Source organism: Acinonyx jubatus, chromosome A1 (genome assembly GCF_027475565.1).
Source record: "Acinonyx jubatus isolate Ajub_Pintada_27869175 chromosome A1, VMU_Ajub_asm_v1.0, whole genome shotgun sequence".
In the NCBI taxonomy this organism is placed as follows: Eukaryota; Metazoa; Chordata; class Mammalia; order Carnivora; family Felidae; genus Acinonyx; species Acinonyx jubatus.
Genome location: NC_069380.1, coordinates 38,370,305 through 38,442,393, shown reverse-complemented (window position 1 = coordinate 38,442,393; position 72,089 = coordinate 38,370,305). Strand labels below are relative to the sequence as shown.

The 72,089-nt window shown below is 34.2% G+C and overlaps 1 pseudogene; it reads left to right on the top strand.

Moving 5' to 3' along the window:
* The first annotated feature begins 54,643 nt into the window (after window positions 1–54,643).
* On the top strand, window positions 54,644–66,480 carry LOC106970593 (protein SET-like; annotated as a pseudogene).
* Window positions 66,481–72,089: the final 5,609 nt, after the last annotated feature.

Genomic DNA, 72,089 nt, shown 5'->3' with positions numbered 1-72,089 from the left:
CTGCAGGACTTACTGAAATAATATTTTATTTGAAGACGGTTGTTCTAAATTTTGTGTCTGGTTCTGAAATGTTAAAAATAATGCTTGGTGTATAAATACCATGCCAAAAAAAGATCTGCCTAAGCTTTGCTGCTTTCTATTTTCATCTAGTTAATGAAGCTTATTTAGCTCTTTTTCATTTCTTCAATTTTATTTTTTAATCATTTGCAGGTATCTCCTCATTTTTCTCTTTGACCTTTGAACAATCCACTTTGAAAATGATATCTTGATTTTGTAATTAATCCTGTGGTTTCTAGGTGGAGAGGTAGGTCACAATTGATAATAATGAATTTACCTCTTATTCTACAAAATTCACTAAAAGAGTTGATGTTTCACCTCCAGTGATAAGATGTTATGTGCCGAGGTCACCTTCTAGCTTGCTGAAATTTTCATTAAAAAGGGAGGAAAAGAAAAATCGTTCAGCTGAATTGGAGACACTGTGACTATCAACAACATTTTGCATCAAAAGCCTATTAAATTTTCCAGTATTAGCCCATGGGATTAACTCATTATTATGATTATGATTGATGCATGGTATTTTTACAAACTTTGAGAGTCCTAACATAACATTACTTGTCTCTATTATAGACATATATTTGTAATTACTGATTCAAACCAGAGATATTCAATAATGTTACTCAATATTTTCCTCATATATTATAATTTCTTAAAGGAAAACATGTTTTCCATATTCTCTCACATGTTTAATAAAGCTACAGGTCCCAAATACGAACTTTTTTTTTTCACTTAACCCAGAATTAAACAGTATCTTCATAGACTAAATCTATAGGTAAGAAATGATTCAATCCTTTGGGTAATCATTTTGAGACAAAATCAAAAGGTCACTGTGATACATCTGCATATTTTATTTAAAAATATTTGACTTAAAGCACACATACACGTTTCAATTTGATTTTTTAAATATTCAGAGAGCAACATGGGATAAATTAACTATGGAGCCTATGTATTCTACTCTTGTATTTTTCCTTATTACTTATACTCTTCACCATTGATCAGCCCTTATTATTTACTTCTGTCTTCCACAGCACTCTAATCAGCTACATAATTACCCTCAAGCCCAAACTGTCATCATTCTAAGTTTGTGACTTTTCCAATCCATATTTGTGCTGCTGAGTGTGACTGTAATCTTTGTAAATAACTAGCTAACTATCACTGGACACTTAAAACAATCATACTGTATTTCTCTAGTCATCTCCTTTATTTTGTGCAGTAATCATTCAAGCCTTCAACACTTTCCTCAATCATCTCCTTTCCAAGATCCACTGCCATTCAAAAATTGATTTCACCGTTCACTTCTAAAAAAACAATCATTATAAATTATACGAAAGTTCACTATAGCTTTAGAACATCTGAACGGGCTAACATCCTTCTCATATTCTCTAGACTCTATGAAAGATAAATCAATTCAATTGTGTTTTGACTCAAATGTCCTCCTATCATCTCAGGAACCTCACTTAATGAGTTTTCCCATTAATAGCTAACATATACAAAAACATTCTCTACTCCTTTTTCTCACCATATAGTTTAACCTTGCATACATCTTTCACATCATAAGCAACAACAATACTGTCTTCCATGTAAATTCAAGATTCCTGAGAAAATATCCCATATAATATTCAACAAAAATTAATTCTCTAGACCTATTCTGCTCTTTAAAGCAACTTTTGTCAAAATCATCAACTTCCTTTCAGCTAAATTTAACAGAATGACTTTAGGTCTACTCTTACTTAAATATCTGTGGCATTTGACAAATTTTATCAAATCTTCATTTTTTAGCAGATTCTTCCATTAGATGCATACAGAATAATAGTTTCTTAACACTTTATTTAATGAGAGTATGGCCCTACTGACAAGTTGACTGCAGATTTCTATTTTTCAGAACTGTGAGATAGAAATTTCTGTTGTGTTAAGCCATCTAGCTTGTGGTACCCTGTTATGGAGCCCTAGTAAATGAATACAGATTTTTTTCCCAAATATCCTTGGCTTTCTTCTGTTCCAATCTTCAAGCTCTTAATATGCCATCGTATTAATTACAGTGGCTACAATTACCATCAACAATAGGAAAAATCTTCACACAACATTCAAGGCTTTTGATGTTCTATGCTTGTTTTTTAAGGTTAACTGTTTTACATGTGCCCTGTGTACTCCATACCCTTTGTATAGGGACTAAGGGCTGGTGTCTTAGATCAGAAACTAGCTCTAAACACTAGCTGTCTTTGGAAAAGCCACTAAACTTTTTAAGTCTCAATTTCCGGACTTGCAAATTGAAGTTATAAAAGTACAACAATGTTACTCTATAACTATCCTATCAGTCCTCTTATTCCTTTTTTTAAAATTTTTTAACTGAGCATAAATAAGGTTTTCCAATGCCAAGATCTGGATGTATTGAAAAAAATCAACCCTCTAAATGAAGACAGAAAAAGTTTATTATGTGTATCACCATGTATTTTCTATTTCTTAACAGCTCTCTTTTATTCCTGTCTAAAGATCCAGAAAAAAAAAAAAAAACTAATTTGAGAAACAGTATCAACACAAGCACAAAATACCAATTAGTTGATTATTACTGGTCAATAGCAATAATTTTTATATGGAGCCATTTAAAATAGGCTTAATTTCTGATTTAATGGTTCCCAATAAAAATCAACAATTGAAAAATTAGTATACATCTATTTTGATTCATTTAATAGATTTCTACCAAGACACAATTCAATATTTATCACCAAATATATTAGTACAGTTTCTGATTATGTTTTATCTTTCCTCCGATTGTTTTTAATGTTTATTTATTTTTGAGAGAGAAAGAGACAGAGAGAGAGAGAGAGAGAGAGAGAGAGAGAGAGAGAAAGAGAGAGAGAGAGAGAGAGAGAGAGACAGAGAGAGACAGCACGAGCGGAGGAGGAGCAGCGAAAGAGGGAGACACAGAATCCGAAAGAGGGAGACACAGAATCCGAAACAGGCTCCAGGCTCTGAGCTGTCAGCAAAGAGCCCAACGCAGGGGCTCGAACTCACAAACCATGAGATCATGACCTGAGCGGAAGCCGGACACCCAACTGACTGAGCCACCCAGGTGCCCCTTTCCTCCTGATTGCTTAAAAACTGTATATTCTCTCTTGATATATTTAAACTACTCAGATTTGTTGTTGATGACATTTTGTTTGTTTTTATACTAGTGTTTGCCCATGGTATTGCTGTGTTGTTCTTACACAATTTTTAATGCCCATTCACAGTTAAGGGCACATTCATAGAATTAATAGTTTAGGTGTTGAACTATTCCCAGGATTTTTAGTTGAAGAGTTTATAAGTACTGTATATACATATAGGACAAAAATGCATTAATAGAAATTATAAAGTTTATTGGTTCCACCTAGTGGCAATGCAAAGCAAGTAAAAAATAAAATTAGCACTATGATAGTATTAAAAGGCTAGGACTCCGAAAGTTTACTTATATGACCTTTCCATTTTGGTGGATATTAAATGTTTAAAATAAACCTACTATTTTAAAAACTCATATAAATGACAAATTCATTTTTATTGTCTAACGTCTGCAAAAATTCAAACTGCACATAGTGTGTTTTATCATAGAAAAATCTTTCCAGTTTAGTTATGACAGACTTGTGTTTTATATGCTGTGCAAAAATATCTGATCTGTGTACAAAACACATTGCTAGGAAAATGAACATTTCCATATAACGTTGGATATAGTTAACTAAATTTTTAGATATTTTAAGAGAAGAAAATAAAAGGAAAATTACAACTGAGTATTCTTTGTCAGATAGGAGTAATATGCTACATTAGGCAAAATGAATAAAATCTTCAGCGTGTCAACTTTCAATCTTGCTTATTTAATTAATTTTACATATAAAAGCAAATGACTTAAAAACTATTCCATGATAACAAATTACTTTACCATGTTTACCTTTGCAGCTTGCTAGAGATAAGCTAACCACATCCTTTTATAGCTGTCACAATTGTGGGGGCTTAGTGTTGTTATTATTGAACACTAGAGGAGATATAATGGATGAAAATAGCATTATCCTTATATTCTTATCATGGTTTTTAATATTAAGTTACACTGAATCATGAAGGATGCAAGCACAGACAAAAATATACTGTTTGGATTAATAAAATTACTAATGTAACACATTTAATTAACATATTATGAACTGCTTACATTCCAGTATAAATATATAAATGATGCTCGTTTTTAAATCATATTGTGTAATCCTATTATTTGATGACAAGGTAAATTATAAATCCAAATACCATGACTGTAGTGTAGACACAGAGAGCAAGGTTTATAACACAAAGTACTTTTCACTCCTCTCTCAGAAGAGAGATACAGACCGACAAACAGACAAGGAACATGCTGAGGGAGAAAACCTATGAGAAAAACCTATGAAAACATACCCAGGCATTCAACAATCATTAACTCTTAGAAAAACTGATTATGTGAGAATTAAACATACCTGACTCTATGTAAAAATTTCATATGGTAATCTTCACATTTCTTCAAAAAATTATGTCCACTGAAAAAGGTGTATCTGATGATATATGCATCCCAAACTGCAGGAATAGGAAGTATAAGTAGTACTTTAAAGAATAATTAATATTCTTCACATTAATACTAGTTTGTAAAAACAGAATCTGCTTTTAATTCCAAATTCCTATATTAGAGGCATGCTCCTGCCTCAAAGCATTTCTATCCCTGTTCCAATACCTTTCCTTCCAAAACCACCTGTCTCCCCCATCATGACCTCTAGGAATTTATTCAAATGTGTATTTCTAGTGACACCTCCCCTGACATCTGTATTTAAAATTACACTCTTTTTAAAAGTAAATGTGAGGGGCGGTTGGATGGCTCCGTCAGTTGAGCATTGGACATCAGCTCAGGGCAAGATCTCACTGTTTATGAGTTTGAGCCCCGCAGTGGGTGCCCTGCTGTCAGGGCAGAGCCTATTTCAGATCCTCTGACTCCCTGTCTCTCTGTCCCTCCACTGTGCACTCTCTTTCTCTCAAAAATAAAAACATTTAAAAATAATAATAATAATAAAAGTAAATTTGAAAGTGAATGAAAACTCTAGTCTACCTATGATGCTCCTAATATCCTTAACCTAGGGATTCTCAGTGGCAGGTTCCTTGCTTCTTTTCTTTTCCCTAAAAGATATGAACCTTCCCCAAAGTCCATACCTTGAATCTCTAAGCTTTTTCTTTATATTTCACTTTGAATTCTCACTAATTTCCACAACTTCACTACGCATGTAGGTAAACTAATTCCGAATGTAAATCAAGAGATTGCAGGTAATACACACACATGCGCACACCATCAATATGCGCAATATGCGCACATAATTCAATATGTATTTACAAGATTTAAAAATTAAGATAGAATTCACATACTATAAAATTCACCCTTTTAAAAATATACAATTCAGTTGGCTTCAGTAATTTTTGAACATTTAGTATTTTCACAATATTTGTGCAACCATAATCAGAACATTTTCCTCACACCAAAAAATGTTTTACTCAGCATTCACTCCCCATTATCCCTTCTTCTGGCCCTTGGAAACTTCTAATCTATGCACCCTTTGTGTCTGCTTTTCTCACTTAGCATAAAGTTTTGGGATTCATTTGTAGTGTAGCATCTATCAGCATTTCATTCCTTTCTATGACTGAAGAATACGTCATCCTATGGATACAACATATGATTTATATATTCATCTGTTGATGGACATCGGTTTTTTTTCAGTTTTCAGTTATAAGACCAATGCTGCTGTGAGTATTCATATAAAATTACTGGGACAGCATGTTTTCAATTATCTTGAATAAGTATGTAGAAGCAGAATTGTAGGATTATATGGTAACTCTAAGCTTATTATTTTGAGAACTGCCCAACACTTTTTCCAAAGGAGCTGCACCATTTGACATTCCTACCAGCGATGTATGAGAGTATCAGTTTCTCCACATTCTCAAAAATACTTGTTATTGTCTACAGTTTTTTAATATTATAGCCATCTTAGTGTGTCTGAAGTGATATATTATTGCAGTTAGATTTCCCTAATGACAAGTGAGCAATGGTGGGTAGCTTTTGATATATTTATCAATAATCTAGGTATCTTCCTTGGTGAAATGTCTATTTGAAATCTTCTGCCCAATTTTAAAATTATATAATTTGTCTTTTTAATTTTGAGTTACAAAAATTATTTTATACTTCATAGATACTAGACCCTTATCAAATATAATTTGCAAATATCATTTCCCATCATGAATTGCCTTTTTTCTTTCTTGATCATGTCTTCTAAAGCACAGAAAAAGTTTGAATTTGGAAGTCCAGTTTATCATTTCTTGTTGAGGGGCGCCTGGGTGGCTCAGTTGGTTGGGCGTCCGACTTCAGCTCAGATCATGATCTCACAGTTTGCGAATTCGAGCCCCGTGTCAGGCTCTGTGCTGACAGCTCGGAGCCTGAAGCCTGCTTCGGATTCTGTGTCTCTCCCTCTCTCTGCCCCTCCCCTGCTCATGCTCTCTCTCTCTCTCTCTCTTTCAAAAATTAATAAACATTAAAAAAAAATTATCATTTCTTGTTGTTTGTGCTTTGGAATCATATCTAAAGAAATCAATTCTTAATCCAAGGTCACGAAGATTAGAGCTAAGTTTTCTATTAAGAGATTTATAGTTTTAGCTTATATGTTTAAATCCTTAATCTGTTTTGAGTTATTTTTTGTAGCTCATATAGTTGCAAACATATATATATACATATATATATAGTATGTGTGTGTATATATATATAAATTTTATATATTATACATATAAATATATATATTTAATTTTGCCAAACTTGGCTTTTATGATATTATTTAAAAGTTTTCTTTCTTCTTTTATGTTTTTCTAATAACCTGAGAAAAACTGTCACATTTAAATCCAAATCACTCTAAACAGTCTCCAAAATAACTACATCTAACAAGAACAATTAAACTCATGTAAAACCTACTTGTTAATTTATAAAGAGTAGAAAGTAAAGATCACAAACCTCAATGCAAGCAAGAAATTAAAACCAAATCTAGAAGAACTATCTTGAACTCCCACTGAAAATCTGAATCCACAAACACTGAGCAGAAAACTTATGAGAGCTAACCTATAAAACTTTCAAAACAGACTTTAAAACTTTTTTAACTAAAAAACAATGGAATATAGGTGCATAAAACATAGATATTTTGTACAATAAAATTTATAGTCTAGAAACTGTCTCATATATATATAAATATATATATAATTAATATGATAATAGAACCATTTCAGATAAGTATAGCAATGATGGACTCTTTAATAAATAGTAAGATAGTAATTGTATAAACATTTGGGAAATGATAAATTTTAAATATATATCAAACACAAAACAAAATAATAAAATTCAAATAGATCAGAGACATAACTTTGAAAGAAACCACACAAATATTAGAGGAAAAAAATAAATATATATACATAAACCCCAATAAAATAATGTACAAAATACATGAACAAATATTTCAAAAATATATGCAAATGGTCCTTAAACATGAAAATATATTTAATCTCAGATACAATAAGAGAAATGTAAATCACTACTACACTAAGATAATATTTCTTCGTTCAAATTGTCAGAAATTAAAATGTCTGAAAACATTTAACTAATAGGAACTTTAAAGAAACGGTACTCTTATCAATTGCCAGTAGAAATGCAAACTCAGCTCATAAGAAAGGAAATTCAGAAATACCTAACAATCTATGTAAATATTTAACCCTTGTGATTTAACAATCCCAATTTTAGTAATTTAACCTGATGATACACATTGACCAAATGAAAATATATACTCTTAAAGTTACTCATTACAACATTTTTTTTGCAGTGTATTAGTAAAAATCTAAATGTTAATATATTTCTCAGTCACAAAAAAAAGAATGAAATATTGCCATTTGCAAGAATGTGGAGTTAAGAGTATATTATGCAAAAGGAAATAACTTAGAGGAAGACAAATACCATATAATTTCACTCACATGTGGAATTTAAGTAACAAAACAGATGGGGGTGCCTGGGTGGCTTAGTCGTTTGAGCATCTGACTTCAGCTCACATCATGATCTTGAGGTTAATGAGTTCCAGCCCCATGCTGGGCCCTGTGCTGACATCTCAGAGCCTTGAGCCTGTTTTAGATTCTGTTTCTCTCCCTTCCTCTCTGCCCCTCCTCACTCAGGCTCCACCTCTCTCTGTGTCTCTCTCTCCTTCTCTCTCCATCTATTTCAAAAATAAATAAACATTAAAAAAAAAGAAGAAACAAAACAGATGAACACAGAAGGGGGGAAGAGAAAGGCAAACCTTAAAACAGATTATTTTTTTTTAATGTTTTTATTTATTTTTGAGACAAAGAGAGACAGAGCATGAGCAGGGGAGGGGCAGAGAGAGAGGGAGACACAGAATCCAAAGCAGGTTCCAGGCTCTGAGCTGTCAGCACAGAGCCCAATGCAGGGCTCGAATTCACGGACTGTGAGATCATGACCTGAGCTGAAGTCGGACGCTTAACCGACTGAACCACCCAGGCGCCCCAAATAGATTCTTAATTATAAAGAACAGGGGTGCCTGGGTGGCTCAGTCGGTTAAGCGTCTGACTTCAGCTCAGGTCATGATCTCCCAGTTCATGGGTTCTAGCCCCACATCAGGCTCTGTGCTGACAGCTCAAAGCCTGGAGCCTACTTCGGATTCTGTATCTCCCTCTCTCTCTGCCCCTCTCCCATTCACACACACTCTCTCTCACTGAAAAATAAATAAACATAAAGAAATCAAAATGTATTTATAAAAAAATTATAAAGAAAAACAGGTTTGCTGGAGGTGAGGCAGGCAGAGGGATGGGTTAAACAGGTGATGGGTATTAAGGAGGGCACTTTGTGTGATGAGCACTGGGTGTTATATGTAAGTGATGAATCACTAAATCCTACACCTGAAACTAATATTACACTATGTTAACTAACTGGAATTTAAATAAAACCTTGGAAGAAAAATAAATAAATGTCCATCTATAGAAGATTGGTTAACTATACATTATTATATCCACATAATGGATATAGGCAGCTATATATGCCACTTTATAAAAGAATAAGAAAGATCTTTGTGAGCTGATATAATTGGTTATATGACAAAGTAAACCTATAATACACTGACTTTATGTATAATAGGGAAAATAAAAAAATACAGAGATTTGCAATTTTTCCAAAAAATGTAAAAAGAACAGAAACTTCTGAGATTGGTTATAGAGAATGTGTTGGCATTAGGATAAAATGAATGAGGAACTGGTGATATTTCTCTGAGTATGACTTGTATAATTTTGATTTTTGGAACTATGTTACATTTTTACAAAATTAAAGCAATGAATGAAATGGGTTAAATAAACAAAACAGGAAAGGGGAAGTAAATTATAGCATATTATACTAATAAAACTAAACATAATTGCATTTCAGATAAATAGCAATAACCATGCAAAACAGGGAAAATAAAATCCCATGTAACTGTAAAATACAGTACTCTGACCCTGTAGCTTCAAGCTAAGGAGAAAAAGAAAGCAATTATTAAACTCGAGTTATTAGGTTTGGTTTCCACAGTAGTATGGATCAACAATTCTGAACCTACTTTCTGTATACCATAGAATTGAGCAAATAGTAAACATATGGTAGAAAATGGAAGTCAGGTCTCTCATTGTTGAAAAAAGAAGTTACAAAGAAGGAAAAGGAGGCTAAAATGAACCCTGAAGAGTTGAACCATAATTTGATATAAACAAAATGGCCTAAAAGTTTTTATAAACAGATTACAAAGATACCTATATAGATAAAAAAGGGAGAAAGGATAGGCGTGCGCGCGCGCACACACACACACACACACACACACATACGAACACACATACATACAAAGAGAAGCATATAACAGATAAAAAACTTTCAGGCATTGTCCATAGAGCATGTCTAGAAGCACTAAGAATACTTGTCTAGATAAGACTTAATTTCAGGGCTGGGTAATAAGAGAGCAAGGCAAATGTAGGACAGAATAAGTGACAAAAATAAAATGTTATGGACAGGTCAAAATACACAGAATCCAGCTCTTATTAAGACATCTTGAACGTTAATAATAAGGTAGATTATAATTCATTACAAATGGAAATATATGTTTCCATAGTCATGCAAATTAATGAATAATAAATTTTTAAAATGTGGGCAGGGTTTTTTTATACTAAAATGCTAACAAAAATTATAGAATGAACCGCAATAAGAAAACCTCAATGTTTGTGTTTTCTGGCCATTAATTGTTGTGTGTGGGTTCTCTAGAATGCAGACCTTGAGATGAAGGTTAGAATGTAAGATGTTTATCAGAAAGGATATTTGGGATCTTCCTCCAAGGACAAAAAAGGAAAAGAACCAGAATTGGGCAGATCATGTACTGTGATAACATCTCAAAACGGACTTTAGATTCTGAGGGTGGTGTGGCCTCTTAGTATTGTCTTGAGTTGGGGCAAGCTGTTACATTCTTGTATCAAAGAGTCACTGGATACAGGCCTTTCCAATAAGGAGGTGTTAGCTGCACTGTAAAAATGGCTTTCAATTCTGTGAACATAGTTGAGTGATCTCAAAGATCTTAGATAAATGAGAAATGACAAATTGAGAAAGGAGGCAGCATCATGAGAATTTTCTAAAACTGCATACAATTCACTACATTGTCCTTTAAAACATTAATAGCAAATTAAGGCATATGGCATAATCTATCAGCGTACAGGTGTAACAATTCCAGCTTCACTTTACCTAAGGTCAAAGCATTGAGAAAAATAGGTACTGAGTGTCTCCTCTTTCCAAAGGAAAGTGCTATAATCATCAGGGCACAGTCAGAGATTGACATATTTTCTTTCCACCTGTATTAATTATCATTCCTTCCTCTTTTTTTAAAAGCATTCTTTTTCAACGTTTATTTATTTTTGCGACAGAGAGAGACAGAGCATGAATGGGGGAGGGGCAGAGAGAGAGGGAGACACAGAATCGGAAACAGGCTCCAGGCTCTGAGCCATCAGCCCAGAGCCTGACGCGGGGCTCGAACTCCCGGACCGCGAGATTGTGACCTGGCTGAAGTCGGACGCTTAACCGACTGCGCCACCCAGGTGCCCCAATCATTCCTTCCTCTTGACTATCTGACAATAGAAAGATGATGGTTGAAGATGTAAGGAAAGTGCAATTATTTTCAAGAGCCACCAGTGTAGTTGTTTACCACCCTTCAATGCAAGTGAAAGATGATGCCCCTGTTTCATTTCAAGCCTAGTGAGAACAACCACATGGAGACTGCAGTTATGAGAATATAAGAATTTATAAACATAAGGATAACTCCTCTGTTAGGAGGACTAAAAGGAAAAGTTTATGTTAGGAGGTTTTGGTCCTTTGCCAGAACAGAGAGGTAGTTGCACAGAGAAGGAACAATACCTAATCAAAGAGAGGACAAAATTCTGTGTTTTACAGACATCAGGTATGAAGTCTAATACAAGTCTATATATATATATACACACACACACACACATATATATATCCACATATATATACACACACACATATATATGTATATATATATATATATATGGTGTGTGTGTATATATGTGTATGTATACATATGTATATGTATATATATATATATATATATATATATATATATATGGTACCACTGAACATGATCATCTGTAGGACAAGGGAACACAAAACCATTTTTTGTGGAGTGGATCATCAAAACCAGCATCTATGGGAGAGTTGATCATGTCATTTTCACTTTGAACTTCATTAATTTGCTCACTTTCAAATAAGATGAAAACTTCAAAAAAAATGTTTTGTGCCTGTGCGTCATTAACATGGCTGGCTAGCATGAAAGCAAACGAATGTTCCTAGGAATGATTTAAGTACATTGTTATTTTTTCTGTGTGTAGTCAGTTTATTTTTAATTCTTACTAATATTCAGCTTTTAAGAGCATTCTTGTCAAAGCTGATATAACCAAAGCCTAGGCTGGCAAAGAGAACTAAATAATCAGAGCTCAAAACAAAATTTGTGAGAGCTTTAAAATTTTTTTGAATTATCTTGCTTCTAGCCAAAGATCTGTAAACATGAAAGGAACAAAATCCAGGCTCCAAGAAAACACTGTGTTACAAATATTAGATTGAGCCTGTTGGATATCTTGTTTTCTCCTCTTGTAGAGGAGGCAGAATTTAAATGGCACCTAAGACACCAGAGCTTCTATTCTGCCAAATGAACCAAGATCCTGACCAGACATCAAGACATTCAACAAACCTTCCAAACCAAAAATTAATGTGCATGCGTGCACGCGTGCGCGCGCGCACACACACACACACTTTCCAACTCAATTTCTTAGAAAAATTTCAATGTTCTATTTTTTCACTGTTCATAAATGCTTTAAATAATAATGAAAAAAGTCTAAAAAGATACTTTACTAATGAATCAGTAAAAACAGTGGCTGAAAACCGTCAAGAAGCAGGTGAGAATTTTAAGGGTTCCTATCGTATCATCTTATGCTGTCAAATTGATTGTGATAGTATTTCTTTTTCACTAAACATTCTCATTTAAGTATATCTCCTTTCTTCCTGGAGAATAGAGTGAACAGTATGTATTACGTGCTCAATTACATTCTTCACTCATTTGTCCATCTCAACTCAGAACCTGAAAGTGTCTCTCTGCTCGACCATGACTAAAAGGAGCTGAGCAAATAAATATCCAATCCCAAGTTGCTGACTACTGATAACTCACTCCGATCCTCTTGGCTCTGAAATTACTTTCTGACAAGCCACATTTACACTGCTTAACTTCCAGCAGCAAAATAAGTTCTTAAAAATAATCTAGAATAACTCAATTTGAAATGGTTTTATCTCTAAATAGGCTCCTCCCTGCCACCCTCCCTGGATCTCTTTCTCTCCTCTCTCTATGTTTAGTAATTTATTAACATTCTTTGCAACATAATTATTTTTGAATGCTCTAGTTCTCAGTAGTCTCTTCATTTCATGGGAATTATAATTAGAGTATTTTAGGGATATCACATGCACTATATGGTATTCACCAATGCCAAGATTGCTATGATGAATTTTACTAGTTTGTCATGTTTATGGATGAAAAACTAAAGCCCAGGGAATTAACTAGCAAGAATGTAAACAAGATTATCAGACTACTTTATTCCTTATCTTCCTTCCACTATATCGGATGATAGTATATAAGATAGAAGCAATTCAAAATTTGGGCAAAATGCACAATAGGATTGACTGGGGTAAATATAAAGTGTCCTGAAAAATAATTATAAAATGTAGGTCACCAAAATAAGTTGTGAATATATTAAATTTCAAAAAATGTTGCAATTTTTAACACAAATCATAAACACCACTGAATATAAGTGCATATTTATTTCAGATGGATTTTAGGACAACTCGTGTTATTTTGGAAAGAACACACAACTTAGATACCTATATACAGAATTTGAATGTTGGTTCTTTCATTCAATACACCCAGGGCTTTGAAAAGATTGCTTTCACTTATTAGCCTCAATTAGCTATACATTGCAGGCATATACATTGCAGTATTAATTCATATATTACAAGGTCATGAGGAGCTAATAAAATATGTACACAATATTTTATTGTATATGTATATAATATGTAAAATAAATGCATATATGTATATATAATATGTATATAATATATTTACATGTACATAATATACAATATTTATAATTGTAAAATAATATGCAAATAAGTCATATGACTATGTTCTTAGATCATAGCAGCTACCTAGTGTTAGGACTACTTCTGACTAATATTAGTATTAATATTACATCAATAATATATAATAGGTAAAAATTAATGGTTATTAAACTTTACTCTGCCATGTAGGATCTACAGATCCTATTTAATAAAAGAAATAAAACATTAAAAGACTACAAATGATTTTAATTAATTTTTGTTTAATAGAAATATTCTTAAAACAAAAATAACCCCTTCAAATAGAAAATATTTAGATATATATACATTCTGTTTAACTATTCACAGATGAAAATAGTTTTATTGCCTTAAATCCACAATCCATTTTGATAATACCTATATTCCAGTTACTGACTAACTTGTTTAGACACTGTCAGGAAATAAGATTGTTTTTTGTTAATAACCAGAGACCATACTCAATGAACAAATTCTACAATATTGAGCTGCAGATTTCTCTATAAAAAAAAAAGCTGTGTCATTCATACATATGAGACAATGATACGAAGTTCTTAACTTCAACTACTAGAAAATTCAGAAAACAGGTAAGTATCCTAAAGTCATAGCCCAAATACAATCTACTAACCAATCAAAGCATATTAGCAATAAAATATAAATGTAAAAGAAAAAAACATGCATAAATATACATTGTGGACTCTCAGTTATTTGTCTTTGTGGGAGAATATAAAACCAGATGTCAAGCACTATTTATTAATTGTTTTGAAAGAATTACTTAAAAATATTCTCCACATAATTTGAGTATAAATAGGGATATATATTTTTATATTTAATGATTTTTCCTATGATGTTCGTAAAGAAAAAAACGAGTTGGTGTCAATACTTAGATTTAAAGTGAAAGCTTAATTGTCAAAACTGAAATGATATGCCCCTGAAAGGATAGTATCAAACAACACAGATAGTTATATATATCAAGGTTATTTTCATAAAACTGTCTTACAAAAACAAAACACAACCATTAAAGTTTTCTCCTCTATTATTTTTTGAATTATATAAAACAATCAAGAAATCTAAATTAAGCAGGGTTATTTTAATACCCTAATCATGTAAGTGTCTTAGATATTTTCTTACAAGGAAATCATAGCTGAAAGTGGTATTCAGGAGATTATATTGGTAAAAAATAGGTAAAAATTGATGAAGTCATTAAATTTTCAAAAGTTATAAATTATCCTGCAAAGCTTCACTGGCTGCAAATTAGCCTGTGCTGTAGCCCTCTGCTAACAATCTATAGATCATTTTATTATTCATGAATTTTAGTAATTTCAGGACACCACAGGTCATCTTATGCTCATTTATTTGCTAAACACCTTGTGCTAGTATGCCTATGCTGAAAAATTGCTACTATTTACTCCCTGTGAAACACGCAAGCAACAAAGTGCCGATTTTGGCCCCAGACATCCAGTATGCCAGGCTGCACATACATCTTGCTGTCAGTGAAATAAATGAGCCCTTAAATTGGCTGCAAAGCTTTAAGAACTGAAATTTATATGTCTAGTTATCAAACAGAAAGTTCAGAACACCTGTCAATATGAAACATAATTGTGACAAACTGTTACATTTTACCTTTAACTTCTCAGTTTTAATATGGCAGGTTCATTATAAAAAATTCTACAAAACCTAAGTCAGCAATGACAAAACAATCGTGACTCGTGTGTGTGTGTGTGTGTGTGTGTGTGTGTGTGTGTGTGTGTGTGTGTAATGGCATTGCCATTTAGATACTGGGTCATACATCTGCAGATGAATAACATGTCACAAATAGCCAGATTATCAGACTTTACTTTGAGCAGAAAGTCAAGTCCCAATGGATTTGCTAACTTCAGTAAGCATTTAGATAACTTCCTAGATTTACACCTTCTTCACAAGTTACTCTCAAAATAACACAAATTCTGAGGCTAGAGTTTTATTTTAGCTTGTAATCATTAGAGACTTTGACACTTTGAAGGATACTAAATATTGTCAATCCCTTTATATATGCTTTACAGATGAAGAAAACACTCTTTTAAGGGTTATGTGACTGGCCATAGAAAACAAAGCCAGCAGTTAACAGAGGAAGGGACAGTGTATAAAAGGGAGGGGACTTTATTACTCTGATTACTAAGTAGGGCAGTATAACTTTTTTCTTTTAAGTTTATTTTATTTATTTATTTATTTTTTTTTTTTTTTTGAGAGAGAGAGAGAATCCCAAGCAGGCTCCGCGCCATCAGCACAGAGTCCAAAGCGGGGCTGAAATCATGAGATCATGACCTGAGCTGAAACCAAGAGTCAGACGCTTAACCAACTGAGCCACCCAGGTGCCCTAGTAGGATAATGTAACTTTAACAGAAACCATGGGAGACACATATTAAATATTTTTAAATGCCCTTATATGTGTTTTATATTAAATCCTGGCCACAACTCCAATTTTAGTGATGAAGAAACTACGGTACAGCAGGATGAGTGTCCTGCTCAAGTTGGTCATGCACAGGCTGCATTTTGTGATGCCGTTATTCAAACTCCACCATCTAAACTTTAGTATTCACATTTTTAAACCACTATGTTAAAGCCCAGAATCCCAACAATGACTAAAACCCTTGACTACATCCAAGGTACCTCCTTGTTTCACTATTCCACATTGCATAATACTAATTTACCATCTAATCTATTTCTCCTTAAAGGCATCATGACATTTGCAGAATAAACACATCCAGCCTTCCAAACAAAAGTCTTTCCGGGATGTATTCTTTTGTAAATCCTGTGTCATAGACATGCACGAGAGCCAGTTTTTGTGCACAAACTGCAGGAGCTAAGTGAAGCGTGACTCTAAAAGAACTTCACTTCTCCACCTGGTTACACTTTTTTTTTTCTGTTTGCTCAAGGACAGTCCTTCTTGTACAAAACTGTACAGATCTTTCATAACTATAAAGATGGCACACATTACTCAAACTCATTTCAAGTAACAATATATTAAATTTAAACTTTCCATTCAATTTGAAGTGTTCAAATGAGACATTTGTAAAATAATGCAATGTCCATATGACTGTATCCTCCTCATCAATATAGCTCACAAAAGAAACTAAGGATTATATCCTACTCTTCTTATGAATTCATTTTGTGTGGAATTCTCAAGGCAACAGAGCAGCTTTAATAATTCTGAAGAAAGAACTGTACTTTAAAAATGTATGACACTTATGCTTTGATTAATTTTTTTCTGATGCTTTCTTTCAGATGTTGGCTCTCAGATTGGTGATAGCCAATGATTTGTCCTCTTGTTAAAGAGGAATGTGATTTGACTGCCGTATATTTTGCTAACTGAATTTTCCAAGTCACTCTCTCCTTCATCGCATTCATCACATATGCTGCTTCCGCAGCTATCCCAGAAAAATACAAAATTGATTATTTTACATTTGTTTAACTGTTTTTGTTCAAAATTCAATCCCGCATTATACCATCTTGAATTTTAACTTTAAAGTATATCCAGCGCCATGGACTATTTGCAACGCCTAGAAAAGTTCCTGACATGTATACCTACTCAATATTGAACAAACTAATTTATTTCTAATTCTTTACCTCTGCTTTTGCAATCTGATATCCTGTTATGTCAATTTTATTATTCTTTTCTGAATAATTCCCCACAAGGAATGAGCACGTGATGATACTTCTAATAACTGCAATCAGTACTTCCTAAGCACCAAACACTGTTTTAATGCTTTGCAGGTATTTAAAACTTACAATAAACTTACTATAAAGAACTAAGACCTCAGAAAGGTTAACTAAATTTCCCAGGTCACATACTATTAAGTGTTGAAGCTGGTGAGCATCTGCAGGCAGCAGATAGGATGCTAAAAAGGAACTGAGGCTATATATTTTACTGGTTCCCCATCTACTGACAGATGCCAAACTTTCATTCCTGAATTTCTTTTGGGTGGACCTCTCCACCCACACACCTGCCCATGTCCAGATATGCTGAGTTATCTGGTCTCTATAAGCCTAAAGATTTAAGAACAAAGATTCCCCTACTTACTCATTCCTCTACCCCCCAATTAACTTGTCATGAGATACTTTTGGCTTCCATCTACTCCACAACTATTCAACTTATTAAAATCTCTTTAAATTATCCTATTTGAGTGTGTTTTGCATCTCCTGCTATAGTCTTGTTGGATTCCAGGATAATTTACTATGATACTCCCATGTTCACCAATCTGATAGCAGGGACTTGAAAATATTAAGCGATTTGTTCAAGTTCTGTAATTTTGAGGATATATTCCAGAATGCTGTTTCTTCTGCCTGAATGTATAACTGGCTTCTGGAAAAGTTTTAGGAAACACATTCCTTTTTTTTTTTTTCTGCCTTCATGGAATGTGAAAAGGAAGAGACAAAGAATATGTAAAATTAGAGTCAGAATGACAATAGCATGCAAATATGCAGAATGCTAAAAATGGAAATGTAATTGAAGAAATGTGATAATTATGAAATAAGAAAAAAGTAATCTTAAATAAGAGTCTACTGGGTCACCTCTCTTCCTTACATCAGCAGTTATTCCTCAACATCACGAAAAGGTAATTACATACATGGGTTCATACATATTCAATCTTCAGAGCATATACCGTGACAGAATTTGAAGGGTTATCAGTCTACCATAATACTTAGAGGAAAAGGGCTTCCCATCTGTGTTTTACGCTCCTCAGAGATTCACATCCTCTATTCTTCTTCCATTTATAGTATGCTTTCAGTATTCCTACTGCTTTGAAATTTCAGTTAGTTCCTTTTTATTATGTCTGTGATGATCACTTTATTTTTTAAATTATTTTTTCTTTTCTATCGAAAAGTCGTGGTAGTAACTTATGGTAAGAATAATGCCCCCCACGTGTCTGTATCCTAATTCATAAAATCTAAAATATTTTAGGCTACATTACAAAGGGAAGTTAAGGGTGCAGACAGAAGTAACATAGCTAATCAGCTGATCTTAAAATAGGAAGAGTATCATGGATTATCAGGTGGGCCCAGCTTAATCGTGAGGATCATTAAAAGTGGAAGAGGAGGGACGTCCAGGTGGCTCAGTCAGTTGAGCATCTGACTTTGGCACAGGTCATGATCTCGCAGTCTGAGTTTGAGCCCCACGTCGGGCTCTGTGCTGACAGCTCAGAGCCCGGCGCCTGCTTTGGATTCTGTGTCTCCCTCTCTCTCTGCCCCTTCCCTGCTCATGCTCTGTCTCTCTCTGTCAAACATAAACACAACATTAAAAATAAAAAGTGGAAGAGGAAATAGGAAGACAGGAACTTGCAGTATGAGGACTCTGTCCATTGGTGCTGACCCTGAAGATGTAGGAAAACAGCCATGAGCCTAGAAAAAGCAAGTTGCCTCTGGAAGCTGGAAAAGAAAAGGAAACAAACTATGCCCTAGAATCTCCAAAAAGTAACTCAGTTCTTCTGACACCTTGATTTTAGCCCAGGAAAACCCATAGCAGACTTCTGACTTACAAAACTGTAAGATAATACACTTGGGTTCTCTTAAGTCACTGAGTTTGTAGTTATTTGTTGTAGCAGCAATAGAAATCAAATGCAAAATAAAAGGAAATTTTAAGTGACCTATTATATTTCAAATTTAACATACTATTTTCACTGTATTTTGTTAAAAATTTGTACATTAACTTCCTAAAGCTTTTTCAAATTTTATTTTTTATTATAATAGTCCTAGAATAAAGTCATATATACCTAACACCAACCTAGTTGAAACAGGATATTTTTGTCCATTAATACTTTCCAAGATGACAAAGATTTTGAAAAATATTATAATATCATATATTTAAAATCATAAATAATTTACTATTTTCAAATCTTAAAATATTAAAGATAAAAGATATGTAATAGGATTATAATACTATCTATCTTACATTATTTGTGAAATTTGTTAGAAACTGATGACATTCCAACACAGATGAAAAATGTGAAAATATATGAAAAAAATACATATGAAAAAATTACAGTAAACCTTACAATATCTATCTCTCCCTCTCCCTGTATATACACAACATATATGTATTATATTTAACTATATATATACACATTTTAATAGCCTCATCTACATTATTTAAGTTAAACATGAAGATAAAAATCCTCCCACAAATAAAATTCCATGATTAAGTAACTTCATTATGAATTATAGCAAAAGTAATAAATGTTGTCAATTTTGTATAATCTTCCTAAAAAATGACAGTCAAGAACCCTTCCTAAGTTAACTTACGAGACTAGAAATATGCATATACTAAAATCATAAAGACACCATAAAAAACATGTATTTATTAAGAATATAGAAACAATTGTTTAAAGTATTAGCAAATCAAATATAAAATTTAACTGCAAACTTTCACCAAAAACAAGGAATAAAAGGGGACTTCCTCAATCTAACAAAGTCCATCTATAAGAAACCTACACTTAACATCTTACTTAACAGTAAAAGACTAATTTCCTACTATGATTGGGATCAAGGAAAGGATATCCAATTATCACTCCTATTCAGTACTTTTTAGAGGTGTTACCCAGTAAAATAAAACAAGAAAAAAGCACAGAGGTTGAAAAGAAACATAACTATGTATATGTAAACATGATGATGACTCTATAAAATTCCAAAGAATGCACAAAGAGTCACTAACAGTGATAAGTGAGGTTAAGTTTTGAAAACTAGCCCAATAAAGACACTGTGAAATTAGTGTAAGGATAAACTAACAGATAAAATACATAGTCTAGAAATATGCCCACACATATATTGTCAATTGCTGAATGACAAAGGTTTCAAGTTAATTCAATGCGAACAGATTACTTTTCTTTTTTTCTAACAATTTATACTGTACCATCTGGTTAAGAATGGGCAAAAGGTAAGAGTCAACCCCCACTCTACTCCACATACAAAAATTAATTGATGACTCATAGTGCTAAATTCAACATCTGAAAAAGTAAGATTTTAAAAAACAGTAGGAGAAAAACTTTTTTGCTTGGATTAAAGGTTTTGTAGGTAGGACAAAGAGTGTAAACTGTAAAAGAAAATAATAATAAATTTGACTTCACACACACACACACAAAAACAAAAAAACTTCTGTTCCTCATAGGCATTGTTAAGGAAATGAATAAGCAGGACATACACTGGAGAAAAATTCAAAACCCTTATCTGAGAAGGGACAGATGTCCATAATATAAAAAGGAAGCATACAACAAGCTAAAAAGAAAAATTAAATAATAATTTATTATTTTTTGATGTTTATTTATTTATTTTGAGAGAGAGAGAGAGAGAGAGAGAGAGAGAGAGAGAACGAGCAGGGGAGGAACAGAGAGAGACAGAGGGAGAGAAAGAATCCCTAGCAGGCTCTGTGCTATCAGCACACCAACTTGGGGCTCGATCTCAGGAACCAAGAGATCATGATGTGAGCCCAAATCAAAAGTCAAACACTTAAGCAACTGAGTCACCCAGGTGCCATTGACATAATTTTTTAAATGAACAAAAAATATAAAAAATTTTAAATGGCCAAAAGATTTGAAAAAAACAATGACAATGAAGCACATGAATGGATACTTTATCAATAATTTTTAACACTTCACTGGGTTAAAAGGCAATCTAATAGAAAATGATAACATTTTTAGAAATATAAAAATATAACAAATGAATTAATTTGCTATGCACCTACCACTACGTTTAACAATTTATACATATTAAAGTTTCAAATATCCAGAGCCAACCTATGAGTCAGGTGCTAGTGATATCCTCATTTTCACGTAAGAAGGAAAACAATTTGCCCAAGGAAAGAGTATAGAATTTGAGGCTGGAGCCTCAGGACTGTCAAACTGTGGGAAATTCCCTGAGCTTGCACTGATGGGTTAATAAGGCATAAAGTATTAGAGAGAGCCATAGGATGAACACACCCAAGTTTGGATAAACAAGATTAGGCAAGTAAGATTAGGTAAATGGGGCAAAGGCCCCCAGTATAGGACAAGGTATAAGACAATAGCAGAGAGCTGCTTCCACAGGAAGGAAGGACTAATTAGGTAAACAGGTAAATAGGGCTATAGACTGCCGAGGGGCAAAGTTGCCCAGAGCTGAGCTAATTAGAAAAAGAAAGATGCCTTTTTGACCCTGAGGTAACATGCTCTGTCTTTCTTATCCCCTAGGCCAGTTCAGGTAAACAGAGGTGGAGCCTCATGATTGCTGTAAACAACCTTCCACCCACCCAGCAGGAGAATCTTGTTTTGTATTGACCCAAACTCCTAACACCGCATATCTCCAAAACCCCCTTTTCCCCATGCCCATGAGTTACTGTTCATGGTTTCACTGTCTCTTTGTGCATGCCCATCATGCTCATTCAAGCCTTCTGATTGTAATAAAAATGGAGCAAGGACCTCCTTACTTGGGGCTCAAGTCTCCTCCCGGACATTAGCCTCTCTCGCATTTTCAATCCTGTGCCCCGCTCTCTTGCTGGACTAGAGAGAACTCCAGACCCAGAGTCTATGGCATCAAACTCCATTTTTGACCTTTATGATATGCTGCCTCTCCAATGATATACTGCCTAATCACTGTTATAAGTGCAAAGAAAGAGGACTTGGTAGGGGTGTCCTGGGTGGCTCAGTCAGTTAAGCATCTGACTTCAGCTCAGGTCATGATCTCATGGTTCATTCCTGGGTTTGAGCCCCACGTTGGGATCTGTACTAACAGCTCAGAGCCTGGAGCTTACTTCTGATTCTGTGTCTCCCTCTCTCTCTGCCTCTCCCCGGCTTGTGATCTCCTCTCTCTCTCTTTCTCTCTCTCTCTCTCAAAAATAAATAAACATTAAAAAAAAGTTTAAAAAAAAGAAAGAGGACTTGGCAAATTGGGTATTACTGAACTAAGAAACTCTCATAAAAGCTCTTGAACAAATAGGCTCAAATTTAGAACACACTGTATTGAATTTTATGGGTATAGAACATTCAAACAAATCACCACATTTAGTTCTCAATGGAATGTGAGAATATTTTACAGGTGTAAGAGCTGAGTAATTTGACTGCACTACAGTAATTGGGAGTGGGTGAATAGAGTTTTCAGAAAGGAGTATAATGCTAATGGAATTAAGATAATCTGTTCCTTGTGCAAGTATATGTGAGATAGCATATTATTCATAGTAAACTACTACAAAAATTACTATCTTCTTTGTTCTTTGAGAAATTTTCTAGATGCAACATTTTATTCAGTAGGTTAAAGGCTAAGCTGAAGTACAGAGAGGTCTCCCAAAAAACCATTGTGAAATAAGGAATATAGGAATTTATCTCCCTTGTAACAGTCCTGAGATAAAAGGTCCAGGTTGGTAAGACAACTCTGCCTCATGATTCACTCAGCAACCAAGATCTTCACCATGTGCCTCTGCTATCCCACAGGGCATTGGTTTTGTTTTTGGTATCAAACTGGATTTCCTATGAACCACTTTCAGTGTTGTGAAAAAGTTTAGACAATATGGGAGAGTGGATAACTAATGTTTTCAAGACTGGACCCAAAATTTTCATATATAATTTAGCTCACTTTTCATTGTCAAGATATTAGTCATAGGTCACATCTCACAGCAGACAGGCTTGGAAATACAGTCAATGTTAGATGGCCGTATCTTCGGTTATAATAGAACAAGGGAGGAATAAATTTTGGTCCATACCCAACAGCCTTCACCTCTTGCTGGTATATCCATGTGTGCTTCTTTATGTGTCACTGCACAACTCCATAAACCACCAGTGCACCAAAATTAATGCACTCTTTATCACAGTGCGTTAGTTCAGGAAATGTAAGGATGAAATGACATTGCTCTGATTTCCACTGTTTAAAAATAATACTTAGATGGTTTTGTTTTCTCTTTCTGTCCATATAAAAAACCAACCTCTGATCCCTTACATTTTCAGATGACTACTAATATTCTATTTTATCATCTGATCAAAAGCTCCTTCAGAAGTATAATACATGCACTCCATACACTTTAAAGCTAGTTTTATGGTGTAATGCAGGGTTTTACAAATTAAGAAACATTAAAAACATTACTCTTGAAATTAAGATATAATTTAAAGCTATGCATTCTGTTTTGGGTAACATACCATTTTCAATACATCTATTTTTATACACTTGTTCTGTTTCAATTCATAAAACTGAGCTCACAAAATAAGCAGTTTCTAATTTGAGACCTCCTTAAAATGTGCCCCCAATTGACCCTACATTGTCACCAAAATTACCATGAAATAATGTAGTCTTTGTGAAAGTGCATTCAGAAATTCCTTCATAAAACATAAATGTGTTTCCTAAGAAGCATGAGCACTTTAGCACTCATTCATATCTAACCTCCCCTCCCAACCTTTAAAGATTAGCTTCATCCAGATCACCACTCTTTGAATAAAAGTTTAATGTGGACCAGAACTGTGAAAAAAACATGCAATTTAAGATTTTCTAGAGGCCACATTTTATTTAAGAAGTTGAAAACATTGAAATTTTCTATTTTATTTAACCCTATATATCTAAAATATTATTTCAAAATGGAATCAATATATAAATATTACTAATGTAGTTTACAGTATTTTTTATAGTAAGTTTTCGGAACCTTGTGTGCACTTCACACAGCACATGTTAAATCTGAGTATCAAAAGGTTTACCTACATGTGGCTAGTGGTTACTGTATTGGATGGAGCAGTTATAAAATGGAAAACTGAAATGATGTTTAAATGCATTGTAGCAGGGAAAGATATGAAATAGTAAAAACAATTTATTAAAGTTTACAGAATTTTGGGAGAAAAACTCCAGTTAAAACAGTACAGAAAGAAGCAATGAAAACTGCAAAAACAAAGAATGGAAGAGTTAAGACATAAACTTTTGAGCAAAAAAATATGCCAACCACAAAAAATCCACAATGCTAATGCCTAAAAATGAAATTCTAGCTATATTTTAGGAACAAGAAAAAGGCCAGTTCTTAAAGCAGAGTGAGCAAGGCAGAAAGTCTAGAAATTAAGACAGAAGACCCAATTTGGACTTGATCAAATATAGCCCAACAGAAATTAAAATGTAATGGCTTTTACTGTAAGAGAACAGTGGAGATACGAGAGCATTCTGAGCACAGAAGGGACAAGATTTGGTATGTAATGCTACATATCACCGAGTTCTTAAGAATATGTTATGGGGACAAAGGATCTTCCTGCTCTTCTGTTGAGACTGAACTGAAAGTAGGTGTAGTAGTTTATGAGGGCTGCCAAAACAAATACCACACCTTGGGGGTTGAAAACTGCAGATATTTTCTCTCTTAGTTCTGAATGACAGAAGTCTGAAATCAAGGTGTTGGGCACACTTTCTCTGAAATTCTTACAGGAAGATCCTTCCTTGCTTTTTCGTAGCTTCTGGTGGTTGCTGGACATTCTTAAAGTTCCTTGCTCTGTTGGTGCTTTGCTGCAGTCTCTGCTGCTTCCCATGTAGTGGTCTCCCTATTGAAGTTCTCTTCTCCATATAAAGATACCAATCATTACATTAGGGACTACCTGAAGCCAGGATGAGTTTATCGTAACTTGATTATCTTCTACAAAGACACTGCTTCCAAACGTGGTCACATTTACATGTACCCACACCTGCGGTTAAGACTTGAACCTATCTTTTAGGGGGATACATTCAGCCTCCAATAGGGAGCGAGGATGGCAAGAGGAGGACCAGTTAGAGAGTATGTTAGCAAAATAGAGGGGAGACTGCCATGAGTGGAGACATGAAGTAAAAACTGTTGGACTGTGGATAGAGGCTCTGGGCCTTCTTTGTAGAGAAAATAAATGTTTGGGGGGGGTGTGTTTCTCCCTTCTAGTCATGAATATAATTTCTGTACCATTCTAGATGGTAAACAGAAACACTGGTGAATATCTGGAACATTGTATTCCCTAAAAGAATAATAAAGAGGGGAGTCATGGAGTTATATGAGGGATGTAAAGGTATAAAGGCAGACTGGCATGTGTGAGTGTGTGTTTGTGTCTGTGTGTGTGTGTGCGTGCGCACACATGGCTGAGTGGGAAAGGATAGGAGAAGAGGAAGAAAGTGCCAAATTAATTTGAAAAATGTGGTCAAAGCAAATATTTTCAAAGACCAATATTTCAGACAGGAATCTTTCAGTTAATGAGTTTCCCCTTCAAATGTAAAATAAGGTTATTAATTAGCTGTTCATTTCAATAAAGGAAATAAGGATAACATAAGAAATAGAAGTCCAGTAGTAATAGCCTCTTAAACAATATCAAGATGCCATCGGACAGAAAATTTAACTGTACTTCTAATACTAACTAAATATATTAATAACTTAATAGGAGGCAGAGAAGAATATAATTTTAAAGTAGTGTGTACAAAAGAGACTGATATACATATTTTTTATCTTTGAGCTCAGATAAAAATTACCTATATTTAAAAACTATAATCTCAAAGGGTTTCAGCCCTAATAACCAGAGTAATGAGCTGTTTCTTAGAATTTAAAGCCAGTTTATTTTAATCTCCTACCATCATCCTTAAAGATCATGCATGTTTTACAAAGAATTTCAGGTTTAATATGAATTGATTATTACAAGTGCGCAACATTCATTAACTATCTTTGCTAGTTACACTGTATTTTTAAGTGTACTTTAAATTTTATATTCGTGACTGACATTTCTGAATAGGACAATTTACTCTCAATAAGGAAATGATTTTAGCAGAACTCATTACTAAGATGGATAACAACTGAACTGGCACAAACTTCAGAGTAACCGCTCAGCATGAAATAGTGCAATAAATGAGTCAGCAATTGAGGTGTAATGTCAATAATGAGGACTTCTGAATTTTAGGGATTCTTGAATTTGGAAATTTATTTGGTTATTTCTCACAGAAAAGCTGCAGTATCTGTAGGTATGCTGAGGTAAATCAAGTTGTCTGTGTTAGGAAAAATGATTTGTAGCTTTTTAAAGTAAGGTTAACAACTTGAAAAACGAAATGATATACAAATAATACGAATGTAAATTTTAGTAGCTTTTAAGTGGAATTTTACTTTTCTTATGCTTTTAAAATGTTCCTGAGGTACTAAAATGTAACTCTCGTATTATCTTCCTATTACTGTTCAATATAAATATTTTCTTCATTTTATTGAATAGCTGCTAGAGTTTTTATTAATTAACCAGAGTAAGCTTTCACATCATAGTGCCCTTAAACAGCAACTTAGCACTTAAGAATCTGACTGTGATATACATTCATTATGGATCCTTTTTTCTTTAATAGCAAAACTGCAGAAATTTTAGTCAACTGTGTTGGAACCAACCATATTATCCTTAATATTAATTATTAACTTAAAATGATATTCAATCAAAATAAATATCAAGTATTAAAGTATCCCTAATACATATTTACAAATTAACTTTTAATATATTTTTACATAAACTATAATATAGCAATATAGTTTGGAAATATGTTTATCATAGCATATATATTATGAAATAGCATAAGAATGAAACACAGATATTATTAATTACAATTACACAAATTTTGTAAACATATTTTAATATAACTTTATATAAAAATTAGCTTCTGAATCTTCTCCACTAAGGAATTGGTTATACTCCTAATTGGCAAAGGGTGATATTCTTGGACAGACATCAATTTGTATCAGGATACCTCTTGCTTAAGGTCCTTTACACCTAAGATTTTAGTGTTTTTGTTCTATTTAGCTTCCTTTAACTATGTATTTGCTCAAAATTTACTATTTATTAGAAATATTCCCTATCCCCTTCTACTCGCCCATGTCCACACTACTAACACATCTTTTCTTCTCCATTGACATGGGTAATAGTAACAATGGGTGAGTATACTTCCATTGTTAAATTTATAGAGTCAAAATCAAGTAGAGAAATGAAATCATCAAAATGGTGGTACAAGACTTTTCTATCATCTTCCCCTCAAAGAATAGCAATTCTGACAACTACCCAAGAATAAGAGAGCCTTTGTGGAGGTCCATGAGTCCAGTAGAGAAGTTCTATCACACAGCTAGAGCAAAAAAATCTGAGACTGAATTCATTAAAAAGGGTAAAAGAGAGTTTCACATTACTTGCACCATCCCTCCCCAAAGGCGGCACAGCTCAGTGCCAAGACTGACCATCTCAGCTCATAATTTCTCCCACAGGGGAAAGTAAAAGCATGTGAGTGAGCAACCAGCCACAACTACATCAGGAAGCCAGACCATGGACTACTGGGTGTGCCATATCTGCCCACTAACGTGGTCCACAGGAACCCCAGTACTCCATACACTTCACCCACACATATCCCTACCCCATGGCCAGCTCCATGTGCATGTCCCCAACAGTACTGAGAGTGGCCTTTGCAAACAGTTAGTGAGCACGCACATAAAGTCAACTCAACACTACAGGATTGGGAAAAACAAATGAGAGACTGTCAGCAACCAACCTGGCTTTGCAAGCACACACTCTGAAGAATTCCTCCTCAGATACTACGTGGCAATGAGAAAGAATGAAATATGGCCTTTCGTAGCAACGTGGATGGAACTGGAGAGTGTTATGCTAGGTCATACAGAGAAAGACAGATACCATATGTTTTCACTCTTATGTGGATCCTAAGAAATTTAACAAAAGACCATGGGGGAGGGGGGAAAAAAGAGGCTAGAGAGGGAGGGAGCCAAAACATAAGAGACTCTTAAAAACTGAGAACAAACTGAGGGTTGATGGGGGATGGGAGGGTGGGGAGGGTGGGTGATGGGCATTGAGGAGGGCACCTGTTGGAATGAGCACTGGGTGTTGTATGGAAACCAATTTGACAATAAATTTCATATTTAAAAAAAAAAAAAGAATTCCTCCTCAGGAAGAAATAAAAAGTCTGGAGCAGGCACATCCATAGAAAAGGTCTGAGAATGCTTCAGAATCTCTGACAGGGCTGACGGAAGGTATATCTCTCCTGAAGCCAGTCAGTAAAGACTGGAGGAGGCAACTGCTTCTTCAATGTGAAGACAGTAATACAAGTGTCAAAAATCATGGAAAATCGTGGAAACAGGACACCACCAAAAAAAAAAAAATTATGTAATTTTCTAGTAACCAACACCAAAACCTAGAGATATGTGATTTGCCTGATAAAGACACAAAAACAGTTGCTTTCAGGAATCTCAGTAAGCAGCAAGAAAACAAAAATACATTTCATTGAAATCGAGAAAACTAATCACGAACTTGAGAAATTTAGATAAAAATAATAAACATAAACTCAGAAGCTAAAGAAAGCAATGACATAAATGTAAAATACAATAGAGAACATCAAAGATTTAAACAGAAAAAAATAACCCATAAAGATATATTATTTAAAATCAGAAGAAAACAAAGAAAAATAATATAGAAGAATGAAGAAAGCCTATCATTGAAAGAAATGATTTATGCATTAAGTCCCTTAAGAAGAAGAGAAAAAAAAGGGGGCATATTATTTAAGGATATTATAGCTGAGAATTTTCCAAATCTGGGGAGAGTTATGGATATGCACTTTCATTCAGGTCATAGATCCACCCCAAAATTTTAACAGCAACAATTTTTCTTCAAGACACATTATAATAAAATCATCTAAATTCAAAGAGAAAGAGAATTGTAAAACAGCAAGAGAAAAAGAACTCACATACAAGGGAACCCCTGTAAGACTATCGATCACTAGCTTTCTCAGCAGAAACCTTGGAGGCCAGGAGAGATAGGATGATATAAAGTATTGAAATAAAATAACATCCAACCAAGAACACTTTGCCCACCAAATATGTCCTTCAGAAGTGGAGGAGAAATAAAAATTTTTCAAATAAAAGTTGAGGGAGTTAATCACCATGAGACTCACCTTACAAGAAATGCCAAGAGGGGTTGATCAAATTGAAATAAAAGGATGCCTACTGGTAACATGAAAACACAGGAAAACATAAAATACACTGGTATAACTAAGTATACAGTGAAATTGAGAGTATACTAATATGGCAATATGGTAGTATTTTACAACTGTACTACAAAGGTTAAAGGACAAAAATATTGATAATAACTATTAGCTACAATAATTTGTTAATTATACATAATTCAAAAAGGTAAATGATGACATCAAAAACATAAAATGGCTTGGGGGAGATAAAAGATACAGTTTCTGTGTACAATCTAAGTTGTTAACAGCTTAAATTAGGCTGTTACATCTATAAAATATTTTATATAAGCCTCATGGTAACCACAAGCAAAAAACCACTGTAGACACCCAAAAAGTTAAAAAAATCAAAACATACTACTACAGAAAATCAGTCATTCATGAAAGAGAAGGGTCCACGTGTAGTATACTGGAGGTACAGTAAGATCCTAAACTCACCTCCTCCCATAGACATACCAAATCTAGAGCTACATATATACGATTTCCCTCTGAAAAAAAGGTGTGAAAACTAGATAAACAGCTCCTCCAGAACAAATAACAAAAGAACCACACTGAGATGGGTAGGACAGGCAGAGACACTGTCTCACAAAAAACCCACCCCCATCATGCTAAGACAAAATAGGGAGGGATCTCATTAGCGAGGTACTTCATCCAGAAGAAAGAGAGGTTGATGCTCCACATTCGGCACCCAAGCTCCTGGGATCTTCATGAGAGAGACCAGCCCCCAGAATGTCTGGCTTAGAAAACCAATGAGATTGACATCTAGGAGTCCCAAAGTGCTAGAGGAAACTGAGGTTCCCCCTTTGGAGAGTTTGTGTGCAGTCACACTTGCCCTGAGACACAGTGAAATAAAACAGCAGTTTGAAAATCACCAAGATTATCTGTGAGGGAGATTCATTTGCTGATCTGGGTACATCACCTAGAGGGATGGAATCAGCTGAGACGCTCCATGGAGACAGAGATGCTGGTGGACACCATCGTTTCACTCTTTACATAGCCTGCTAACACAGGCAGGCAAGCTTGGATATGGCATCTTCTTCCTGCTTTGCTGGGATGGGCAAGAATGAGCAGTGGTAGCACTTGCCAAGGCAAGAGACTATGGGTATTTGCAGCACTCCCTCACTTTCTGGCTGCAGTGGGTGAGTCCAAATGGTCTCAGAGCTCTCCTGCTCCCTAGCTAAAGTCTGTGAGCAAGTGGGTAGTTATGACACTCCCCCTCGACCCCCTAAAGCTTAAAGCCCATGCACACAACAAAGAATTCTCTAGCTGTACTGCCAAAGCCCACCAATGTGCAAAGTCAGGGCATTTTCCCTAATGTCTTTCTAAAATTGGGGAGTGTGCCCTGCCCACCATGCTCTCCTGCTATTTTACTAAAGCCAGCAAGAATACACAGGGAACAAACTTTGACTGGTCCTGGTGGCCATGAGTGCTGGCGTTCCTGAGCTCCAGAGGCCTGTAACAATTGGGAAGACAGTTCTTGGCCAGCCACCACCCACACGGCACTGCGCGGAGAGTAGAATGAAACATAACCCCAGGCTTCCTGTGAAAAAGGCCTATTTTTACTCACTTTGAAGATTCAGCCTGAGGGACAGGCTTCAGGTTTCCCATACATCTAGAGGCTAAGGAGGCACTCCTGGAGAACACAGGAAGGGAGACGCCATCCTTGTGCATGCCCCCACCGGGCTAGCTACATCTTAATGAGACTTCCCAGAAAGGAGCTTATACATCTGCAGCCTCAATTTTTGAAATTCTCTCCGAGGGAATACCTACAGATCTCCTGGTGTGGTGGCCAGGAAGGATCTACAAGGCGCACACTCTCTCACTGTCTCTCGCTCTCTGTCGCTCTCTCTCTCTCTAGAAGAGGAACTGAGGAAACAAATATGTTCCAAATAAAAGAATATGACAAGACCTCAGTAGAAGGCCTCAATGACATGGAGATAAGTAATATACTTGATAAAGAATTCAAAGTAATGGTCATAAAGATACTCAATGAACTCTGAGTATCTTATGGATACATAGAAGAATGGATCAAAACAATGAGAACTTCACAAAGAAAGAAAAAACATAAGAAGGTACCAAACAGAATTCAAACAGTTTAAGAATACAATAACTGAACTGAAAAATACATTAGTTGTTCAACAGTGGACTGGATAAAGTAGAAGGACAGGAGCAAAAAGTAAGATATAGTATTGGAACTCATACATAGGAACCAAAAAGAAAAAAAGAATTTAAAAAAATGAAGATAACTTAAAGGTCTCTGGGACAGCATCAAGCAGAGTAACATTTGCATCACTGGGGTCCCAAAAGAAGAGAGAGAAATGGAAAGAAACCTTGTTTGAAGAAATAATGACTAAAAACTTCCCTAACCTGGGGAAGGGAACAGAAATCCAGATCTAGGGATCCCAAATAAGATAAACCCAATGAAAGGCACAATAAGACACATTACAATTAAAATGTCAGAAGTTAAAGAAGAATCTTAAAAGCTGTAAGAGAAAAACACATTTTTATGTACATAGGAAATCCCATAAGGCTATCAGTAGAGTTCTCAACACAAATGCTGCAAGCCTAAAGGGGTGACATACCATACTCAAAGTGCTAAAAGAAAAAAAAATCCAATAAAAATACTATATCTAGCAAGGTTATTGTTCAGATTTGAGGGAGAGATTAAAAGTTTTCCAGACAAGCAAAACCTAGACTTCATCATTACTAAGCTGGACTTACAAAAAATATTAAAGAGACCTATTTAAGCTGAAAAGAAATGACACTAATTAATAACAAAAAAAGTATGAAAGTAAAAATCCCATGGAAAAGGTAAATGTATAGTATAGGTGGTAAATTAATCACTTATAGAGCTACTAGAAAGCTACTAAAAAGACAAAAATATCAAAATCAAAACCACAATATTTATTATGGAAAACGTTAAAATAAAAGATGTAAAAAGTGTCATCAAAAGCATAAAATGTGAAGGAAGGAGTAAAAATGTAGTTTTGGAATATGTTCTAATTGAAGTTATTATTGACTTATGTGAAATAGACTATTACATACATAGGAAGATATCTGTCAATCTCATGATAACCACAAAGCAAAAACATAGTAAATACAGAAAAGAAAATGAAAAAACAATCTAAACATAACACTGAAGAAAGTAATCAAGAAAAGAGGAGAAGAAGAAATAGAGAGGAACTACAAACACAACCAGAAAACAGTTTTTAAAAATGACAATACATACTTATCAATAATTACTGTAACTGTAAATAGACTAAATTCTCAATCAAAAGACACAGAATGGCTGAATAATAAAAAAAAAGACCATCTACATGCTGCCTACGAGACATTCACTTCAGAAGTAAAGATGCACACAAACTGAAAGTGAAGGGATGAAAGAAGATATTTCATGAAAATGGAAACAAAAAGAAAGGTGGTGTAGCTATACTCATATCAGCCAAAACAGATTTTAAGACAAAGACTATAATAAAAGACAAAGGGGGGCACTACATAATGATAATGAGTCAAATTTAGCAAGAAGGTATAACATGTATAAATACATATGCACCTAATGTTGGAGGACCAAAACATATTAATAGAATATCAATAGCTCTAAAGTTAGGAAAAATTGACAGCGGTACTAGTATGAGACTCTAACACCCCAATTACATTAATGAATGGATCATCCAGACAGAAAAGCAATATGGAAAAATAAGTCTTAAATGACACATTAGACCAGATGGGCTCAATAGATACATACAGAACATGCCATCCCAAAGCAGAATACACATTCTTCCCAGAGCACATAAAACATTCCCCAAAATGGATCACATGTTACATCACAAAACAAGTCTCAATAAACTCAAGAATATGGAAACTGTATCAAGTATCTTTTCCAATAACAATGGTAGAAATAAATTTCAGTAAGAAAACTGGAAAAACTACCAAAAGAGAGAGAATAAACAGAATGTTACTGAAAAAAGTACTCGACAAAACGTAACAACCATTTATAACAAAAACCCTCAATAAAGTAGGTATACAGGGAACATAATTCAACCTAATAAAGGCCATATATGACAAATGCACAGCTATCATACTCAACTGTAAAAAGCTGAAAGCTTCACCTTTAATATCAGGAATGAGACAAGTATGCCCATATCCACGTTTATTCAATGTAGTATTGAAAAATCCTAACCAGAGCAATTGGGCAAGAAAAATAAATAAAAGGCATCCAAATCGGGAAAAAGTAAAACTGTCACTATTAGCCAATAACCTGCTACTACATATAGAAAACCCTAAAGACTCAGCAGAAAAAGAAAAAAAAAACTGTTAGAATAAATGAATACTGTAAAGTTACAAGATACAAAATATACAAAAATCTGTTGCATTTTTAAACACTAATAACAAACTATATGAGAAATTAAAAAAAAAATCCCATTTACATTTGTATCAAAAAATATATAAAATGCCTAAGAATGAATTTAATCAAGGAGGTGAAAAGCATGTACTCTGAAAACTCTAAGACACTGATGAAAGAAATTGAAAAGACACAAATAATGGAAAATATTTCATTTCATGGAATGGAAGAAGTAATATTGTCAAAATGTACATATTACCCAAAGTAATCTAAATATTTACTACAATCCCTATCAAAAATCCAATGGCATTTTTCACAGAACTAGAATCAATTGTTCTAAAATGTGCATCGAACTGCAAAAGACCCTGAATAGCCAAAACAACATCAAGAAGAACACAGCCAGAGGTATCATGCTCCCTGATTTCAAACTATATTACAAAGCTATAGTAATCAAAACAGTAGGATACTGGCAAAATAAACAGATATATAGATCAAAAGAACAGAATAGAGAGCCCTGAAATAAACCCATACATATATACGGTCGGTTAATCTATGACAAAGGAGGCAAGAATATACAATGGAGAAAAGACAATCTCTTCAATAAATGGTGTTGAATGCATTGAATGCAATCAATGCAAAAGAATGAACCTGGACCATTATCTTAAACCATATACAAAAATTAGTTAAAAATGGATTAAAGACTTCAATGTAAGACCTGAAAGCATAAAACTCCTCTAAGAATACATAGGTGATGAGCTCCTTTGCATTGGTCTCAGTGATATATTTTTGGATTTGATTCAAAAGACAAGGGAACAAACTGAAATAAGTAAATGGGACTATATTAAAAAAAAAGAAAAGAAAACTCCTGCACAGTGGAAAGAAACCATCAAACAAATACTAACGATTATATACCAACAATTAGACAATCTACAAATCTACAAGAAATGGATACATTCTTAGAAACATACAATTTATGAGGACTGAACCATGAAAAAACTAAATATGAACAAACCAATTATAAGTAAGGATGTTAAAGCAGTAATTAAAAACAAATCTTCCAACAACACCAAAGAACCCAGGACCAGATGGTTTCACTGATGAATTTTACCAAACATTTAAATAAGAATACCAATCCTAAAACTCTTCTAAAACACTGAAGGAAAAGGAACACTCTCAAGCTCATTTTATGAGGCCAACATTACCTTGACATCAAACCCAGTTAAGGACACTACAAAAAGAGTAAACTACAGGCCAATATTCCTGATGAATATATTGTCAACAAAATTATCAATAAAATATAAATGCAAAATTCTCAAACAAAATTCAATGGCACATTAAAAAAATTGCACCTCATCATTAAATGGGATGTTTCCCAGGGATACAAGGATAGTTGAATATATGCAATTCAATCAATGTGATACAGTACATTAATAAAAGACAAAAATCATAAGATCATTTCAGCAGATGCACGAAAAGCATTTGATAAAATCCAACACAGTTTTATGATTAAAAACTCTCAATAAATTGGGCACAGAAGGAATGTAGCTCAATATAATAAAGGTCATATATGACAAGTCCACAGCTAACATCATACACAATGGTGAAAGTCAAAAGCTTCTTCTTTAAGATCTGGAATATGACAAAGATGCAAACTCCCACCAATATATTCAACACAGGATTGAATATCTGAGCCAGAGCAATAAGGCAAACAAGAAATAGAGGACATCTAATTTTAAAATGAGCAAGTAAAATTGTCTCTATTTTCAGATGATATGATCTTATATAGAAAACCTAAAGACTACACCAAAAGACTGATGGAATAAATGAATTCAGTAAAGTTGCAGGATACAAAACCAACATACAAAAATCAGTTATGTTTCTATCTAAAAGAAATAAAGCAAACTCCCATTTACCATAGTATCAAAAAGAATAAAAACTTAGGTATAAACTTAACCAATGAGGTGAAACACCTATACACTGAAAATTATAACACATTGATGTTATATATGAACAAGTGTACAGGTCTGAGATGTACATGAAGAGCTATAATCAAGAAACCAATATGTAAATTTTATATTTGTCCTAATCAGATAGGTAGAAATAGCCAGGAGTTTTGATCAAGATAAATGTTTGCTGCATAAAAAGAAAAAGTGAGATACCCGTTAATGCATAATGAAGCAGGTATCTCAAGTTAGTTTTATAGATAAGGAAACTGTCTCAGATGAATGAAATGTTGGCTCAAGCAGCAGAACCCAAATTAGAGAGCAGGTCTTCTAATATTCTTTATTTAGTCCTAATCAAAAATTCATTATTTTAGCAATTATATCAGACTATATGTATTTTTTCATAAATGCTCTTTTAAGTGATACCTCCCTTTTTCCTCTACCTACACAATTAGTTATATTAACCATGTATTTGTTTTTATATTGTCAATATATTGTTTAATAATAAATATGTATTACCATTCCAATTTACTGAGTTTAAGATTCTGATCATCACATTCAACTTTTCCTTTACACACACACACACACACACACACACACACACACACACACACATATAATTATATATAAAACATATAACATAACTTATGATTATATAAATACAATATGTATTTATACATATGTATAAAATAATACAATATGTAATTATCTCACATTACTTAGTATAATGCAACATATTATTTAATTATAATGATGCACATATAAAATATAAATATATATAGAAATATGTATATTTCTTCAGTGTTTTAATGCTTATTCCTGCTTCATTAAATATACAAGTTTTATGACTATGCTAGCAGTGAAAAAATTATTTATGATAGAAATTATTTCATGAGAGAGATCCAAACTCTTGGCATGCAAGAGCTACTAGAGATTTTGTTAAAAGTTAATACCAACTCCCTAGTATTCATTTTCCATTAATACCAATTAACCAAAAGGTTATCACTTTACTCTGTAGTTTGGATGTCAACAAACTAAAGGCCACAAGTCAAATCTGGCCTAATACTGGTTTTTGTAAATAGAGTTTTACTAAAACACAGTCAGACTCATTCCATTACATTTTGGCCATGCCTACTTTTCTGTATGAATGGTCAGAGTTGTGAAGACAGCATATGGCACACAAAATCAAAGATATTTGTTACCTAATCCTTTCAGAAGAAGGTTGCTAAACCTTGATATAAATGATACTCCTGAAAGTGGCAAAATTGAACAGCTATTAGGAATCAGTAATTCATATTATTTATTCTGAATTGTATAATTAGAACAATTCCAAGAGGCCCTATTCTTACTCTTATTTAATGTATAGGGTAATTAATGCTGAGTATTTGAAGTACACTCAAGAGTTCAGTATTTGAAACCGGAATCACTCCTTTATTCCATACAGTGTCCATTTCCAGGATATCATTGTTATTCTTTCCATTAACACAATATGAACTCAAGAGATGCTTTCCTACAATCCTTCAAAAATTTAGATACATGTTTATTCCTTATTTTACATATTTACTTTTTAGGGGAGCTATCAGGGTTTTTTTATTATTATTAAAGAAGGTATGCAATTGAAAACTTCACGCATTTAGAGTACAGTGAGATACATTTTAGGTGATGGAGAGAATAGTTGCCTTAAAATTCACAAAATAAAAGTATCAGCCACTTCACATATTTAAAATACAATGTTGCTATCACAAGTGGGAATTTATAGTGCCTCTCAAAGAATAAGTTACACATGAGCTTACAATTATAAGGAATAAAGTTTTATTTTTTTTATGAATTAGTCTATTCAAGCTTATCTGTAAATAAAACATTCTCAAATGTGACTGAAGTTAATGTTGCATAAATTATAAGGGCAAAGATAATACAAAGTATTACAAGTAAAAATGTTATTTCTTACTGACTTTCTTAATTATCATTAGTTTTTCAAGGAACACAAGCTTACTAAAACAAATAATCAGTTAAAAATAATCAACTAGCAAATATTTTACAGATAGTTTCATATATACAGTGATGAATGAAGCCACTTTTTGCTACATGTACATAAAACAGTCCCCAGTTCACTTTTACAATAGTCTATATGTTCTATTATATTTTTGTCACCAGCTCATATCCCTTATTCCAAGTTGCTTGATATCAATTAATATCATAGAAACCTCTTTCATACCTATATACAATCAAGCATTGGGTCAGCTACATTTTCTAAACCAGAGTGAGTTTCTAAGGAAAATTATTAGACTAAGTATCCAAGCAAAATGTGTTCTGGTATGTCCCTAGTGGCATTCTGGATATTGTAAATGAAAGACAGATAAGCACTGTGGAGCTCTACTTCTTATATGATTGAGTTCTTTAAGGATCATTTATTCACACAATCAGCACCAATCAATACCAATTTTATGGGTGCTAACATGGGTTTGATTAGGTTTCTACCCTGTCAAATATAAAAGAAATTGTTAGTGACTTCTGTCTGACACAGATTGCTTCACAAAAACACGTTAGCACTGAATGAGTATCACACTTATCTCAAACTCATGAGGTGCTTCTGTTCAACGGGTATAAAGTGTTAGTTATGTGAGATGAGTGAGTTCTAGAGAGCTGTTGTACAATATTGTGCCAAAGAGTTAAAAATACATTATTGTACATTTAAAAATTTAAGAGGATTAAAAAAATTTAAAAGGATAGATCTCATAAGTGTTCTTAGCATAACTGACAAAACAAAAATGTTCTGTCGTCACAAGGTTGATGCTGATGATATACATATAGAAAAATTCACTTTATTTTCATGTGGTATTCAAGATATTTTGTGCCTAAAAATATACAAAGAGTTTATGAAGTTACAGATTTCGGCCTCATCTGTCCAGACCATGACCCATTAAATAGGAGATTAAACCATAAACCTACATTCTAAGCAAGCAGTACAAATAATTCTGAGTTTGGACCTCCATGAAACAGAATCTGAGACATGCTGATACAAAATTGGATAAATAGCCTTCAGATAACGTGTTTTATATTAGTAATTAATATTTGTCATTGGACTAAAATATATGGCTCTTCTCCCTAGGAAAATGACTGTCTAAATATTTACACATCTTGTCGTATTAACAGTCCTTGTAACGGATACGAAATTAAGTATATCCAATTATAGAATAACTAGTAGATTTGTGACTTATTCCTACCTTAATCTGTAGGATATGCATTTTAGAACCCTTTCATTAAAAGACGCAGAACCACTGAGACTTGATAAAGTAGTGGTGGTATCGTGTGAGTGTGCTTATAGAACTGTATTATGAATAGCAGGAATTTTCCTAAATAAAATTCTAATTAGTATTTAAGCTGGGAGGTCATTCAAGATCTAAGTCAATTTCTATAGTTAACGCACTTGTGGTTAAATTCTTGAATCTGTGCTCTATTTTTCCATTAACGAGCTTCTTCGTGTATTTTTGCTTCTCTTTCCTTCTCTCCTTATCCTCCCATACCCCCATATATCTCCCTCAATCAGGCTTTTTGCAGCATTTATTCATGGGAGGGGGAAAAAAAGGTGGCCTATAATAATCTATTTTTACTCATTTCAACTCAGCATTTCTCCACAAGTCAATTCATGGATCAAAAGCAGTCCAGACTTAACACACTGCAAACTTCCTGCATTCAGACAACCAACCTGAGCCCCAAGCTGTAAATGCACACATAAACACTGCTTTTCCTTAAAGACCCTAGTCCCCCAGTGAAGCTGAGTGTAAAATGATTTCTTTTACAAGAGAACTTAGAGTGTAGTCAATGTGATTAAACTCTTCAAGGTATCTGGGAAAATAATTCAAACTCAATGAAGTTGAAATTACCTTATCTATAAATTATGAAAATAGAGTAGATTTTTCTCTAAGTTCCTTATGCTTTAATAGTTATAGTCATTATAACACAAATAACTTTGCTAGCAATCATGTAAAAGAACACTAATTTTGCATATCTTGTAGCATTTTCAAATGTGTAAGGAATAGCAAAACAAAGAAATTTTATCTAATCAGACCACAAAGGCCATCAAAGGTAAAATGTTAATCCTAAATACATTGCAATCAAACCAAAACAATTTGTAAACACAAAATTCTACATAAGCCAATCATTACTGTTTTATATTTAATAAGGGAGTGTGTATGTATATATATATATATATATATATACATACACATGCACACATATATATATATCAAATAGTGGATATATGTCTTATATACAAACACACATATCTGTATAATAATTGCATAAGAGTAAATTTTGTTCTAATTTTTCATGATATATGAAAATTACTGCCAATCGAGCAGTTCTTGAGTTAATCTACTTTCTTGGCATTATTTTATTCCATTCTCTAAACTACCAACAGAAATAATAAACAGTTTTTAATTGTCTCATGATAGAAGATGAATTTCACTGTACGCTGAAGAATAAATCCAAACTAATACTTGTAGTCAAATCTTCATTAAGGTACCAAAATTAAAATTAGCTTAAAAATATTGTTGAGTCAGTATAAAATTTACTTAAAAACATACACACTAAAATGGTGGTTCTCAGATTCTACAATGCCTAAGAATCATATGGAGAACTTGTTACAAGATTTTCTTGACTCACCCCCAGATAACTCAGGTTGCAGTATGGCAAGTTGGGTGCCATGAATCTACATTTCGAATACTCTTATAGGGAATACTGAGGCTGCTAGCCCTAACAACATTATTTAAAAACCACTGTTTTAAAACATCAAGCACTCTCTGAAGATTTTGAGACATGAGGGGGGGAAATGGTGATTTAAAAGATAAAATAGATATCTCTGGCTTTTTTCCTTTAGAGTTAATAACAGAACAACTTTTATTGTTAATATACTGGTAAAAGAGTGGATTCTAATTTAAACTCAGAAAAGAGTGAATGAGTCATGCCTAGATTTTAACATCATCTCTACTACCCATTAGTTTGTGACTTTAAGTTACTGAAATTTCTCTCAGTCTCTGTGTGCAATGTGCCTCTATTAAAATATAAAATATTGTGAAGGAAAGCAAACAACTCTTTGGGAAATTGCCTTAACTAAAGCTAATCCCTGATATGTGCCTTGGCACAGATATTGTTTTATAAAAGAATATTTTAATGAACTTATGTCTGCCTCAAAAAGCCATTGTTGAGCTTTATTTATTCATGAATTATATAGGATTATATTAAGGAATTAGAGTCCATGCCTTATTCTCTAATTTTCATTAATGTTTAAGTTGGAAGACTTTCATCAATCTGCTTACCTCTATAATTAACAATTCAATATATTGCCATGTAGCAATAAAATGACATCAAAATCATTTATCCTAATAAATTGTGATGTTAAACAGAAATATTTCTGAAAGTTTTAGATGTATAATTAACTATTTATATTTACCTGACACTAGGATTAAAGTCTTTGGGGGATGTAGGTGGGAAGAATGATTAAATCTCTGGATTCAAAATTTATTAACTATAAAAATGCCTGTCTCAATTTTACTCTAGACCTTTCGTTTTCAATTTAATATTTAAAGTAACATGTTAACCTTTTCTTCTAAATGAGGAAGAGGCATATTCACTCTGAACCCATCTTTTTAGTCCACTATCTTTTGATGTATTTTAATCACAAGTGATAGGATATGTGTGACCAAGTTAGATGAGTCCTAAGAATAATTCTATAGAAAAATTCTGGAACAGATTTCATTTATGATAAAAAGATGAAAAACATAAGACTAGTTTTATATGAAAAGAAAAAACCATTTTTGCCTAGACCTTCAAGATGGAATGTGTGACATGATAACTTGAGCTGCAGCAGCCTTATTATAAACATGAGACAAGCTCCCTTCCTCCAGATATTTTATAATGTGAAATAATGGAATATCTTGAGTAAGGGAGCCACTGTTGGTCCAATAACCTACTACTTGCTGCCAAAATCTTATAACTAGTAAAGAATATTAATTTATCTTAGCAGCTATGTTCAACATTTTTTTAAAGGAAAAGTGCTGTTTGCTGAGCTAAACTAATCTCACAAAACTATGATATGTGTATACAGGATATACAAGATATATGGAATGGCATTTCACTGAACTGTATGTACATTCTCATGCTACATTAACAACTCATGGAAGAGGTAGTGATGTCTTCCAGACTTCAGTCTATCTTTTTGTGAATAGCAAATGTCATCTCATTACATGCCTCAATATAACAGGAAAAAACACATACAAATATTTTAAAATATAAATCCAAGGCAACCAAATAAATAATGTTTGCTTATTTGAGCATGTGGCTGCTCACATTGGAAAATAAGAGATTTATAAATGAAATGTAGAAAAAAAAATTCCACCTCTGTTAAAACTATCACTACTGAAAAACTCCTTTATCTTTGTCTCCTCCCTGGCATCAGTCTACCTTCTGTTTCTGGGTTTGACTATTTTAGATCCCTCATCTGAGTGGAGTCATACAGTACTTGTCCTTCTATAGCCAAATTATTTTATGTAGAATAACATCCTACGGGTTCATCTATGTTATTGAAAATGGTAGGATTTCCTTACTTTTCAAAGGTAAATATAATTCCATTGTGTGTACATGAGTGTGCATGTCAAATTTTCTGTATCTATTAGTTTGCTACAGACATTCAGATTGTTTCCATATCTGGGCTGTTGTGAAAAATGCTGCAGTGAACACAGAAATGCAGATGTATCTTCCAGATTCTGGTTTTTATTCCTTTGGATATGTACTTCGCAATGGGATTACTAGATCACATAGTAGTTCTATTTTTTATTTTTTCGGGAACGTCCACACAGATTTCCATGGCAGCTGCACCATGTGACATTCTCATCAAGAGTATGTAAGGGTTCCAATTTCTTCAGATCCTAACACTTATTATTATTATTATTATTATTATTATTATTATTTTGCTTTGGTAAAAGCCATCCTAGCAGGTGTAAGATAATATCTCCTGGTGCCTTTAATTTGTATTTTCCTGACAATTAGTTATGCTGAGCTTTTTGTTTATATACCTGCTAGCTATTCATATGTCTTCTCTGGAAAAAAAAATGTCTATTCAACTCCTTTCCTCATGTTTTAATCAGGTTATTTGCTTTTTTTGCCATTGACTTCCATAAATATTTCGGACACTTGTGGTATGGTTTGCAATTCATATGGTTTGCAAAGAATTTCTCCCATTGCATAGGTTGTCTTTCTGTAGGTTGACTGTTCCCTTTTCAGTGCAGAAGCTTTTTACTTTAATGTAGTTCCACTGTCTATTTTTGCCTTTTTTGTCTTTCATTTGGTATTTTATCCAAAAAATCTGTGTCAAGAACAGTATCATAAATCTTCTGCCTATGTTCCAATGTTTTCTTCTGGGGGGTTCAATTTTAGGTTTGCTATTTAAGGATTCAATTTCATTTTTTTTGCATGTGGGTATCCAGTTTTCCCAGCATGATTTTTTGAAGAAACTATCCTTTTCCCATGACAACTTTATTGAAGATCAATTGACCATATAGGTATGAGTTTATTTCTGGGATCTCTATTCTATTCCACTGCTCTGTATGTCTGTTTCTATGCCACTGTTACAATGTTATAATACCTGTAGCTTGAGATCACATAGCTTAAAGAGCCTAAAATATTTACTATTTTTCTCTATAGAGGTAAAGTTCACCCACCCTGAATTAAACAAAAATGTGACTTTAGGAGATATCCAGCATCACCCTAAATCCAGGGACAATACTCCTATGTGAATTACGTAAAGCCATCATATCCAGAAAATCGTGTTTGGCACGGCTATCACCTTTTGGGTTGGTCATTGACCACTGCGGCCCATAACCCATGAAGGTTGCCAGAGAGTCTATCTTTCAAGCATCTCTGAATAATATAGTTCTTATCAGCCCAACACCGTCCTCCACAGTAGGGTGCAGATGTGAGCTACTAACAGGCAACAGCTATTACTGCGGGGAAATTAGTGTCCAGGCCCGGTAAATGGCGTCTGGGCAATGCAACAGCATCTGTTACAGGCAGAAACACTAGTGTCTTATGTACACTGAAAAGTTTTCACTGCAAATCATGTGTCTGAATACCAAGAATATGTAATATTTGCATCCTTAAAAATCAAGAACTAATACATGTAGTGTTATAACATTCTTAGGAATATACCTGGTAGCATCAATTACAGTTACAAATATGCATACTCTTTTTTTTTTGCAACGTTTATTTATTTTTGGGACAGAGAGAGACAGAGTGTGAACGGGGGAGGGGCAGAGAGAGAGGGAGACACACAATCGGAAACAGGCTCCAGGCTCTGAGCCATCAGCCCAGAGCCTGACGCGGGGCTCGAACTCCCGGACCGCGAGATCGTGACCTGGCTGAAGTCGGACGCTTAACCGACTGCACCACCCAGACGCCCCACAAATATGCATACTCTTTAAGCCAACAATCCCACTCCAGGGAGTTTCTCTAACCATATAACAGAAAATAATGACAAGGAAGTTTAATGGAACATTTTAATGATATTTACAAAGAGTTTACCACAAAAAATTGTTTTGTTCATAACCAAATAAGCATAGAAAAAAATTTAAAGATGTATGTTACAGTATTAGCAAGAATTGTCTTTGAGTGATAAGAAATAGTATTTACTTCTCTCGTGTTTTAGTTCTGAACATGTTGTTTCTATGAACATATAATACATACACACACACATAAAGGACAAACTCATGGAGTATATAAACTCTACAAATGATGGAATATTTTTTAAAATTTGTATTATGGAGATGTTTAAACAAAAAATAGAGAGCACAGTATAATAAATACCTGTACACATCACTTAGATTTAACAGTTGCTGACATTATGTCACAATTATCTTATTTCATTGTTGTGTTGAAGTATATTAAAGATACCAAGACATTTCACTCCTAAATACTTCAGTATTCATCATTAAAACATATTTTCTAACATAACCAAAATATTGTTCTATATTCTTCTAACACAATGATTAATTTGTAGATTTCACCTAATAACCATTCCCTATTCAAATTTCCCTAATCATCTTTTTCTTTCAATTAAAAAAAATTGTGATAAAATACAAAAACATGAAATTCATCATCAAAGCATTTCTAAGTGTATAATTCAGTGATATCAGGTAAATTCATACTATAGTACAACCATCAACTACCATCCATCTCCAAAACTATTTTCATCTCAAAAAACTGAAAATCTATACAGATTAAACAATGGCTCCCCATTCGCCCTTCTCCTCAGCCTCTGGCAACCATCATTCTACTTTCTGACTATGATTTTATTACACTATGTACCTCATATAAGTAGACACATACAGTATTTGTCTTTTTGTGATTGACTTATTTCCTAATGTCCTCAAGGGTCCTCCACGTCGTAGTGCGTCAGAATTTCCTTCTTCTAAAGCCTAAATAATATTCCATTGTATGCATACATCACAGTTTGCTTATCTATTTACCTACAGATACTTGACTTCCTTCCACACTTTAACTACAGTTGATACACCTGCTATAAATATCAAAGTGCAGATATCTCTGACACCCTGCTTTCAAATTTTGAGTATATACCACAAGTGGGATCACTTAATCATTCTGTAAATTTATTTTTAACTTTTTTGAGGAGCCACCCCAATGTTTTCCACAGTAGCTGTGTCATTTTAGGTTCTCATAAATAGTGCACAGGACTTCCAATTTCTCCAAATCCTTGACAACTCTTATTTTCTGTTTTTCATAGTACCGATCCTAATGGGTATGAAGACGTATCTCATTACAGTCTTCATTGTCATTTCTGTAGTATTTAGTGACATTGAACATCTTTTCATGTGCTTAGTGTGTATTTGCATATCTTCTTTAGAGAAATTTACAGTCACGTACTTTGTCCATTTTTTAATGCAGGTGTTTGGTTTTCTGTGGTTGAGTTTTAGGGGTTTCTGTATTTTCGGAATAGTAATATCAGATATACAATTTGCAAATATTCTGTCCCATTATTACTCTGCAAATATTCCCATTATTACTTTGCAAATACTCCCTCCCATTCTGTAGGTTGGCTTTACTCTGTTGATATTATCTGTTTAAATTTTCATTAATCTGCTTTGTCTAATTATTATATTTATTTATTTGTGTGTGTGTGTGTATGTGTGTGTGTGTGCGCCTTTGCCTTTGGTATCAGATCCAAGAAATCACTACTAAATCCAATGCTGTGAATCTTTTCCCCTATGTTTTCTTCTAAGACGTTTATAGTTTTAGGTGTTACAAAAAGAGCTTGGGATGCATTTTAAATTAATTTTGGTATGTAACTTTAAGTAAGGATCCAGCCTTTTTCTTCTACACTGTGGATATCCAGCTTTCTCCAGTTGAAGAGACTGTCCTTTCTCCATTGAGTTGTCTTGGTACCCTTGTCAAAAATCATTTAGCCACATATGCAAGAGTTAATTTTGGGCTCAGTACCACTTTGCTTTGATTACCATAGCTTTGTATTAACTTTAAAATAAAGTGTGAGCGCTCAGGCTTTCTTGCTTTTGTATTTACCGAAATTTCTCCATTTCATCAAGGTCATCCAATTTGTTGGCACCGTTTTTGAAAATAATCTCATATATTTTTTTTTATTTTTGTAAAATAGATACTAATGTCTCCATTTTCATTACTGATTTTAGTAATTTAAGTGTTCTTTTTTTTGTCAATCTAGGTAACAATCTGTCAATTTTGTTCATATTTTTGAAGAACTAAGTTTTGGTTTTGTTGATTTTCTCTATTGTTTTCTCTATTTTAGTCTGCTGTAATTTTTTTAAATTTTTTTTAGCGTTTATTCATTTTTGAGACAGAGAGAGACAGAGCATGAATGGGGGAGGGTCAGAGAGAGAGAGAGAGACAGAATCAAGGCTCCTGTTTCAAGGCTCCAGGCTCTGAGCTATCAGCACAGAGCCCGACGCGGGGCTCAAACTCACAGACCGTGAGATCATGACCTGAGCCGAAGTCGGACACTTAACCAACTGAGCCACCCAGGAGCCCCTAGTCTGCTCTAATTTTTATTATTTCCTCCTTCTTATCTAGCTTTGTATTTAGTTTGTTCCTCTTCCTTTACTTCCACAAGTTACAAAGATAGTTTATTGATTTAAGACCTGTCTTTTTTATTTATTTTTTAAGTTTTATTTACGTATTTTGAGAGACAGAGCAAGTAGGGGAGGGGTGGAGAGAAGGAGAGAGAATCCCAAGCAGGCTCCGCAATGTCAGAATGAAGCTTGATGTGGGGCTCAAACCCATGAACCATGAGATCATGACCTGAGTCGAAACCAAGAGTCAGATGCTTAACTGACTGAGCCACCCAGGCACCTTAAATTAAGACCTGTCTTCTTTTTTAATGTGAGCTTTTATAGCTATAAGTTTCCTCTTTGACATTGCATTTTCCGTGTCCCATAAGTTTTGGGATGCTGTGTTCTCATTTTAATTTGTCTCTATTTTCTAATTTCCCTTGTGATATCTTCTTGGACACACTGATTTTTTAAGAGTGTGTTGTGTAATTTCCTCAAATTTGTATATTTTAATAAAACCAACAAAACAAATGTCTGGTCTATTTCAAATATTATAATAGCACTGCTGTTTTATCAACATAAAATTTATTTCTCTTTCCTAAAACATAAGTTAACATGAAATTATAAAACTATATACCCTTTATATTTATTGTTGAATGTATTTTTTAAAATATTTGAGTGAACTGAGTGATGTGTCCTATGCCAAACGATATCCCATTCAAGTTATCTAAATTCTTCCTCCATTTCTCTAACAATTTGCCCTGGACCTAACACTGCTGAGGCTGTGCAGTTGTAGACAGTTCAGTGTATTAGATATTTACACTTTCAGTTGATGTGCTGTGATAAGACACGGTCTCTAGAGAGAATCCAACTCCCAGCAATTTGCAAAGCTCAATGAAAACTTTTCAGTTCATTAAATTTTTTTTCATAGAATAGAAAGCCAAATTATCAGTGATAATATCCATGAGTAATCAAATTTTAATAAACCAACCAAATAAACATCTGGTCTATTTCAAATATTGTAATAGTACTGCAGTTTTATTTCAACATAAAAATTCATTTCTCTTTTCTAAAAATATAAGATTACATGAAAACCTAAAAATATTTTAAAAGTTTTATTTTCTCTTTATCGTTTCCATAATTTGTCTTTTTTACTCTTGGAAATATGATATAGAAGCAGCTTAAAATGCCATATAGTCCACCTCTTTGTTTCCTAAATTATTCAAAACTATAAATACCAATTCAGCCAACAAGAATATATTGCTCTAGGTTAGTATACAGGAAAAAGAGACAGTAGAAAGCAAATTAGAAAGTGTACATATTTTGAGATGCCTGGGTGGCTCAGTCAGTTAAGCATCCGGCTCTTGATTTCAGCTCAGGTCATGATCTCACAGTGCGTGGGATCTAGCCCTGCTTCCAGCTCTGTGCTGACAGCACACAGTCTGCTTGGGATTCTTTCTCTCTCCCTCTCTCTCTGCCCCTCCCCCATTAATGCTCCTCCCCCCGTCTCTCTCTCAAAATAAATAAACATTAAAAAAAAAGTGGACATATTTTGGAGAATACCTGAGGAAACTGTTGTTTTACCCACTTCACTTGATCTTAGCCAAAAGGCCGAGAAGCGATGTGTTTTACCCACCTCAATACTACCACAGTCTGACAACACGACTGATGTTACAGATGTGAAATGAACATTTAATTTCCTTCTACTCTGGACTGTACTTTTATGTTTTTCCTATGCAGGCCAAATGATTTTCATTCGAGTGTAAAACCCACTTAAAATAATAATGCATTATTAGAAAGTTTAAGAAAATTACAAAAGGCAAAGTTTTCATGTCACAGCTAAAATTTTATTCATTCTTTCTTTTCATTCATTTAATAAGCACTCATTGATTTAGCAATATGCTGACATTTCTAAGAAAACCACAATGATGGGACTCAGGTCTTTCCCTCCAGGAAAATATAGTATACTTTAACAGTACTTGGGTACATGAATGTATTCAAATGAGTAAGTTTACTAAATTATCAAAGGGGCTATTACAAAGGTTTGCATAGTACCCATCTGAAACCAGTAACAACAAGCAGTCAATTCTATCTGCGAGTAAGAATAGTTTTGCTGTTTTATGATAATGCATTTATTCAGTGCATGTGTGTGTGCTGAACATCTGTAACTCAAAGCATGCACAAACATAAATAAGCCATATGAAGACAGAATTCCCCAAGGGGGTACTACATGATATTTCACAACAAAGCTTTTTGGGTTCTGATAACACAGGCAAAAAAGTAGCTGTCAGTTTCCATATTGGTATTACTTTTTTAAACTTATGCTAAATTAAATGTCAGGGTAAATAGCCAAAGAAAAGATAAATAGATAGGCTTTTTAATCAAAATGGTAATAGAATTTTAATGCATTTCCCCATTGAGCTGTTTTATCCTTTCGTCTATGAAGCAGGATTCTTCTCTTGTATGCTACCTATGATCTCTTCCATCGTGATTATTTTGCCTATTCCACTCAAATTGATATCTCTCTAATCCTTAATTTATCACATTGTCTCGATCTACTTAGTATCTTTTTTCCTTGTGATTTCTGCCTTAGCTTGACATTTTCCAAAACCCTAGGGTAGAAATATGTTAAATTCAACACTTATAAATAATTCCATCAATACTGCAAACAAATGAGAACAGCAGTGGCTATACTTCTGTCAGAAAAAAAAAATTATTTTAGGTCAAAATCTTCCCCAAGAGACAAAGAACATTATATAATGATAAAAAGGTAAATTCACCAGGAAGATGAATTTATTTATAATTATAAATATATATGCACCCAACATCAGAGCGCCTAAATATATAAAGCAGACACTACCAGAAATGAAAAGAGAAACAGACACATAATAATAATAGGACACTTCAAGACACTACCCTCAATAATGCATAGAATATCCAGATACAAAGCCAATAAGGAGATAGAGAACTTGAACAACATTATAGGTCAAATGGACCTAACAGATATGCTCAGAGAACATTCTACCCAAATGGCAGGGGCATATACATTCCTTTCAACCACACATGGAACATTCTTCAGTACGGATCATTGTTAGGTTAAAAACAAAGTCTTAACAAATTTACAAAGATTGAAATCACAGCAGGAATCTTTTCCCAACTACCATTAAATGAAGCTAGAAATCAACAGCAGAAGAAAACATGAAAATTCAAAATATGTAAAAATTAAACCACACACTCTTGAAAAACCAACAGTACACACAAGGAATCACAAGACAAATTAGAAAAAAATCTTGAGACGAATGAAAACATTACATATCAAAATGTATGGGATGCAGTATAAGCAGTACTAAAAGGGAAGTTTACAGTGATAAATGTCCACATTAAAAAAAAAAACTCAAATAAACAACCTAACTTTACACCTGAAGAACTAAAAGAACAACAAAGTAGCCTAAAGCTAATATAAGAAAATTTTACACAGAACAGACATAAAACAGATAACAGAAAAATAGAAAAATACCAAGCTTACAAAATAGATAAATTAAAAAATAGACAAATTTTTGGCCAAACTGGGAAAAAAGGGTGAAAACTCAAAAGATATTGGAAATAAAAGAGACATTACAACTGATGCCATAGAAATATAAAAGGATCACAAGAAACTGCTATGAACAACCGTATACCAACAAATTGGACAACTTAGTGGAAATGGATAAATTCCTAGAAACACACAACCTATCAAGACTGAATTGTGAAGAAATAAAAAAGAAAAATGTGCAGATCAATAATGAGTAAGGAGAATGAAACACTAGTTAAACCTCCCTACAAAGAAAAATCTCACTGCTGCATTCTACTAAACACATCAATGAAGATTTAATGCCAATCCTTCTCAAACTTGGCCAAAAAAATGAAGAGGAGTAAATATTATCACTCGTTTTGTGAGGACAGATTTACCTTGATAGCAAATCCAGACAAAGACACTGGAAGGAAGGAAGGAAGGAAGGAAGGAAGGAAGGAAGGAAGGAAGGAAGGAAGGAAGAAAGGAAGGAAGGAAGGAAGGGCGACAAAATCCAACATCCCTTATAAGCATAGATGCAAAAATCCTCAACAAAATGTTAGCACACTGAATTCACTGACACTATTGTAAGGATCATACACCATGACCAAATAGGATTTATCTCTGGGATGTGAAGATGCTTCAAAAAATGCAAATTAACAAACATGCAAATGCAAATTAACGGAATGAAGGTTAAAAATCACATGATCGTTTCAAAAGATACAAAAAAATATTTGACAAAAATTCAATACTTTTATTATAAAATCTCTCAACAAACTAGGAATGTAAGAAAATTAAAACAAAATAATAAAGGCCATATATGAAAACTCTACAACTAACATCATACTCAATGTAGAAAACTTGAAGGCTTTTTCTCTAAAATCAAGAACAAAGCAAAGATACCCCTTCTCACTAATTCTGTATCACACAGTACTGGAAATCCTAGCTAGAGCAACTGGGCAAGAGAAATAAATAAATTATACCTAATTTGGAAAGAAGTCAAATTACCTCTGTTTGCAGATGACGTGATTTTGTATATAGAAAACCCTAAATACTTCAATAAAAAAAAAGGGTTAGAATCAATAAATGAATTCAGTAAAGTTACGGGATTCCATATCAACATACAAAAATCAGTTACATTTCTATACATCAAAACCAACTATCTGAAAATTAGAAAATTAGGAAAATTTTTAAAAATTAAAAAAAAATCTGGGGCACCTGAGTGGCTCAGTTGGTTGAGCGTCCTGACTTTGGCTCAGGTCATGATCTCACAGTTGTGGGTTCAAGCCCCGCGTCAGGCTCTGTGCTGACAACTCAGAGCCTGGAGCCTGCTTTGGATTCTGTGTCTCCCTCTCTTTCTGTCCTTCACCTGCTCGCTCGCTCACTCTCTCTCAACAATAAAAAATAAAATCCTAAAAAAAATTTTTATTTAAGAAAAAATCCTACCTGCAATAGCACTGAAAAGAAAAAGATACTTCAGTGTAAATATAATTATGAATGTAAAAGATTTGTAAATTGAAAATTATAAAACATTGCTGAAAGAAATTAAAGAAGACACAAATAAATAGAGAATGCCCCAAGTTCATGGACTGTTCCAGAGACAGGCATATTCTGTCAATTCTTCTTTGACAAGAGTGTCAAGAACGCATAAGAGAGAAAGGAAAGTCTCTTCAACAAATGGTGCCGGAAAACTGGATACTCATACGTAAAAGAATGAAATCGGTGTCTTATACCATCCACAAAAAATCAACTCAAAATGGACTAAAGACTTTTTTTTTAATGTTTATTTATTTTTGACAGAGAGACAGAGAGGCAGAGTGTGAGTGAGCAGGGAAGGGGCACAGAAAGAGGGAACTACAGAATCCGAAGCAGGCTCCAGGCACTGAGATGTCAGCACAGAGCCCAATGTGGGGCTGGAACTCATGAGCCAAGAGATCATGACCTGAGCCGATGTCGGATGCTCAACTGACTGAGCCACCCAGGCACCCTAAAATGGATTATAGACTTAAACATTAAACCTGTAAGTATAAAATTTCTATAAGAAAACATAGCAAAAGCTTTATGGCATTAGTCTTGTTGGCAATGATTTCTTGGATATGACACTAAAAGAATAGACATTAGAAGCAAAAATAGACAAATGAAACTATATGAAAGCAAAAAAGCTTCTACAAAGAAAAGAAAACCACAAACACAAGGAAAGGACAACCTATGGAATGGAAGAATATATTTGCAAACCATATATCTCATATGGGGTTAATGTTCAAAACACATAAAGAAGACCTCAAGTCAATAGCAAAAACAAACAAAAAACAGAAGAAAACCCCCAAAACAACAAAAACAAGCCAAACGTCCTGATTAAAAAATGAGCAAAGAATCTTAATAGACATTCCTCTGCAGAAGATATGCAAATGGTCAACAAGTATATAAAAAGAAGCTCAATATTACTAGTCATCAGAGAAATGGCAATCAACAACATAATGAGATGTCATTCTACATTTCTTAGGCCAGCTATTATCAAAAATAAAAAAATAACAAGTGTTGGTGAGGATGTGGAGAAATTTGTAACCATGAATGTTGCTGGTGGATTATAAAACGGTATAGCCACCATGGGAAACAGTATGGTGCTTCCTGAAAAAAATTAAAAATAGAACTATCATTTGCTCTAGCAATCCTATTTTTGGGTATGTATCCAAAAGAACTGAATTCAAGTCCCGCACTCCCATGGTCACTGCAGCATTATTCACAATAGCCAACGTATGAAAACAACCCAAATATCCACTGTTAAAATCAAAACAAAGTTGAAAACTCTATGAGCAGATAAAACCAATTTAGTCATACAAAGTATAATTTAACTTACTTTACAAAACTAGCTTGACCTGGGTCATTTCTTATTTATGCCTCTGGAAATCATGGGCAAAACTTACACTGTCTCCCAAGGTTAATATAAGGTAATTACTGACCAACTTACCTATCATTTTGGGAAATTACAATATTATAACCAATCTCTGTAAAGAATAAACATTTAATGCCTTCTCACTATATAAGCTGCTTTATAACAACATACCCCTGAGTTTTATTCCGTGTTTTGGCTTGAGTACTCTCAATTCACAAACTGTCTTTTTGGTGTGTGCGCAATAAGCTTCAACAAATTCCATTTTGGTGATTCACTGGTTTTGTGCTGTTTCTGAACTTTTGATACCATGGAAGAATTGATGGATAAAGAAAATGTGGCATTTACATGCAAAATATTATTCAGGCTTACACAAAAAAGAAATCCCACCATTTACAGCAACATGTATGAACCTATGGGCCATAATGCTAAGTGGAATAAGCTAGTCACAGGAAGGCAAATCAGGAATGATTCCATTTGTATCAAGTATTAAAATAGCCAAACTCTGAAACAAACAAATGGTGGTTTCTAGGGGCTGGAAGAAGGATTATGGGAAGTTGCTGTTCAAAGGCTATAAAGTTTCACTATTCAAGATAAGTTCTAGAAATACTGCACAATGTTATGCCTATAGTTAACAATACTGCACTGTACACTTTAAAATTTGTTGAGAGGTAGACCTCATATTAAGTTTTCTTACTCCGATAAAAACACTTAATTTTTCAAAATTAAGAGAAATAACACCTACTTTAAGATAACACAGGACCCCTCGCTGCTGCCGTGAGGAGGAGGTGGTTCCTAGGAGAGGAAAAACAGGGAGAGCCAGAGCGCCAGGAGTGAGGGGAGGAGCCAAACCGGCCAGCTGTCACTTTGTCGCCAAACCTCCAAAAGCAGGAACCAGGCTAGCGGCAGGCGGTGCTCCTCCCTGCGCCGCAGGGCAGGCTGGGAGGGTTGCGCGCGCAGCCAGCGCCTGGGAGGAGGCGGGGCCGAGTCTCACGCGCTGCAGTGTGGCTCAGGGAAGCTGCCGCCCTTTTCACCTTCCCTTCTTGTCCCCTCCCTGCTGCACTTCTCTCAACCCCCATGAAGAACAGCACCACGTAGGCACCGCCATCAGGGTCGCTAAAAAGGAGCTCTGCTCCAGCCACACTGGAATAAAGACCTCAGAAAAAGAACAGTAAAAAGCAAGTGAACATACTGATGAAATACAAATGAAAAAGATTTAATGAACAAGCCAGTAAGGAGATTTTGAAAGTAGAACAAAAATATAAAAAACCTCTGACAATCTTTTTTCTTTTCTTTTTTCTTTTCTTTTCCTTTCTTTTCTTTTTCCCCAGAAGAGGCTGGAATTAAGCACCATAATCCCACATTTGGGGGGAATCGCATTTGTCAACATCCACAAGCTGGATGTTGTCTGCCTGCTTGGAGAGGCACTTTTATACAAGAGTAGAAGTGACAGAATTTAGAGATATTAAATCAGGTTACAGAATAGATTTTTGTTTTGATGAAAACCCTTACTTCCAAAATAAAGTTCTCTCCAAAGAATTTCATATGAATGAAAGTAGTAATCCATGTTCAAAGTCCGCTGAAATCAAATGGAAATCTGGAAAGGATCTGGCCAAAATTTTCAAGTCAAACACAAAATAAAGCCAGCAGGAAGAGGCAGCATGAGGAACCAGAGCCTTTCTTACCCTGGTTTACTGACCATTCTGATGCAGGTGCAAATGAGTTAGGAGAGGTCATCAAAGAGTTACTTGGCCAAATCCATTACGATACAGTTTCTGATATGAATGATGAGAGAAATGAGTCACAATTGTTTTTGTTTCTTTCATTCCTTCTTCCTCTTGTGCCTTGTGACTCTATTTTTGAGGTCTCCTTTCTTTCCATTTTATCATGGTTCTCTACTTATTTAGGGGTGGGGTATACCTTGAGCAGAATAGAGTGGGAATAGAATCTCTACCCCTTCCTGTTCCAAATTCGTTTTTATCTCTTCCTGTCTCAATTAAAAACTATGGAATTTACACCACCCTGCTCTATGGGAAAAAAGAAATCCCTCTGCTTCCTTATTTCTGCTGGAATCTGGAGGATACGAGGCTCCTGTACAGTAGTGCATAGAACTCTGTTTTTCTCTTTCCTCTGTGTATTGGGCTCAGAAATCACACTGCCTCTCTATGTGAAAATGGACAGTTATCATTTACCAACGTGTATTTGTCTTCTTTCCCTTGGTTACAAAAAAAGAAAGGAAGGAAGGAAGGAAGGAAGGAAGGAAGGAAGGAAGGAAGGAAGAAAGAAAGAAAGAAAGAAAGAAAGAAAGAAAGAAAGAAAGAAAGAAAGAAAGAAAGAAAGAAAGAAAAAACTTAAGAACTGGGGTTACAGAAGGTCAGCAAACGGTGGGTTTGAGATATTTGGGTGGTTTAAGTGGGCATTTTTAAAACATGGTTTCTTCTTTGGCATGTTAAATTATGATGTTTGACATCCTTGCAGTTTAAAATGACAATTTTGAAATCAAATTCTCTCTTAATGATGACATGAACCTTGCCACCCAATTGACAAATCAGTAGAATCTGTAGAATCTTATTTGAAATAGACATACTCTACCGTAATTTTGTTCCTATTTATTTTTAATTTTTTTTGTTTGTTTCACTAGATAGGAAAGATGATGCTCAGTTTTAAACGTTGGAAGTGTACCAGGTCTTTGTTACAATAAAACTACCAAAATGTACACAAAGAATTTGATGCTTTCCTCTCAGAACAGATATACTTAATATGTCTTTGCAAATTTGACTTGTATAACATATTGTCAAACTTTGTTACCCTAACTCTGTAGTTTTTGATTCCCAACTTGCAGGATGACCTCAGAGCTATGTGGATGCAGTAAGGGATTTGAATCAATGGATTAATGTCTTCTCAGCTTGAGAACATCATGGGTAAAATTTGCCATCAGTTTCTAAAACTTACCACATTAGTTAGGATACCAGATCCATCAAAGTTCAGTTCTGAATGTAGTGTATCCATCCTTGATTTGTATCTTGAATTGGCTTTAAAATTTTTTATTTATTTATTTAGAGAGAAAGAGAGAGAGACAGCGACAGAGACAGAGCATGTTGGGGGAGGTGGAGAGGGAGACAGAGTCCAAAGCAAGCTTCAGACTGTGAGCTGTCAGCACAGAGCCTGATGCGGAGCTCAAACCCACAAACAGTGAGATCATGACCTAAGTCAAAGTCAGACACTTAACCAACTGAGTCACCCAGGTGCCCCATCAAATTGGCTTTTTTTAAATGGGCCTTTATTTACCTGGTAATAGTGCCACCTTCACCATCAGACAGATCTGGTGATTTAATTCCAAGTTACACAGGGACACTGCTGGTATGTCTTCACTTTCACTCTGAAATGTGGCCAAGACAGACACTCAGAGGAAGAAGTCTGTGTTGACTATAAGAAACTCAAGTTATAAGTATTTTTGTCTCGAAGTACCAGCTATTTAGCATATATTTCTCAAATGAGACTCATCTGTGTGAATTTGGATGCAATGACAGACTCTGTCTGCTAAGGGCTATTGTGCATAGAATAACATTTTGAGAAACTTAGCTTAAGCTAAGCATAAGCTTTTTAATGCTATAAAATATATTAGCCAAAATTAAATGCCACTTAACTTTTTCAGAGGTGAATTAATGGACACCTTGCTCAAATTCAAAGCTTTTTGACATATAAAACTTTACTAGTGGGACTATTCCATCAATAGGTACAATGTAACCAAAACCTGTCTAGACAGGTGGTATGTAGTAGTTTCTGCACTGGTTTCTGTTTAATAAATGCATCACTCTATACTGGTCAGGAATCTTGCTTCAATAAAGAAACATTTATATGTATATAACATCTATGTATGTCAGAAAAGAAAAGAAAAGGAAAAGAAAAGAGAAAAGGAAAAAAGAACTTGTCTCACTAATAGCAAGAAAATAGAGGCCAGGCTTAAGTGTTTCACCCCCAGAAGAGAAGTGATCACAACCAATCATAATAATGACTGACAAGGTTTAAGTAATAGCCAAGAGGATGTAGCATGAAAAGGATAATGAATGCAGTTCACAACCATATGCTATGGAACACAACCTCCTCAGGAAAAAGACAGGTGGGCAGCCAACAAGTTACTATTCAATTTGTGCTAACAGAAGAAATCAAGGATGGGAGCTCAGGTGGCTGAAAACATTTAGTCCTTTTAAGAGTCATGACCCCTTGCCAAGATTCAAGTGTTAAGCCAGTTATCAGATATTGAAACCATTGCTGGAAGAGATAGTTATGCAGGAGAAAGGACTGTGCAAAACCTTATCTATTACACACAAAATGGATACACTAGTCCTTCACTAAAGAATCCCTTAGTCATTTCCTCTGGTAACTGTGGACTGGGGAGTAGATTGCCAAACAGGTTGAGGTATGTTAGAAATAGGGTCTGTGTTGACACCAGCACCTGGAGACCTAAAGCATTATCATGTCATTGTGCCCCTTCTCTATTATATATGGAGTATATTTGGTAAATATGTGGGGAGGGGAGGTAATAAATAGATCCTGGCCAAGGGGCTGGCTACAGACCTTATATTGAGGATATGGTTGCCATTTTATCACTACGTTTCTTAAGTCCGAAGAATTATCTTGGAAGGAAATTTTAGGGCAAGTCTTCAGAAACTACTCTTTCCTGGATAAGAAAGTAATTCAAAAATTTTATGTTGCATCCCATGTGGCTTAGAAAACACAATTGTTACCCTCAATAATTTACAAGGGGCAAGGATAGTGGTCCTTTGATTCACCAGTCTGACTGGTGCTGGATGGGTACTGGATGATGTCTGTATACTACTGCAAGTTCAACCTAACTGTAGTCCAAACCTCAAATACCTTTGCTAAAATTTGATATAGCCTCAGTCATAGGATGTGTGGCTGATCTGAAAAATTTACTCTTTTCTCTCCCTCTAAGAAAATATAAATAAAACCAGTTCACATCCACATGGAATAAATGAAACTTGCAGTTTTGTTCCAGTGCTCTGTTAGCTCTTCCATCTTAGCCATCAGTTAGTCAGAAGAGATATGAACTATCTGCATAGTACATAAACATCAATGAAACACTAATAATGAGTGAAGTGTTATATGTGTAATGCATTACAATGAGTGGTAGAGTACACAAGTCAGACACATGTGCAGGAAGCCTACACGCCCATGATCCCCACCATTGTGGCACCAGTGTCCTTTCTTCATCTTGTGTCTATGGGGCTCTCTTACGATTAGACAAAAAAGGATAAGAAATCCTTATTTGGTTTATTGATGGTTTGTCTCAGTATGAGGGTGCAAGTCAAAATCAATAACAATTGAATTATACTACTATAATGGTTAGCCTTGAAAAGTAGTGACAAAGGAAAATCTTCTCAGTGGGCATAACTTCAGACTGTGAACATGGTCATCCACTCTACATGGACAGAGTAGTGGCCTCAGGAGAGAATAAAAATAGAGTCACAGACAATAGAAAATGTTAGAGAAGTTATTCAGGATCCTGGATCGATAAAATATTGCAATATTGAGAAAAAAAAAAGAGGTCTTATACATAGGCAAATGATGTAAAAATGTGTCACATATTATGTTCAACCAGAATGTGTCCACCTCTGAAAAAGGACCAATCCACTAAAAAGCCAAAATGACCCAGCAAAGGGGCTTTTGAAAGCCTTTGTAATTGGCAACTGCCAGCCTGGCATAGCAGGCACATGAAGGAAGTTGCCATGGTGGCAGCCATGAAGGCAATGCCAGCGTCCAACAGCATTGGCTCATGCTTTCGTATTACCACTGCTAGTCTCACTATAGCTAAGCCAGTGTTCAATCTGCTAGGAAGAGAAACAGTCGCAGGCTATGGCATCATCTCCTGAGGAAACCAACAGCAGCTTGATGATAAATGACCACTGGTTTATTCTCAAAGATTAGGTATGTATCTGGATATATACATATATATACACATACATACACACACACACACACACACACACACACATATATATATATACACACACACACACATATATATACATACATATATATACATATATACATGTATATACATATATACATATATATACACACATGTATATGTATATACATATATATACATATATATATGCACAGCCTCAGTGTATCCAAAGATTTATTTGACCTATTGGCATCAGATAATACTTCAATTGCACAGGGGACCTACTTTACAGAAAAAAGATATGCAGGAATGGGCTCATGACCATGAATTCACTGATCTTGTACTGCCAGGCTTAATAGCTATTCCAAAGAAGGGACCTTTTCATTCCAAGAAACACACAACCTTATCATCATTTTAACTAAGAATGGCTATCACCAGGTCACACAAAGAAGTTTGAGTAATCCCAAATATAATCCAATTGACCTAGTACTTGTTACATGAATATCCAGTGAGGAGAACAGCTATTAGGAAAATGTGAACATTTCCTAACAATGTGATTCGCATCTCTCATTAGATCTTTTTGTCTTTTTGTTTTTGTTTTGTTTTGTTTTTTAGAAGAGAAAGAGCATTCATTTGATAGTGAGCAACAATGTACTGCATTCAAACTATGAATTGGGCATTGTGATAGTATCTGGAGTAAAAGTCATGAGCCCTGGATCTGTAATTTCTCAGAAACTAGTGGGCTCATATCTTCATTTGTCAATACCTGTAGCCTATAACATTAATTATGTACTGGTCAAAGACCTGCTCACTTGCTTACTTTAGCAGAGTGGCTTATCTAAAGTTATAATCCTCTGAGTGTTAATCTGTCACCAAAAATAGTTTCAACCATAATTTTTTCACTCTTGATCACAACTCACCAATATGACCCAGTGAAACAAATTATAGTGTTCTACCACATTGATTTGACCTCTGGTCCTTTGTAAATCTTACTTCTCTAATTAGCCTATAAAGAGAAATTGCAATATATAGACTCATGGAATAGCATAAGGACTGAGGAAACATTTTTAACAATTTGGGAACCCTAAGGGACTTTAGAACTGTCACGGTTATTAGTTGGGTTTAAAATTCCATGCTCTGTGTTAATATAAATAGTCTTATGACAACACAGTCCTGCTCCAGGCATTTCCAAATCACTGTAGTTTTGTATATCGCAAATGCTGAAATATACTGGAAATGACAAATTATATTACATTTTTATATTACAATATTGAACATGCTATTACTTTTCATTCCTACAACTACTGCCCTTTTGACATCCTAATCATTGCTTGTTTATATAACTTCAACTGCTTCTCATATGGTCTCTTACTGGATCTGTCCTGCCTCAGGTCACCTTTCTATGAAACTATATGTACTTCATGTGGCTTTACTTGTCAGAATAACATGGCTTCTTCATGTCTACTTGGTAGTTTTGAAACATTTTTCAAAAATTGTACACTTTTTTCTACAAAACAATATCACATAAAATTTTATTTTATGAAAAAGTAGATACCTCTTCTTCTGGCTATGATGGAATAATTGGTATTTCAATAACCCTCGATGTATAATCAAAAATGAAACTGAACAAAATATATGAAGCAATTTCTTTTAGGCATTGGACAGCAGGCAGCACAATATTGCAATCTCAAAAAGAAATTTTAAAGTGATTAAATAACCACAACACTATCTGTAAAGAAGCAAAAATATTGTCATTTTATTCTAATAAAATGTACATATATATTACATTATCCTTCAAAAATCCATCTACTAATAGCATGTCTCCTTAGAAACATTAGTTTTAGCCATTTCTCCTTTGGGAAAAAAAAGATTCTTGTATCTGAATTTTATATTATTATAATGAAATTTCCATTTATTTTTATTTTATTTCCAAATATGTTTATTTTAATCCCTCCAAATAAGAGTTTCATGAGGATAGCAGTCTTGCCTGTCTTGTGTGCTTCTGTACCATAGTCAAATGCTCAGCACTTAGTAGATACTCAATACATGTATGCTGAGTTTATGAATGGAAGCATACTTAAACATTTCATCTCAAATAGATACCCAGTACGGTGCTATAGATGAAATAGTTCTCTTATAAAGATATTTTAGTAAGTATTTTAATCAAAATTATAAATATATATTTATTTACATGCTGTAATTATATATCATAGATTTATAATACTTGCATTACATATAAATGTATATATAAATGATCCCAAACCTTAGATCTGGAAATGATCTTGAAATATACAGTATAGCTCTATCATTTTAAACAGCTCTTGAAGTTGTGATAGAGACTGTATGTGACTTGGCCATATATATTATTATTTATATTTAAGAAAGCTACGTTAGTCATTTGTTCTTTTGCAGTTTATGGGAAGATAAGTAACAAAAATATTAAGTCAAGTAAGAGGAGAAGACACTAAACACATTATTGTTTACAGAAGACATGACAGATGCAGGTTATGCAAAATACGAAGCAGGACTCTAAGTGAAACATTTTCCTATAATCCATTCAAATGAGTGTATTATATTTTACAACATCATTCATTCAAATGTATTTTATGAGTACCCATCATATGCCAGGAACTGTAGAGGAGACTTAGATCTGTATCTGTGATCAAGATAGATGAACACCCCTGCCTTCAAGTAACTTACCTTCCATTAGTGGGAAATATGCAATAAGCAAAATGGACGTAATAAATAAAATATTCTATATTGAAAATGGGGCACGTGGGTGGCTCAGTCGGTTAAGCATCTGACTTTGACTAAGGTCATGCTCTCACAGCTTGTGAGTTCAAGCCCCGTGTCAGGCTCTGTGCTGGCTCAGAGCCTGGAGTCTGTTTGGACTCTGTCTCCCTCTCTCTCTGCCCCTCTCCCACCCATACTCTGTCTCTCTTTCTCAAAAATAAATAATAAAACACTAAAAAATAAAAAAAAATATTATAAAAATTTATATTGAAGATAGTAAGTGTCTTGTAGGACAAGATGCAAAGAAAGTGAGTTCAGGAATACTGGGAAGAGGAGAAAGTTACAATTATAGAGTATTGGAAGTAGAGTGATATTTACTTGTTTGTCAGGTTATAAGGTGTGTTCAAGAATCAGCAAGGAGGTCAGAGAGGATGCTGAACTGAGGAATAGAGAAAGAGGGCAAAAACATGGATATTTTACAAAGATATTTGGTAATATTTATTACATATTTTATAAAGGATAATATATAGACTATTAATTCTAAGATTTGAAAACATGAACTTAGAAGAATAAACTATTACAGTTAAGGAAATTTAGTCTCACAGAGATAATAATGGAAACTGTAGTATGCTTTATTCAGTTGACAAATTCAGAATCAGAAGATAGTGGAAAAAATCAGGTGTCCTTATTCATATTTTATCTAAGAGAACTTCATCTCTTGGTGACAAAATGGGAAATTACAATACTACAGCACCTTTAGGTGCCTTTTATTTTATGTAGGGCATTAGTAACTCACAACCCATAGCTGGTGGCAGAAGTTAGGATGTCGCTTTTTTCTTTTTTCTTTTTCTTTTTTTTTTCAATCCAAATATTTAATCCCTCTTAGTACTTATAAAAGAAAGACCAATTGGATTCTTTGGCTTTGTGAAAGTGAAAGCCCCATGTCCTTTTATTTAGTAACAAGTGGCTCATCACATTTGATCTGTTGAACTATAAAAGAATAGAACTTCAATATGAACATCATACAGAACCCTCACCATTCATTCTTTTGTTCCATGTGGCCGCTGCTTTTAGCTCTTAAAAGCACTTATTTCACATCATTTTCTGAAGTTGGTACCTTTACTGAAAAAGCTTTCTAACTGTCCAGGAATTCTGCAACTACTGTAAATCAGGTGACAGCTTAACACCAGAGATCTTTGAAAATGTTGCTTTGCTTTTATTTTTTAAAAAAATCAAGCACCAAGAAGAAAACAACACTACCACATAGTTAATGCATGAGGAAAATTATATAAATATTTGAATATTTGGATACAATCAATAATTATATTATAAATTTTTGATTGTCTATATTAAATAGCATACAACCAGCAGCTGAATCCACATAAAACTGCTTTGTATTTTGCAGCTTGAATGCTTGATACATATATAGAACAGCTATGTCTTCTTGAAGGGTTGTCCCTTTCATCATAATATTATATCCCTTAACGTCTCTGGTAATTTTATTTGCTCTGAAGACTACTTTATTTGAAGACCTTTCAAGCTTTTTTTAAAATTTTATTTGCATGTTATACGTTTTTTTCCATCATTTTAGTTTCAATTCGATTATATTGTTTTATTTGAAGTTGAGTTCATTTTGTGGATACTTGGAGTATGTATTCAAATTCACTCTGCCAATCTTTTTCTTTTCATTGGTATTTAATAAAATTACATTTCATGTAATTATTAATACTTTAGAATTTAAGTCGGCTTGTTTTGCTGTGTGTTCTAGTTTTTGTTTCTCTGTTTTCTTTTACCTACCTTATTTTGGACTACCTAAACTTCCTTCAACTTTAATTTTCTTTTAATTTAATTACTAATTTAATTACTAGCCAATAATACTAGCCAATAATAATAGAACAACCACTTAAAATCTATACAAACAGATACACTAATAAACACAGTCTACTGGTGTTGTCACTCTACCCGTTCAAATGCTATATAGAAACCTATGTCTATTTATGTTTCCTCACCCTCCTCCATTACAATTGTGTTAAATATTTCCTTCTAGATTCCAGAGTTACCATAGAGAATTCTGTGGTAATTTTGATATTAGAAGTTGTTTTTTCTCCCCAAGTTTTACTATCTTCTCTTCCTCAGTCCTCTGAATTTTCATGAAGATGAGACTTACTGTGAGGCTTTCTTTTATTTTCATTCTTTTCTTTACATATAATAAGCCACCAGTGGCACCATATATGGGGCAACTATGAAATATTTTTTCTTAATGTCAATAAAAAATTCCGTATTTGACAAACCCAAGCTGACATCATACTCAATGGTGAAAAGCTAAAAGCTTTTCCTCCAAGATCAGGAACAAGTGTACTCACTCTCATCACTTCAACATAATACTGTAAGTTCAAGCCAGAGCAATTAGGCAAGAAAAATAAATAAAAGTCACTGAAATCAGAAAGGAATTAGTTAAATTGTCTTTTTGGAAAGAAGACATGATCTTGTATATAGAAAGCTAAGGACTCCATCAAAAATTTAGAACTAATAGTGATGAATAATGAATTCAGTAAAGTTGCAGGATACAATGTCAAAATACAAAAATTAGAGGTGCCTGGGTGGCTCAGTTGGTTGAGTTTCCAACTCTTGATTTCAGCTTAGGTCATGACCCCAGGGTTGTGGGACTGAGTCCCACATCAGTGCTGAGCATGGAGCCTGCTTAAGATTCTCAATCTCTCTCTCTCTCTCTCTCTCTCTCTCTCTCTCTGCCCCTCCCTGTCACTCATGCTCTCTCTCTCTCTAAAAAAAAAAAAAAAATACAATAAATAGTTGCTGATTTTAATGGGCAAAGGGCCTCAATACACATTTTCCAAAGAAGGCATATAAAATGGCCAACATATAGGTATATGAAAAGATACTCAATTTCACTAATCATCAAGGTAGTGCAAATCAAAACAATAATAAACCAACAACTTATGTCTATTAGATGGCTATTATGTAAAATACAAGAGATAACAAATGTTGACAAGGGTATAGAGAAAGGGAAACTCTTGTACACTGTTAGTGCAAATGTAAATTGGTACAGGCACTATGAAAAACAGTGGGAAGTTCTTCAAAAATTTAAAGATGGATTAGCATATGATCCAGGAATCTAATTTCTGGGTATATGTTCAAAGGAAATTAAATTGCTACCTCTAAGAGAAATCTGTACCCTCATGTTCATTGCGCATTATTTATAATATGCACGATTTAGAAACAACCTGTGTATTTTGATAGATAAATGGATAAATAATATTTTACCCATGATGATGACTCAAAAACTATAAAGAAAAAGATCAAGTCAGACTCCCCAACTTAAAAAAAAAACACCCTCAACCCAATAAACAAAATTGAATGACAAAAAGCAAACACAATACTGCAATATATATGAATGTAGTCCACAACTCCCATGTTTTCAGCTTCTCCAGAAAAGAAACATCCAGTCTTTTCCCTGAGCAATGTAAGATGCCTAGAGAATCTAGGGGCTTCTTCAAAAGATTTCAACAATCCATTGGTTCGAGGCTATTTTAACACTCCCCTTTCAAGGTATTTGGTTCTTATAATCATGGAACCACTAAAAGTTCCTGAGGGGAAAAATAGTTGATTTTCAGGACTCTCACTCTCTCATTGGGTTCAACATTTTTTTTTCCTCAACCTCAGTTTTTTAATGCTTTCATCTCCTTGCGATAAAAGCCTTTGCAAGATTAATGTATCATTTTGGTAGGATTAGCAAAAGCAGACTTAAAACACTTGTCCAGTTCACCATTTATAATAAGAAAATTTGGAAGATTATAAAAATATAAAAATATAAAATGAGTAGTTTCTAAAACATTTAAAATCAAAATCTTAGCTTTGTCATCCCAATTGCAAACCAAAAACAAACCACACATCTACAAGTGACCTGAAAATATCTTCATGACTCATTAAAAAAAAAAGTGTACCTCATTTCTGCAAAGAACTTAATTCAATGTGTACAGTTAATTTATAATCTGTGAAAATGTTGCTATATAAAAAGTATAGCTAATGAATAAAGACTACAGATTATGACTATACATTGACTTTTTTTATAAAAGTAGGTTTCGATTACCTGCAAAACTTTTGCTCACCTTTATCAACTTCATCAGGAGAACGTTCTTTGACATTGAAAATCCTTTTTATAATAAGAATGGAGTTTGTTACACTGACATGAAACATTCTGAATGCATGAATATGCTATGAAAATTAGATATAACTATCTAAAATTCTCAACAGTTCATGATTCTTATGTCTTGAAATTCTATTGTTCTAATGAGTATTTTTTTCTGTATTATGCTTTAAAATACATGTGGTCCCTCCTGTGCTTCCAGAAGGGACATTATTGTCTCATTTCATTGGCCATGACAACATTTTTTAAATTGCCTGACCTTAATCTGCTCTCTTGCTTCCACTTTTTTCATATCAGATTTGGTCCTCCCGAACTTCGTTCAGTAATCACCCGACAAACTATGATGTACATTTCATGATCAAGGTAGATATTATATATACTGGGAATAAATTCCCAAGCCTCCAAATTATGTTAGGTGCCCTTTCTATACATTCTAGTATAACACCCACTTCCTCCATTATGCACATATTCAGAGTCTACAAATGTCTTGTTAAATATGTCTCTATTGGGGTGCCTGGATGGCTCAGTCACTATCAAAAAATATCAAACAATATCAATGAAAAATATACATATATGCCACAACGTTTGTGAGGAGAATATGTTTTATTTTGGTTCAACATTCAGAGTTAACTCTTAGGACTACTGTGAGCATGATAGCTTGTTTAGACATTGTGAACTATGCGGGTGCCTGGATGGCTCCGTCAGTTAAACGGGGGACTCTTGGTTTTGGCTCAGGTCATGATCTCATAGTTCATGGGTTCAAGCCCCATGTTGGGCTCTGCACTGACAGAAAGGGGCCTGCTTGGGATTTTCTCTCTTGCTCTCTCTCTCTCACCCTCCGCAACTCATGCTTTCTCTGACTCGCTCAAAATAAATAAACTTAAAAAAAAAAAAAAAGACAGTGCCAACTATGCAACAACATGCCCTTTACTGATCTCAATGTGCACTGTATGTCACATGCTTTCTGGGATTTTTTTTTTTTTTTGGTGCAGGGAGACTTCTTTTTTAAATGTTTTATTTATTTTTGAGAGACAGAGAGCATGAGCAGGGGAGAGAGGGAAGGACTGAGGATCTGAAGCAGGCTCTGCACTAACAGCGCACAGCCCAATGTGGCTCAAATGCAGGAACCAAGTCAAGTTGTGAGATCCTGACCTGAGGGGACTGAGTCATCCTGGCGCCTGCTTTCTGGGAACTTCTTTCTTTCTTTCTTTCTTTCTTTCTTTCTTTCTTTCTTTCTTTCTTTCTTTCTTTCTTTCTTTCTTTCTTTTTTACTTTTTTTTTTACTTTTTTTTTTTAACGTTTATTTATTATTGAGAGACAGACAAAAACAGAGCATGAGCATGGGAGGGGCAGAGAGAGGGGGAGACACAATCTGAAGCAGGCTCCAGGCTCTGAGCTGTCAGCACAGAGTCCAATGTGGGCTCGAACTCACAAACTGAGAGATCTGAGCGGAAGTCGGATGCTCAACCAAATGAGCCACCCAGGCGCCCCTTGGGAACTTCTTAAGATTTATTTCATTGTGCTCTACGGTAACATCTATCGTTTGTTTACTTGTTTATATTTTGGGATATATTTGTTTATTTGTATATATATTACATATATTTTCTGGTTTAAAAATTTTATTAAAACAGAATTTTTTAGTAATTTTGGTAACAGAAAAAAAAAGGTTATTAACCTAAACAGCGGTTCTCATACCTGCAAGTGGAAAAAATAATAATGTTATAAAAGTATGAAACTTAAGAAAGATAAATATCATGAAGAAAATCTTTGTGTGTGTGTGTAAGCAGCTTATATAAATGGTTGTATTTACCTCTAAATTAAATTGGCCCCTATCCCAACACATCCAACACTCTAACTGATTTAGATGTAACAAAGCTGCTTAAGAGTATACCATTCTTAGGTCAATAAGAACAATTGCTGACAAAAAAGATATTTGTTCACTCTTTGATCCACTTTCTGTGGAAATGCAAGCCTTACTTAAATGTCATACAAACAACACTGAGATTCCCCAAAGAGTATTTTGAGGACTGGTATCCAGGTTATTCTGTATCCTCATGCCCTCTGCTTCCTCTATTACTCCAAATGACCAGTAGTATCTCTCATATTCTAGCTGACACCCAAGCAGAATTTAACATGCTCTGTGCTTTTCAAATATACTCTGCAATTAGTGCACATTGTAAATAAAGATTATTGATGTCTTTTGGGTTTGTGGATTCCACTGGTGTTATAATGGTCATGAGTACCTTTGCTCTCGACTGGTATTATCACAGCAGCTTGCCTCCAAACATATTTTCTTTTTGTTATTTTAGAAAGATTTCTTTGTCCTAGGAATATATAAGCACAAGTGTATATAATAAAGGGAAGGATTCATGGTGAGGAGAGGAGGGAAAGAGGAGAGGGAGGAAAATGATGAAGCCAAATGACAGTACATTTTTCATTTACAGAATGAGGAGAGAGAAGTCTGCTATAAAATAAATTCATATTTTTCTTAAATATTGAAATTATTTTAATACTGTTTCCAGGTAGTATGCTGTGAACTCAGTCTTCTCTGTTGGACCCACATCATGTCTCTCATGATTCAGATGAATTTGAACTAAACAAACAAACAAACAAACAAAAAACCCACATAACATTAGACAATACCTAACATGAAAATAAACTCTTTGTTTAACAGAATTGAATGAGGGAGAATGGGAAAGGAAACAGGCTGGTCTGCTCACTGTATGCAATAGTGAAGCAGTTGGAATTTAGGAACAGGATTGTACTCCCAGGGCAAAAGGAAAGTGGACCTTAGTGTCTGCACAGGAGAAAGTCTTATGAGGGCTGGTAAGTGAAATAAAAGGAGGGAAGAATTTAGCAAGTTCAAGGTACAATTAAATCTAGCAAAATAGATATACTCTTCCTTCTACTTAATGTAACTTTTCCTCTAGCCCTTCAGAATTTCTGTAAATGTCTAAACCCAGAAAAGGCAAAATAACTGAAATTATTATAAAAAGGAGGGCACAGGAGGATCATGGATTTTGGGTTTGTTTTCACCAGAACCGGTATCAGCCAGCTCATTGGTAAGAGAAATGATTTAAAGAGAACATGCATGAAAGAGATACATAACATACAGTCACACCAACAGGACCAACTTGGGAAAAAAATGACATAAACGAAAAATGGCCCCTGTCCTAATTTTAACCAATTAGTATTTTAACAATCAAGAAACAATTTTCTGACTTTGCCATTTCTCCACAATATTTGATCACCCTTTCTTCCTGAAAAAGTCTCCCTCTTTGATTTACATAATAATAACCCCTAATAGTTTTTCAACTTCGTTATTTCTTCTCATTGGCAGAAGAAGCATTTAAGTCTCTGGATTTGATAGTAGAGGAACAAGAAAGGCATGGTGGCTACCTTTTGGCTCCTGGCAGCAGAAAGTGTGGGGAGCTCCCATCCTGCAGAAAATTCCATGGACAGGATGAATCAACCCCTCATTCTCCTCTCTTCTGTCAACAACACACATATTGGTGTTCTTTAACATTGTCTATATTCTTTCTTCTTATTTTATATAATCTCCCTGGCAGTCATACCAATTCCTCTAGTTTCTTTTGTTTTTTGTTTTTATTTATTTTGAGGGGGTGGGCAGAAAGAGAGGGAGAGAGAGAGAAATAATCCCCGTGTTGTCAGCACAGAGTCTGACATAAGGCTGGATACCACAAGCCATCAGATCGTGACCTGAGCTAAAATCAAGAGTTAGATGCTTAGCCGACTGAGCCACCCAGGTGCCCCTCAACTCCTTTAGTTTCAATTAACCTTTCTAGTATAGTAATTTCCAAATCGGTCTCACTGGCATAGACGCCATTCCTTTTATTCATACTCATACATCCAAATGATAGTAGATATTGCCAATCAGATGTTACTCTTGAAGGTCATATTAAACGTGCCTAACATTCAGCTTGTCAATTTCTCCTGGGAAAATTATACTAAAGATGCTAAAATGCAAAGGATTACTGAAACTACTGTCATTGGATTAAAATTTTATGAGAAAGTGCTTACATTCATCTACATTCACTTCCACTATCTATGCATTCACATATGTGAGCTGATTGTTTGCTATGTGCCAACTAATCATTTAAGTAGGGAGAGAGATGCAGACTAGGCACATAGTCTTTATTTTACGGAGTTTACATTCCTATCAGTAAGAGAAAAAGTTCCTAGGAACAAATAAGTATGGAAGGAATTGTGAGACAATTAAAATTTCTAAGAATTAAAGATGAAGTGTATTAAGGAAGTGTTAAGTGATGGGACAAGGATATTTTATGTGCAAAGGAGAGAAAAGTTCTCACTGAAATAGAAGTATTTGAAAACAGAACTGAGCAAAGTGAGGAAGGAAGCCACATCAAGTTTGATGGAAAGAATCAGTAACATTTTCCAAAACAAGTGCATTTTCCAATTTAAAAGTATTTTTTATGAGAAAATGATCATTCAGTCCCTTTTATTAGTAACAGATTTATGTTTCACATTGCATCATACATAAGTACTCAGAATGTATCTTGTTTTCAAATTTTTATTTAAATTCTAGTTGGTTAATATATAGTGTAATATTGATTTCAGGAGTAGAATTTAGTGATTCATCACTTACATAAAACACCTAGCACTCATCACAAGAGCCCTCCTTAATGCCCATCACCCATTTAGCCCATTCCCTGCCCACCTCCCCCTCCAGCAACCCTCAGTTTGTTTTCTATAAGAGTCTCTAACGGTTTTGCTTTCCTTTTTTTTTCCCCTTCCCTTATGTTTACCTGTTTTGTTTCTTAACACCCCCTCCAAAAAAAAGAGTAAGAGTAGTTTGCTGTCTACATAATTATTTTTAATTCACACTAAGAACTGAGAAGTATTGGGCATGAGTGTTTTCTTCTGATGTTGTAAGTCGTGCATTTAATGTAGACCCTGGCTCAAAAATGGAATTATGCTTACATGAAAATTAGATGAGATGCAGGATAACTATCTTTATGTGAATAAATAAATATATTTTCCTATGCTTGAGGAAAAAAAAACACACCAAATATTACTTAATGTAGTGGATGATATGATAACCAAGGAAAATTCTTTCATAGTGAAAAATTTCAGACTGTTTACCAATATGGTCTCTAAAAGAATACAATGAAGATTTTCTTTAATTAAATAACAATCTTCAAATAAACAAGAAATTTTGAGAGTTTAAAGTACAGACGGATTATAAATTATGGATCATGTGAACTGATAATGATATTTATGATTTTTGTGTAAATCCAGAAAGAATAAAGCATTTTAATCTCTGGTAATAAAATCTCAAAGTGTCTAAAAAGTACTCATTTTAAAATAATAAATGTATAAAATCATAATATTTTGCATAAGGATATATTAATGGTGTATGAAATTGCTTATTTATGCATATTATATGCAATTTTTAGTAATCACTTAATATAAATGAGATGTGGGCAATAGTGCCTTTAGGGCAAAACTAAATGTCTATGTTCTAGTTTTTATTAAAAGTTTGCTTTTAAGCAAACCAGGTCACGGTGTCATGGTTCATGGGTTCAAGGCTTGCATTGGGCTCTGTGCTGACAGCTCAGAGCCTAGAACCTGCTTTGGCTACTGTTTCTCCCTTGCTCTCTACCCCTTTCCCGCTGGTGCTCTGTCTCCCTCTCTCAAAAAT